The sequence below is a fragment of the Chenopodium album genome, chromosome 19, assembly GCF_948465745.1.
Source record: "Chenopodium album chromosome 19, dcCheAlbu1.1, whole genome shotgun sequence".
Taxonomy (NCBI): domain Eukaryota; kingdom Viridiplantae; phylum Streptophyta; class Magnoliopsida; order Caryophyllales; family Amaranthaceae; genus Chenopodium; species Chenopodium album.
The window spans coordinates 109816-181904 of NC_137852.1; the positions used below are offsets into that span (position 1 = coordinate 109816).

Below are 72089 nucleotides of genomic sequence, written 5' to 3' on the forward strand. Positions count from 1 at the left end.
TTTGGGCCCAGTTTAGTATTTTGGCCATAACTTCCTCATTATTCATCGGAATTGGGCTTATAATATATCGTTGGAAAGGTCTTTTAAAGCCCCATCCAACTACACCATTATTGGACCCTTATCATGGACCAAAATAAACTGAAATGGACGTTTTCATAAAATAGAGTCATTTTCAAAAACAGAGAGAGAAGAATTTAATTAAAACTAACCGCAACACTTGACTTTTCACACTTTTACCTCATTCGATTATGATTCGACGCGAAAGGTATTCATCACTGGGTTTGGTTTTGGGGAGACACAAATGGGTGTCTACAGCTGGACTCTTCACAATCTGGCCTGCTGTCTATATCAGTAGGCGTCCTAGACTTTTTCTTCTTCGGCTGGCTTTCTGAGTCTTTCGGCTCAGATGAAGAGCTAGCCTTTTCTTTTTCTGACCCTCTTTCTTTGGGTACAAAACCTTGGGCCGAAGCACTTAGACCTTTCGGCTTTTTCGTGCTCGGCTCTCTTTCTTTCTCTTTCTCCTCCTCATCCTCGTCGTCGTCGTCTGGACGACTAGTGGACACTACTACAAATCCCTTGGTTTTTGGACGCTATTGGTTCGACGCTATGTATGGGGCGTCCACGCGAAAATAAATTCCCGCTTATTTTCGACGCTTTTATGTGTCGAATTAGTTCTTGACAAGAAAAAGCGTCGACAAATTCTTATGATTTGCACGTGACTCAAGGAACCCAAGGAAAATTAAAAAGAAAAAAAAAAGAAATGTAAAAAACCGGCTTATACCCAGGCCACAAATATACCCAAAGTACTCTCTCTCTCTCTCTCTCAGATCTCAGCACCTCAACACAAACTCCTTCGTCACTGAAATCCTCTTCATCGATCTCTCAATTTCTGGATTTTCTCTCCTCTTCTCAATCATGGTGCTCGAGGTTTTGCCTTATACTCAATCTCATATTAAATTGCTTCCTAAAACGATTTCAAAATTAGGGTTTTCAATTTTACTGACATTCTATTATTCCCCCTTTTTTATTGGAATTTTCAGGCGACTATAATCTGCATCGTCAATTCGGAGTGGATGCGTAATGGTGATTACTCGCCCACCAGATTTCAAGCTCTTTCTGATGCTGTTAATCTCATCTGCGGCGCTAAAACTCAGGATTTCTTTCTCGCTCTTCACTTCTTTAAACCCTCATTTACAGTTTGGGGGTTGAATTTGTTATCAATGGTGTTTTTTTTTTTTTATGAATGTGGTAGTTAATTGTGGATATTACTTGATGGGTTTTGATGTTATTGATTGATTTCGTGTAGTCTAATCCGGAGAACACTATCGGAATTCTAACAATGGATGGAAAAGGTGTTCGTGTTTTGGTCACTCCCACAAGTTATCTTGGAAAGATATTAGCTTGTATGCACGGTTAGTTTTCGTTTGATATATCGACATATCGTGAATTGATTAACATAAATCTTGATTATGCATGTTATTGAATTTGTTGCTGTGAATGCATGATTAGAAAGCATGGTTTTTGTAAAACTTTTGTAGCATGTAACTTAGCAGACTTGAGGATTATCACATTAGTACATTACGTCTAGTTAGGTTGATTTTAGGGATAGAAGAAATTGATGGGTTGGATGGGCGGCATTTGGTTTTCTGATCGTATTAGAATATGAAAATGCCTGGTGGTTAGGTTAAGTTAGTGGCTATTGAACAGAATTAGTCAGTGGCTAATATATGTTGATCGATGAAATTGGTACAAGGTGAATGGCTATTTTCAGAATTTCGTGCTAAAATTCTGTTTAGAATTAGTTTGTTACATTTAATTGTTGTGAAATAGCATTGAATTTGTAGTTATTTTATAATAGTAGAAAGCCATTGTATTAGAATCAAGGGTTTTTTTGTATGTCGTGTTTGGTTGTTGATTTTGGTCAGACTTAGAAATTTATGTTTTTTTTTTTTTTTTCCAATTTTGGGTCTAATTGCAATTCTTTGAGAAATACATTGGCGGCAGCCAAAATCATTCATACTACCACAATCTATTACTCTATATATTTATTCCTTTTGTTTTTCTTGCTCATTTTTTAATATGATTGACATAGCTTGATCTAATATGAGATTCTGTTGACATTTCAGGTCTATGGGATGCTCATGGCTAGATTTACATATGAAGACATGAGATTAGCAAAAGAAGATAAGCGGGCATTTGTTCTTACATACTCGAGCTGGATTTATAGGCAGCCAAAGGTATGCTGCAACATGGACTGGTAGGTGACAATCTTTCAACTTGGGAACACCTTCACATGAGTGTTCCCATGGTACTTCAATTGGTATGGGATCGGGAGAGGTATTTCTTATATGTTGTTTATTATTCTTTCCCTATTATTTGGTAATTTTAATGGGAATTTCTGACTTAGTAAGGAAACAGGCATGTGGTGCTATCTAAAAAATAAAATAAGAGTACAAGTGAGGTTATCAGCCTTGTCCCTTGCCAACTAAAAAATAAAATATGTACATGAGATCATGAAACCTTCGTGTATGATTTGACATTAGATTAGGATTATATTTAAATCATCATTTATGATCTTTCATTTATGATCTTCGGGTCTAATTGCAATTCTTTGAGAAATACTTTGTGGGTGTTTCGCTTTAATTTACAGGGCCGTCTTAACCATATTAGGGGCCCTGTTCTAAACTTAGAAATTAGGCCCCATTAAATTTTTTTTTTTTTTTTTTTTGAGGGGATTAAAATTTATTTATTAGGTATAATTTCAATAATCATATTACACCATTTTTTTTGACAGAGTACAACATTTTAAACAGTACATATCCTGATATCCCAATACAATTTCAAAATTAAAAAAAAAATTCTAGCCATTTTTGTAGCAAATTCATCAACAATTCTACATATTGCACCTTCTCTGGATAATCATTTGGCAGCCATAATTAAAAATAAAACTACATTAATATTTAATAATTAAACAAACAATGCACCCAAAAAACTAATATTTAACAATTAGGATAATAATTGAAAGTGAAAAGAGGATGGAAACAACTTGATAAAAGTTTACCGCAACTCCAATAGCCGCAACTCACCGACTCATGGGAGTACCCATTAAGCCATTACAATAATTTTCTTAGTTTCCAACTTTAAAAATCACACATATTGGCAATGATAGCTAAATAACTCCTAGAGAATTTGAAATTCTATACACATTAGCCTTTGTTATATGAAAATTAAGGGTTTTATTTGGTGGAAAACGAAGTAATTAATTCCTCCATGGGAAGTAATTCAGGTATTGAGAAAATCCTCCTCACAACTATTGTGATTGATAGAGGAAGGCAAGAAGTTTATTTGGAAAAATGAAGAATTTGGGGTAAAACAAGAAAATTAATGGCTAAAGAAGGAAGGTTTTAGATTTTTTAAGCAAACTAAAAACATTTTACGAGGTAATTTGCTTGATTTGTGGGTGTAATTAAAACGGGAAGAAGAATGGCTGATGGAAATTAATTCACGCTTGATTGAGCCGCGGCAATTTTTTTTTTCACTTAGGGTTGGGCTCCATGTATAAATGGGCCCTTAACGATTCGGGGCCCTGTGCTAAGGGTCTGGTTGCACAGGCCCTTATCTATGTTTGGTTACTTATCTAAGCTAATTCATAGCATTTTGATATTCCCAGGCAGGGTAAAAGAATACTGGGAGTGAAAAGGGTAGCAAATAGCACCGGATTGTTTTAGAAATGGTTCTTTGTTGCCTTATGTCAAGGATCCAAGGCAGATTTAATTTAGTTGGCTGTTTGTAGGAGCTAATCTTTGTAATTGGAGTGCTCTTTTACGCTGGACCATTGTTTGAGATGGGCTTTTCGAATCATCAAAGTTCGTGGCCAGCTTGCTGTTGATGATGATTTAGTTTGCCACATGGTCCAGCCAAAAAGAAGATGCCACCTCCTGATGTGGCTTGCATCTTGCAAGCATTCGCTACCTGCACAGGAGGATGGTGCTTCTTCTTGCATGATCCTCTGTGATTCATAATAGCTTAACTCAGGAACTTTTTAGCTTTTTTACTCAGCACTCTTGTGGTTTTTTGCTTTTACAGGTACACCTACACCTATTCAGGCACAGTCATGGCCAATTGCAATGCAAGGTTGAGATATTGTGGCAATTGCTAAGACGGGTTCTGGAAAGACCTTAGGCTATCTTCTTCCAGGTTTTATGCATCTTAAGCAGCGCCGCAACAATACACAAATGGGACCAACCGTGTTAGTACTGTCACCGACAGGGGAATTGGCAACACAGATTCAGGATGAGGCTGTGAAATTTGGGAGGTCCTCCAGAATATCTTGCACGGTACAACGTGATCTTTGTTTCTGATAAATGTATTTAGGTTGTCTTGCTTGATTATTTTTAGTGAGGGCACATCTACTTAATTGGAAGTTGAACATAAATTTTGTTTGTTTCTTTTGAATATGTTCTTAAATTAGGAATCTCTTTAGTATGTTAATGTATATAACGGTATGCTTTTTTTCAGTTTTTGTTTTCAAAACTTGATATTCGAGTTATATGAATTACTACTATTTCGAGTAGAATTTTTGGGATGAATTTGATAAAATGGTCTGGGTCATTGTTGTGGTAAATTTTGGCTGGAGTCGTATGCCATTTTATATTGTTAATTTTTCATGAGTATCTTTTTAGAAGTATTAACTGGTAACCATATCAGCTGAAATCCATAACTGAATTCAGATCTGAAGTTCAGAACTAAAAATCAGATTTGACTCAGAGCTGAAATCTAGAACTGAATTCAGATCTGAAGTTCAGAAATGGAAATCAGAACTTCAATCCAAAAATGCTTGTGTGTGTGTGAAATTCAAAGCTTGTGTGTGTGTGTGTGTGTGTGTGAAAGTCAGAGCTTGTGTGAATGCTTGCTTGTGATGTGTGTGTGTGTGTGTGTGTGTGTGTGTGTGCGTGTGTGTGTGTGTGTGCGCGCGTGTGTGCCCTGCTCCCCTGCTGCTTTTATTTTGCTTGTCTGCCCTGCTCCCCTGCTACTTGCTGTATTGTGTAGTAACTTGCTGTATTGTGTATTGTAACTTGCTGTTTACTATATATTCCTAACAATTTCAGAACTGAAATCCAGAACTAAAAACTCTTAAACTTTTCAGATCCTGTATTGTGTAGTAACTTGTTGTTTACTATATTCATTGAAGTATTTTGCTGCTAGCCTGCTAGTGCTAAGTTGCAAATGATTGACTTTTCTTTTATGATAAATGAAAAAGAAAAGTGGATTACCTACTGTGATGTGCTATTTCTTAATGTGATAAATGAAAAGGAAAAGTGGATTACAAGCTGATTATTTAATGCAGATATGCTGGTTGATTATTTGATTGTGATTACCTACTGTGATGTGCTATTTCTTGACTATCTAGTTGCCTACTTAAATTGATTTAGTCTACATGCCTACTTAGAACTAATATTTTGCATCTGGTAAAAGGGTATGACAATGAAAATTATGAATCTTTAGTGATTTGAGATATGATGAAGTGATGTGTTGTATCTTTATCTGCTGAGTTGATTTGGACTTAATCTCAGGAACTTCGAAGAGAATCCATTGAGTCTCCATTTCTAAATCTGATCCATTAGTTCCCACCTATTGGGAACACCACCATGCTTTGAACCTAAATATGCTAAGAAAATTTTAATTATGTAGAAGATGAGGCTTCATTTAGCCATCTATTGACTTGGTTAATTGGGATAACAAAACCTATAGTGCTCTGTATAATCATGCTACCAACTGCAACATCAACTTTGATTATGCTCATTTGGATTGTGCTGTGTATAAGCCAATATAATTTTGAGCTTGTGTGTGTGTGTGTGTATATAAGGCTATATTGTGTAATGTACTAATTTATACTTTTTTTTTTTTTTTTTTTGAAGATTGGAAAAGGCAATGTAGGAGCAACAAGAGAATAGGTCGGGACACTTGAGCATCAAAACAAGCGACTATATCGTCTATAACGCCATCATCTATCTATTTTGGTTTTTAGTCTTATTTATATTAGTGATGTATTATTCAGGGACAAGCTACTATAATATGCGACTTTTTTTTATTTAGTTAATTATGTTGATGTTTTCTTTTATTTATAAATTTGGTAATTGTTAGCAACATACTCTTATTATTGTTGATTAATTATTGTTTTTTTTTAATCTGATCTTGTTATATTGAATATTTGTTTATTTCAATTTTAATGTTATTAATTTAATTTATGATAAATTTAAATAACTATAATGTATGTATGATGGTAATAATTTAATAAAAGGAATAAAAAAAAAGCTTAAAAAATAAATCTAGACGCTTTTTAATGTCTACATAATTGCAAATTTTCAAATTTCAAAGACTTTCCCGCCATACCATAGGCTGACACGAATAAACGCAAGACAACAAAAAGCGTCGCTAAATTTGATTATGTGGACGGGAAAAGCGTCGCTAAAAAACTACATACATTTGGATAATGCGCGAAATACGTAATTTTCGACGCTTTGTATATTAGTTTGGACACTAAAAAGCGTCGAGAATCTCGACGCTTTTTTGTGTCCCTGATAAATTTTCGACTCATGGATTTGCGACGCTTTTTTGCAGCGTCGAGAAATAATTTTTCGACGCTTTTTAGCGTCGAAAAAAGGCCTAAAAAGCGTCCAAAAAACACGCTTTTTGTAGTAGTGGGATGGCTTGAGGTAGTTGCACCTTCGGGCCTCCTTTTGGCTGCCCTGGATCCTTTCGGGGAAGCCGGCGTTTGAAACGTAGATCATCAGCTGATGATAAGTTGAGACAACCCCTTGGATCTCGTGAATTATGGGTCTCCCCAATATCACGTTGTACACTGAAGGAGCGTCGATGACTAAAAATTCAGTTATGACGTTCCTAGCTGCTTTATCGCAGCCGATGGTGACAAGAAGTAGAACCTTCCCATCAGGATAAGTTGAAGCCCCATTGAATCCGGATACTGGGTAGGATACCGGCGTGAGGTGCTTGGGCTTCAGCTTGATTTGATTATAGGCCTTTCGGAACAAAATGTTTGCTCCGCTACCACCGTCAATTAGAACTTTGCTGACGTCGTGGTTGGCCACCGTGGCGATGATCACCAACGGGTCCTCGTGAGGGTACGTCACCCCCCGGCAGTCAGCGGCTGTGAACGTCATGTTTGGCACCGGTGACTGGGGCGGCTGAATGTCAGCATGGTTCACCTGATGGGTCAGAGCCCTGAGATGACGCTTATGCTCCCTCCGAGAGCATGCTCCTCCCGAAATAACATGGATTGGAGGGAATTTTCCTTCCGCAGTTTTGCTGTTCTTTCGGGGGAAGTCAATTTCTTGCCGAGAGTCTTTTTCAGACTTCTCAGCCTTTTTTTTCTCGCGGTGATCCGCGATATATTTTTTCAAGTATCCCTTTCGGACCATATCCTCGATTTGGTCCTTCAGCTGGATACACTCTTCAGTGTTGTGTCTCGGTGATTCATGGAACTCACACCACTGATTTTTATTCTTTCGCTGATACCACTCTGGGAGTGGTCTCGGCTTTCTGTAACTCTGCTCCTCCTTCGTCACGCTGTAAATCTTAGCGCGCGGAAGAGAGAGCGGAGTGTAGGATTCATATCTGCCTGCGAAAGGAGCAGATTTTTCCTTCTTCGACTCGTTGGCCGAAGATTGTTCCGAGGCTTTCGCCTTTCCCTTTGCCTTCTGGCCTTGGCCTTCAGACGAGGGTGCTTGCTTTTGTTTCCCTCCCCCAGATTGAGGTTGGGTTTTTGTTTTGTTCCACTCTTCAGCTCGGATGAACTTATCCGAAGCATTCAGTGCTTCCTCCAAGGTCCTGGGTGAATTCATGACCATGAAGTCGGAGAACGGTCCAGTTCTGAGACCGTGCTGAAGGGCGAAAACTGCCAGCCCTTGGTCCAGCTGAGAAATGCTGGATGACTCGTTGCTGAAGCGAGTCAGATAGTCTCGGAGGCTTTCAGCCTCGCCTTGCTGCAGACCCATAAGCTCTGCAGTAGTCTTCTCCCGGCGATTCGCCGTAGAAAACTTGCTCTTGAATTTGGAGGACAGATCGTCCCACCCAGTAATTGAGCCTTCTTTTACTCCCTTGGAGATCCACGCTTGCGCGACCCCCTTGAGAGTGGTAGGAAAATATTTGCACCAGGTCGCTTCGGACCTGGGGCAGAGATTCATGTGAGCCTCGTATGAGGCAATATGGTCCTTTGGATCCGAAGTTCCATCATAAGTAATGTGCGACGGGATTTTAACCGTCGGCACATGGGATTCTAGTATCCATTGCTCGAATGGAGAACTAGAAGGCAGCATCACGGCCTTGCCCTTATTCCCAGCCGAAGGGACCGCGCTCCGCCCTCTCAGAGAGGTAGAAGTGGTTTTCGTCCCCAGCTGGGAGGTCTGGGCCTCGGCTACAGGGTAGGAGAGGCGGCTGTGCACGCTCCGTTCCCTATCGCCGAGACGGTCGTGAACGCTTCAGCGAGCAGTTTCTGGCCGAGAGGCAGAACTGCTGCTTTTATGGGCTCTGCTCGTAGTGAGCTGAGTGGAAGGCTCCCTGAAGAAGTGAGAGTTCCTGTTTCTCTCCCTCTCGGTTCTCCAGGTGTCCTCCTCCCATTCGCCGAGCTCCTTGAAAGAGGAGGGTTTCCCCCCCTCCTGGCCGAGGTTCCTCCGCTGGTTCCTGGTTTGCGGAGGGGTTCGGTCGCGCGGAGGCGGCATATTTTGGGCCTTCATGGCTTCCATGAGGACCGCTAGGGCTCTCACTACTTCCTCCAAGTTGGGCCCCGTCAAGGGTGTCCTCGGCTGAGAGCGAGAGTGGGTGTGAATGCTCCGGGATTGACTCCGGGCATGAGATTGGGTCCTTTGAGTGGACCGATTGTCCTCATTTGACCGAGGCGGACTCGGTGGATGATTGGACTGGATGATAGGAGATTCGGTTCTCTCCCTAGGCTCCTCATGAGAGTCGGGTCCCGCGGAGAGGCTCCTATCTCGAGGAGGAGATGGACTAGGAGTGGGGCGTTCTAAGGGACCCCCTCCTAGTGACTTTTGGCATTTTCTCGGAGGAGAAGCACCGTTGCTTTTGTTCTTGCGATTCTTAGCCATTGGAACTAAGATTGAGGTAGAACGATTGAAATTGGCTTAAAGATTTTTTGAAAGTCTTCCCCACAGACGGCGCCAAATTGTTTCGGGTAAAAACAATGGGACCTTGTCGAAGGTCCTATGAGGTGGTGAAGACTGGGCTCGGTCCAAGTGATGTTGGGCCGAGGGTTTCCTGCACAGCAAACACACGTAAACTAGCCTCGGGGGTGTTGCCGAGGAAGGCCCCTCCGATGCTAAAGTCAGTACAATGTGTAGAGAGAGAAAGCTATGCAAGAGAATTAATTGCTTGAGGCTTTGTGTGAATGAATGTACAAATGTGATATTGATGGCTTTTATACCTTTGCATATATGGGAGAAGTGGGCCTTGGCCCAATTGACTTGCCTTGTTGACTTATCTTGACTTTAGCACAATTGGAGAGTTGAACCTTGACCTTGGGCTTTTAATTGGATCATTTAATGACTAGGCCCAATTGGACTAAATTGGACCCAAACATATACTACATATGTTATGCGCCTATATGCACTCTAACATAAACACTATAATGGAGTACACCTTATTTTGTATGTGTAGATGAGTCATAAGGAGAGGAGAAAGATTCGAACTTATGACCTATTGTACACAAACTCTTAGTCGTCATATAGCTTATAATGATTTTTCGATATATCCTTTCTTTCAAATGATAAACTACTACGTAATTAATACTCTTTCAAGAAAAAAAATTTACATAGACTTTTAGTTGGAGCTAGCTAGAATGAAGAAGTACTGTTTAAGTCCTTTCGAGTCATTTAATATTGCACCTTATATCATCCTCCATAAAATTGGTCCTAAGCGCTACCTCAGTTTCACCCCCAAAAACAAATTAAATGTGGAAATTTCTTTCCATTTGTGGATTGGTTACAAGTGTTTGGGTGGCTGGTGTTTAAAGCTAATTTAATTAAGGGACCATGTCGACAGTGTCCAAACTTGGATATTTCAAGGTTGCATGTCTCAGATTTCAATCCTAGGATAGCTCAAGTGGTTAGATAGAGCTTTTTAGAGGATCCTTGAATCAATTCTCATAATCCGCTCTCGTGGCTCTCAAACACTAAAATAAAAATTCAATCCAACACTTCGGTTCCCAAAAAATTACCCTATACTCTTATCTTACTTTATGGGAAAGAAATAGAAAAGAAAGGGCAAAAAGTAGGTTATGTTGTGATATATACATAGGCCCTATTTTATTCACCTTTTAGTAAGTTTATATAAAGATTAGTAATATATGATAAGGTAAGTACAAAAAAAAAATAATAAAAAAAAAAGTTCAAATAAATTATAAGAGTTTATAAGGACTACCCAAGAAAATTAATTTTTATAGTATAAGATGAATGTTAGGGCCTGTTCTCATTGACTGAACTCAGCTGAACTGAACTGATTTTATTAGAGCTGAACTGAATATATTACAAGAGAAGGAAATTAAGAGCCTGTTCACATTTACTAAATTGAGCTGAACTGAACTAAACTGAACTGAACTGATTGGAGCTGAGCTGAACAAAGCTGAAATGAATATTTTATGAGAGAGAGAAATTAGGAGCTGAACTGAACTGAACTGAACTAAACTGATTGGAGCTGAACTGAACTGAACTGATTAGAGCTGAACTGAATTGAAATTAAGTAAATGTGAACATGCCCTAAGAGCTTAACTGAGCTGAACTTATTAGAGCTGAGTTGAAGTGAACAGAAAATAATCATATGAGAATAGGCCCTTAGATAGGTTTCTCTATGTTAACATCACAATGTCCTATAAAGATACACTTGCTTTCGCTAAGTATTGGTACATACTAATGCAGTATGAAACTATATACTATGACAATTTTGTAAATAATAAGAAGTATAAGCTTTGTATGAGATAGTAAAGATATCATATAAATTAAGTGAATAAATATATAGTACCATTAGATATCTGTTTCACAAAGTCTTATATGTGGCTAGCCACATGGTGTAACTACTTCACAATTACGATGATGAACAAATGAAATTACCTTAACGAATAAAAGTTACTTAAATGAGAAAAAGGGGTTACTCTCTTACAAAAGTAGCATTATTCTTTCATTTTTTTAAACAAAAGAATAGGAGTTACTCGAATGAACAAATAGGGTTACTTATTTCTAAATTACTTGATTTCACTTGTATAATGAATTTAGGTTACTTTTATGGACAACATGAGGTTACTGTGTGACTAGCCACATACAAGACTTACCTTTCTATTTTCTTTTCGAAAGATAGTACCATTAGATAGTGTTATAGTATCGTACTATAATACCAACTAGTAGTATAAATATGTCATGTTATTTTTCTAGTTTTGTAATACATATAGGATTTTTTAAACTAGGTAAATGTCAATGATACTAATTATACACAAATTATACCTAAATTTAAAGTTTTATAGAAAATGACCAAAATACCCTGTGTAGTATGATGCTCATACCACATGGATATGGAGTAGTATGATGCTCATACCTAGGTGTACCGTACACCCATGAGTATTTTGTTCTCATTTTGATAATTGTTTTTTATTTAATCATCAAATGAAGAGCAAACACTAATCTTGAGCACCTGTTCTCATTACCTAAACTGAGCTGGAATGAACTGAACTGAAATGAATATTTAATAAGAGAAGGAAATTATGAGCTGAAGTGAATTGAACTTATTAGAGCTGAACTCAACTGAAAATAATCGTATGAAAACAAGCCCGTATTTAGGTATATGATATACCCGGATACATATAACAAATTCTAACGGATATGTGCCTAGACCAACTCATGTGCTTTTAGTAAAGATTGAGTTTCAAATAAAATCATTAGTGCAAATGGTTTAGGTTTTAGGAAAATCAAACCCTTTTACTTCGACTCATCCAAGTACTAATTTAGGACCACAAAACCTATAAAGTATAGGACACCATACAATTAATAAGGAAAAGAAACAACCCTTTTCTTGAAGGACCACGAAATATGATAAGAGCCTACAACCTAGAGAATTAAATAAGCAAGATAAGTACGTACACGGTTTCCTGTATTGAATATGCTCGTATATGGACCATTACTATGTTTATGTTTATGTTTATTTAATATTTATTTATGTGAAATTAATGTTACCTTTGTTTAATAGTAAAAAATAAATTGATTTGAAATGGTTTATGCTTTTCTGATTGCTGATTGGCCTCTCAACATTACCGAAAGCCACTTTTTGTAAAGTGCCGTTGTACCTCAGACATGTCCCAAGCATGCAGACAAATACTATTCACTCCCTTAATTAGTTTTATACAAATTCTTAAATGAACTTGGTTCACACTAATTTATTGTGAACCACTAACATTAGAGAAATTATGATTATTTTATTTATAAAAAAAAGTCACTATGATAAAATGAAGGTCACTATGTTAAAAATAAAAGTCATTTTTGTAATATATAGGCTATAAGAGGTTAATTTTTTTAATGATATATTTTATAAGGTCAATATAAATAATAAAGGTCACTATGATAAAATTAGGATCATAACGTCGGACTTCAAGTTCACAATAGTATTAAACGTTATACAACTTTTAATAAAGGTTACTATGTTAAAAATAAGGTTACTATGTTGAAAATAAGGGTCACTATGTTCAATGTAATGTCAGTTGCGTGTGTATAAAGCTCGGGTCCACAATAATATTATTGTGGACCAGGTCCACGCAAGTATTTCTGTTAATTTTAACTATGATTAAGCAATCCAATTTTTATATTTAAGCTAACCCTAATCAATTATCAATGCACTCGCTTTAAAAGGTGACTCCTTTTGGCCCTCTCTTTCCACTTCTATACATAATGTCTTACACTACTTCACAGTTCACACCCCCTTGCAATCCCATTTGCAACTTGCAAGGGATAAAAAAAATTATACTTGCTTGTATAAAAACGAACATTTTGTAAAAACTACCACTTTTTTTTCGAGAAGCTACCTAATTAAAAAATATTATAAGAAACTACCTTATAAAGGGGTAAATATTGTAAGAGACTACCCTTGATCGAATAGTCATCGTTTACTTTATTTCCTGGCGTTGACCACGTCACATGCCAATTAAGAAAAAAAAGGAGGGAAAGGGTGAATTAAAAGTCATGTGATTGGCATACCAAGTAAGAAGAACATAATATTTCCTCCAAATGGTGATTAGATGGTAAGTGTAGCTTAGCTTTCATTCTATACATACCAAGTAAGAACATAATAATTGTTGGATCATTCCCTCCCTTATTTACATTCACTACTAATCTTAATTATGGTATTTTGAAAAGAATATAAACCATCATAAATATTATTACTAATATTTGGCAACTTTTTCGAAGATCTAAACTAGTAAGAGTATTTTTTTTTTTTTAATTTATTTTTTGGAATTCTTACTAATTCCCACTTTAATAGTACAAAGTAAAATATAATTTAATCTACTCCTTGCAACTTTGAAGACCAATTCAATGCCTCAAGACAACTTGGCTAAACCTGGTGATTAAGGGGTTGGTCCCCTACTTGGGAAGAGTATACCTTAAATTAACTGTCACAAATCAACTTGGTTACATAGGGTATAGATTTTATTTTTTTTAATACGGTAAGATACGAGATGGGCTCCTTACCCAGCCCTATCACAGGAATGGAGGGCTTATATTTTTTTTTTTTTTGAGAGAATTTTTTTTTTTTTTTTTTGAGAGAAAATGGAGGGCTTATATAGGGTATAGATATAGTTTGTGTAATTGTATTATACGACTCCCACCCTACCGCAGGAATGGGGTTCTTATATTAGTGTGTGATTATATTAATTGTAATTATATACGAATCATGCATTCACCACCATCTGCTTTACACAAGGGCATCCTCCTCATTATTGACCAAGCCATAAAAACATATATATTCAAGGAAACGATATCATGATAACTTATAGTTAAAGGTTTATAGAAAACCCTAAGGCAAATTGTTACGGATATGCATGTCTCTCGACAATTTTGACAAAAGGAGCATTCGACACATATATTGTGAGACAAATTGAACATCTATTTGGATATCTAATATTGCTCACTTAGGGCCTGTTCTCTTCGGCTTATTTTCAGTTCAGTTTAGTTCCTAATATCCTGCTCTCAAAAATATTCATTTCAGTTCAATTCAGCTCAATAAATCAAAACAGGCCCTTATTTGGTCATATATCCTTGGATTTGACGCATTATATAGGAGTTCTTGTGAGAACAGTCAACTACTATCTTTTTAATTTTGTGTTACCTTTATCCAAAATTAAAATGAAGGATATAGATATCTAACATCTCAAAAGGACCTCGAGATGTCGCAAGTTGCTAGCTAAAACCATCTCTTGACGACCACTTCAGCAATATTCCAAAATTATCATCGTAAAATTATTGAACCAAACTCAACTCGAGACTTTTTTTTTTTTTCTTTTTTCTTTTGGTGTTTAGAGAGCCACTAGGGGCAGGTGATGAAAATCGATCCCAAAATCAATTAAAACCGGAAGGGGAGATCTTACTACTTGAGTTGTCCCTCACTCTCTCATCTCAAGGCTTTATAGACCTAGTTTAGTGGTTTTAAACTAACCTTTATAACCCTAGACCAACACAACACGACACAACACGGTCGTCCATGGCAAAAAGTAACGACAAGAGTCAAGCACAGATCATACCATAGGTTAGATAGAGGTTTACCATGGCCTGGCATGAACAGGCCCTTGGGTGTTGGCAATACACTATACACACAACAACTCAGCAAGACAAGAAAATTTAATACACACCTATCTATGATTTGTATTCAAAATTGACCAATTAATTTGTCAAAATAAGTATATGTTGTGTATCACCATAAACCACATGGACGACTAAGACTTGACAGCATTGAGTGTTCCATGACACATTTTATAATAAAGTAACACTGTAAAACAAATAGTAGAAAAAGCAGAAAATAAAAAAGATAGAACTGAAGATAATTCAAACCAAATTAAGTTTTACTTCACTTCCAGAAAACAAGGAGAGAAAAAAAATGAGTGAAGAAGGAAGAGACTTGGCCGTTTCTGGCACACACAAATTATTCAAGTACACTGATGATAAAAACACAATCCATCTGCTAACAGGTATGTGTACCACTCTTTTTAAGTCTCAAATTGTATAGTTCGACTAAGAAGTAGCTATTAATAAAGTTCGGGTCTATTTAGCAAAACTAGTTGTCTGATCGTAGTACTCCGTATCTAATTACTAGCTTTAATTTTGATGCTTTTGTATTGCCTGCTTCACCAATTAAGTTAAGCTGCTACTATAATAGTTGTTAATACATGTTAATGAACTTGTAAAGGTAAGTTCAAATAATACAAAACAAACACTCTTTATTTCATATAAAATTCACACAAAGTAAAGCAAAAGACATTACTATATGAAAAAAAAAAAAAAAAAAAAAAAAGCTCAACTTAATGAATAAATATAAGAAATGGATACATGGTTTAATCAATTTAGCAAGAGATAGAAGTATATGATAAGAAGAGAGCATTATCAGCTACAAACACTTTACATCATATTGTCCATAACTAATTAGAATTTAGAGTTAATACTTAGTCGAATCAAGAACAACTCCAAAATCTATTGTATGACAAAGTATACACAATATAGTACAGCAAGCAATTAAAAGCTAAACAACTTCAATTGCCTTGTACGGAGTACTATAGGAAAACAGAATTTGAGCTCAATTTAATACTAACTCCGTTGATGGTTATGTGCAACTTTGGAATTTTTTATATCTCACAAATAATACACCAGAGTTGCAGCTAACTATAAACGGAGGTAATATGTGTTTTCTATATAATTTTGGAGTCTTAGATGAATGAAGAAGAAGACACACTTGATAGAACTACATTTTGAAGTTCGACCACAAATTTAGCAACTAAGTGGTAGACCTCTATTAGTTTATCCTCTACTCGTGAGCCTCAGCTCGAGACTTTGAGTTGAAGAGTTAGGTCCTATTCTCTTCTGCTTATTTTCAGTTCAGTCAATTCAGTTCTTATCTTAATTTCCTTCTCATAAATTACTCAGCTTAGCTCATCTCAGACCCTTAGAAGACAAGATACAAAAGTGGCGCTATTTCAAGTTAGAAGAACAAATTTCTTACTCAAGTGAGGATATCAACAACTAAACGAAACAACCATATATATACTTCCTGTAACCTTATATTAGGTGAGGCAATCAAATTTAAGAAGTCACAATTACCCTAGCTAAAGAAAACCAACATTCCAATTATGATAGTTGGAATGAGCACATTGACAAGTTGGCAATGGCACGATCAAAGCACGGCTCTCTTTATGCCATAAAGTTGCTTGAAACAACACCCTACCCAGCCAAGAAGATGACTTAACCCCGCTTAGTAAGGTAACGACCTAACTGTCTAACACCAGCTAGTGGTGTAATGTTTTAATGTCTCATTTCTTAACAAATAAAAGTCACCAAAAAAAAAAAAAAAAAAAAAAAGTTATTTGAAAAATACAAGGGCCCACTTTTTTATTAATAAATCTTTTGGTTGGTTAGTTGGCAATGTTGCATGCCCACTAATTTTCTTTTTTTTGGATCAAGGTAGAGAATATTATTAACCATCAAAATGAAGAAAACAAGCAAATATACAACTACGTCTCAAAAAAACATAGAAGACCAACTTCCACAATCAAATTTTGACCAAATAAAAAAACTTAAATAAAAACCTTATCTTGTCCCTTGTCTTGTAACATTATCCGGGAGAATATCCAACTAGAGTATGTCTACTATTTGGCAGGCTAGGGCAATCAATTTTAACGGGGCGTCTTACCGATGTTAATGGAGTTATTAGTTTAAGGAATGGATGCTTTTTTTACTAAATGGAATCTAATAGTGTGTTTTCCTATAATCAACTAATTTATCTTGAGCTCCAAGAAGCATCTCTACCATAAGATCAGATCTGTTGCAATCCCAATATATAGGCAGGTCTTAATGGTCATTGTGTTTGTGTTTCGAGTAATTTTAAATACACAATAGGTCTTACTAATTTGTTTCGAGTAATTTTAAATAGTACGGAGTACACTCTAGCTAGGTCCTTAATCTGTATAATCGAAATTTGAAAATCACAAGAATAAAAACATAACACACTCTTTCATAGCACCAGAGAATATACCAAACAAGAACTTTGGAATAATGAAAATCTCCTGCTATAATTTGGTAGTTTTATCATTCATTTATTTATTTTTGACTGAAAACTTTTGTTTATCTGGTGTTGACAACAAAGTTAAGCAACCTGCAAAAAGGACCAAAACTCTTAGTAATATTAATCCGGAGTTAAGGAGACTTAGACCTGTAATCAGGAGTCTCTAGCTCAGTAGCTTGCATAAGCTCATTTAACAACTAACAAGGCAATTGTGAAGAATAGTAATACCATGTCAAAACCTTTTCACTTTCTGGCGGCATATACATCTAACATCCTTGCTGCATAGTTCAATCAAAAGCAACATTAGAAATTAAATATAAAGCTCTTATCAACAAAATTCAAGATAACGGAATGTGGAAGTCTAGCAGGTGAAACAATGTTTGACTAAAATATATATAAGGAAACAGAACCAAGTTTTACTTGTTCGTGTCAACCAAGTTTTACTTGTTCGTGTCATAGGGCCTTCAAACAAAAGGAGATTAATCTGATCTAATTGTAAGCCAATAAGGCCATGCATATGAAATACAGAAAGAGTCAGCTAACTGCATTCATAATATATATATATATAGTTATCGCCCTAATACATAATCATATATAGCTTGCTGGCTACGTGATCACCCATTTAGGAAAACAAAAAGGGAAATGGATAACAAAACGACTAACCAGATGGCACAATATCAAAAATGGGACACCTTAACCATTGCTAAATGCATTGATTACACAGCATAATCAAAATCTTAGTGGCATAGTGATGGAAATTAAGTGTCTTAAGCTTTGTAGTCCACTAATAAAGCACCAAGAATAATAAAATAACAAAATATGATCAAAGCAGCCACTCCCTTAGCTTAAAAAGAACATTGTTGCAATAGTACAAAATAAAGAAGCGAAAAACAACATAATAAAACAAACCTAGCTAAATTAATCATCCAGTTACGCTACAAAAATAGGGGGCCTAAAATACATTCCCGGAACACCATAAAAGAGGGAAGAATAAAAATTTGTCCACCACCACATATTCTATTCATTGGCTTTCAAAAATAATGTCAAATGGCTTTTTAAGAGTTGAAAAGAGGAAAGAACAGAAAGCACATAAAACACCATGCCACTTATTTGCAATCTTTTACAATATAATCAGCCATTAAATCTCGCATTGCTAGGGAAACTTAGCTAAGGCCTAGGGGCTGATAGAAGCGACAACTAAATGCATCCTTGTAAATCAAACAGAAGAACTGCCAACTACAAACAGCCAGTTGAACCAACAACCAGCAAAGCCACATATCTACTTCTCAGTATGAGCATCAACAAGTTCTAATGAAAAACCAATATTTTGTATTCGACAGCAAGGCTAAATTCTTCATTCAACGTATCATTGACTACACTTTAATTGATGAGTCAAGAAGACAACCATACAACTTCAACCTAAGGTTTAAAATTCCTAAGAATAAAGCCTTAAATTAAATTGTATACCTCACCAGAATACCCTCACAAAATATGGCAAGGATTGAGATCAAATTAGCCTCACAATACCACCATTCAAATTAACGAGCTATCAACATGACCAAAAGCCTAATCTAAATGAGCCAATACTTTCATCCAATTATTAAGGCTTACACATAAACAATGAAGGCTCACTCCCTAATACACAAAATAGGAATCTTAATTACATTCACAACTAGTTTTCATTCTATTATACCATTACACCTTACAATTATGTTAAATGATGCCATTATGAATAATGAAGCCTTTACCCACCATGCATTTTATAGGCGAGCTAATTGTTGCCAGTAACATATATGCATTGGAGTTGGTTAGCACAAGATTACCTTACAAATTTTCCTAAAACTTGCCCTTAAAGACAAAATGATTGTCATCAATCCCTTCTCAAAGCACAAATGAAAATTTAAATTGTCAAATAAACACTAACTGACCAAACTTTTGGTAAGCTAAGATTGAGCTCAAATGTTCTTCAAAATTGATTCCTAAGACTAATATTCTCCATACACGCACCTATTAACTAGCATATCAAGCCCTAGTCTATGTACTTTAAGAAGCTTAATATGGATAACTAATTGACAACCTCCAATTATGATAAATTCATTAAGCGCCTGCCAGTTATTGATCAAATAAAAAGGGAGAGAAGTTCATTCATCAAAGAAATCAATCTCCGATAATCAAGCATCATTATGCACAATTAAATCATCAAAGAAATTCATCACATACATTATATTTCAGCCTGAATAAAGAAAACAAATTCCTCATGACCTTCCCCACCACTAAAAAAAGAAAAGAGGAAAGAAGAATAAAAGGTTCTAAAGTAAACAGACAGCATAATCAAAATCCTTTTGTGATTTTATTTCCTTTCTCTAATATAGCAACATAAAGAAAAAAACTTTCCTTTATAGTGTTCCTTCAAACTCTAAAAACGACCTTCCTAAAATGTACCAAATCAAAACATTTTGCAATCAATCATTTAAAGCTAAGGAAGCTTCAAAAGAAAGCACCTAATTTAGCATAAACCGAAAGTATAATATAGTGTAATAAATAAATCCTATCATACTCGTTCACTATTTATACTATAAGCTCTAAGTTTGATTTTACTCCTTGTGAGCTTGTTTTCTCTAAATTTACATCCCGGTCAAAATATACTACTCCTTTTATGTCTACCCTTGATTCCATCAAGCCCAAATAAACAGTTTTCCCATAGTCTACTAACAACAAGGTTACTTGGAGGGGGGGGGGGGAATGTGAATCAAACGAACATGGGAAAACAACAATCCAATGATGGAGGGTACAAATAAGTTTTGTCTGTAGGAAGGAAAAAAAAATTCTAAGGAAAGACCTACCAAACATTATCTTGCATTGCATAATAATATCAAAACTCTATTTTGAACCATATATAAAGTTGCATGCAAATTTCCTAGTATATATAATACTTTATGCAGCTGTATGTTCAAGAAAAAAATTAAGCAAAAAATTCTAACTTGTAGTTTTCAATACACCAAATATAATCACTTGCTTGTATCTAAGACATTTACAAAGGGTGCTTATATATATAATCGTATAATATATGTATTGTCTAGGAGAAAATCCTTCATCTCAAAACATCTATACTACCTAGTCAAACAAACTAGGTAATTCATTCAATCATTTGAATAAGCCAGCATCAAATGAAGGCAGCTAGCTTAATATTAATCTAAATAACCAAAACAAACACATGACAATTAAGAGACAAAAACAACATGCTCCAACAGCCAAGCTGTAAAGTCTGGTCTATAACTATCTATCACATGAAGGATTACGAGTAGTAGATGAAAGATATGCATAAATCCACGTACCTGCTAAAGCGAATAAGCGATTATATTAGCACTCTAAGGGCCACATAATTACATTCAAGTGTTCTCAAAATGATGTTCACCTTCATTTGTTTTCACACCAGCAAAAGAAACGAAGAATCGTCTTTGACAATTACATTGTCTGCAAGAAATTAACACATGATTTTTTGTTAACCAATTAGTCCCGCTAATAGTGATTGGTAGTTGAAAAACATGTCATGTCTTTCTTTCAATATACCAAATAGACAAATGCTAATAATTCCCCAAAAAATATTCAACCATCAAACAACCACAAGTTCATATGAAATAGTGCAAGTGGAAACTTTAATTTGGTCTATCACCGTGACTAATGAGACACTAAAAAAATCGAGCTGTCGAGTTTTAAGTGCATGTTATATACATGACATCAATCAAATTGATCAAATACCATAAGATATCATATGATAATGACACAATGCAACAAAAAGTGCAATACATAATCAACATTGGTAACAATTAGGTAAGGATTGGAGCTTGGTTTAAAATTAGGAAAAGTCTGAGCCACAAGACAATTAATCACCCCTCACCAATGCAAAATACTCCACTAATAATTAAATTTTAAACAACTTCAATTCAAAATCTATTACTATCCACACATAAGATATAAGCAGAGAGTGAGGGATAGCTCAAGTGGTTAGAGTTCCCTCCCGGTTCCAGAAGATGCTGAGATCGATTCTCACCCAGCTCTTGTGGCTCTCTAAACACCAAAAAAAAACACATAAGATATAAGCACAATCAAAATAAATAAAACATATTCATGAATTAATACATTGCTATTGCTTGAATTCTAAATTAGAATAATAATAAAGAAGGAATTGTATATTAATGAATACATACATACCAATGATTCGAACTCGAACCGAGTATGAATAATTCAATTTCTGGTGTTCCATGTAAATGGTGAGCTGCAAAAATGAACAAATTGTTGCAATAAACAAGTTTGAAGTGAGAGAAATATGATCATGTCAGCCATGGATAGATTCAGATGAATCGACGGGTAAATTTACGAACACGGGCACAAGAACGGCCGCGAACCAATGTACGGGGACCATTACTAGGAGTAGACGATATGATCCATGCGCAACCAACAACATAGAAAAAACGAATCAAGCAAAAAAAAAACGAAGCAAACCTAATAATGTTAATTAGGTAGGCTATATGAAGCTGATTAGCATGGTCCTGTACTGTATTAAGTGATTAGTTTTAAAATCCGCCTCAAAAGTCACGCTATTTATTGGAATTTGCAAAAATTGTTTTACTAATCAACGACCTATTTTATTTTATCAAAATAAAAAAAAAAATAAGGAAAAAGAAAATCATACCGATATAGTGTTACTAGCAATCGAAGTGGCGATAAAAAATTCTAGAATCTACTGAAATCGCGAGAGAAGCTCTAACCACTTGAGCTATCTCTCACCCTGGTAGGCGATAATAATAAGGAGAAGGGTAGCGTATGAAGTTATATCGGATAGGGGTGCGGGTGGGGTTTGGAGTTGGAAGGGAAGCTGACAGAAAGAGCAGTGAGCACAAAAAAGGAATAGTATATCATTCTTCAACTCAATAATTCAACTATTTCGATTGGAAATTAAATGTAAGATTTCTGAGGGTTTGTTGTTATACCATTTCTGCCTTTCTGTGCTCACTCTCTTCTGTCAATTTCTCACTCCTCCCACCCATTGACCCTTTTTTTTGAAAATACGACTTACCAAATTGGGTAATATTTCAATACTCACTGAATTTTTGCAAAAACAAGGGTTTCCTGTCTTTCAGATCTGCAACTGTACTGTTTTTTTTATTTTCACATTTTAGGGTTTTTCTTTTTTTTGGGTATTTGTGAAAATTCAACAAATAAAAAAATCAAATCTCAAGCAAAAATTTCGATAACAAAGACATGCAGAAAATGAGAAAACAATCAAGAGGATAAAAATGTTAAATCGAACAGTGTGAAAAATAAACCTCAAGAATGAGATACAAATTTTTTTTTTTAGAGAGAGAAAATAAATTTAAAAAAAGAGAAAGGGAAAGAGATAAGTGTGGGTTGTGTTGTTGTTTGATTTTAAGCCTGTTTAGGGGGGGCTGTGTATGTGTGTGTGGTGGGGGGTTTAAGCTTATTATTTTAAAGGAGAGAGAAAATAGAGATGTTTGTGTTTGTGTTTGTGGGTTAGAGATTTGGAATGTGGGCAAACTGGGCATGTGGATACGTGTGGGTCTTCTCTTCATGTTCCTTGTCATTTCTTTTTCTTTTTTTTTATTTATTTTTTTTTTTTTTTTTTTGGACCTCAAGATTGTAAACTTGAGTGAGGTCAATGATGATAGAGGAACGAACGCTTTGGTCAATCATAATACTCCCTCCGTTCCAAATTACTTGCAACGTTTTGACTTTTTGCACTACTCATACATCTTAATTTGACCATCTTTTTAGCTATTATTGTATATTATATACAAGTCAATGTAATCATGAAATAAGTAGTTTCTTAATATAAATTTTTATAGTTTATATAAGTATATAATAAAATAAATTGACGGTCAAACATGTAGTGCATCGGTAAAAATGTCCAGTAATAATGTTGCAAGTAAACGGGGACAAAGAGAGTAGACTCTAATATTTAGGGCTTGAATTGCACTCTTTTAAATGGTTTTACACTCATTTTAATCCATTCTTGGTGAATTGAAGAATCTTAAATGTACATTGTTAGATTTTACAAGATACTAGATAGTTATATATTGGGTGCATTGGATTGTTATTGCAAAAGTCTTATAAATTACAACTGATATATAGATTATCAATGTGACAATTATATATCCTACCCATCAACGATCACATGACATACGACTATCAATAGTTAGAAATCTTAGAATTGATTTTGCTTAAGATGTTGGTTGCTTGGGATGTAATAATCATGTAGATGATCACTATCTGAACTATTCTGCTTGTACTCTTGTAGTATGTGCTAGTGATAAGAAAGTTTGCTCCGGAAAAGCAGTTAGCTCCTTCATCAAAGCTACTATCGTTGAAAAGATCTTGCACTATGGTACATCTCTCGCACACATCGTTAGAAGATACAACTTTTTCGGAGAGACGGTGTAACGATTTGTTGTAGCCGTAAGGATGATTTTCATCTAATTCGCTTGAACGCATTTGAAAACTTAACAACTGCCGCGATCCCGGACAAATATTTACCAACGAAATGACAATAGGGCAAAATATGATTACCATTTTTATAAACCCTAACACAGAGTCAAACCCTATACATAACCAAACAACTAACTAACAATAAACTAACGACTCCACCATAGGGAGACGGACGAATATCTACACTGCTTGTGTAGATTTATCGAAACATAAATTTTAAAACTAAAGAAGATTAAGGGAAAGGGGGTCGAAAATAGTTCAATTTCCGAAAAAAAAATAGACTATTTTCAGCTTAAACGGCCAAAATTTTCCTAGAAGAATAGGAGGAGAGAGGAGAGGAGATGAGAGAAAAGCAAAAGTAATTTAATAATACTACGAGTTCCTTCCCATCCATTTGAATTGAGTTAAAACAAATTCCATTAAGCATTAACAATCCATTTGGTTCAATTTCTAGTTTAGTTTACATAATTTAAACCAAGACTAATTAGCTTTAAAAATTAAAAAAAAAAAAAAAAAAAAAATTAATTTTTTTTTTAAAAAAAAATAAATAAATAAATAGATGAGCGGATCAAAAGGAAGCAAAAACAGAAGTTATGAATACGAGTAGTGTTAATTAATTAGAGACGTCGACATTGTCAAAAATGGTACGACCGCTCATTTGACCAATCATCTACAAGATTAGGGGCACACTGATGACGTGACACCTTTTTATTGGCTACATTTTGTTCAGGTGTACACTCATGATGTAGATGTGCACATAAAAAAGGACACTTGCTTTTTTCACCATCTTCTTTTTCTTTTTTTATTCAATTTTGTGTTTTATTTTAACTGGCAGTAGTAAATTTTCTTCTTCTTTTACTAAAGCATCAGTAGTGTGGGCAAAAACCGTTGTTTGCAGCCTTTGTATTTTGCTCTTCACAAATCACAACCCATTTTTATTCTTTAACTTTGCCCTTTTTAGTAAGAATGAGGATTGCCCGTTTGATTGATTGTACATTTGTACTCCTAAACAAGTCCACCAAATTTAAGTAGTTCAGGTTTTGTACATTATCACCTTTAATATGAAAATTAATGTAGTTCAAATCATTTAATATGGGGTATTTTTCTTACAAGCAAAAATGTCCATGTGATGCAACCAAAAAGTGGTAATTGGCTCGGCCCAAAGGTCATATACATTAACTATTTTGCATTATGCAATAAAGTGATAGATGATTGAATTCACATACTTGGAATAGTAAAAAAAAAAAAAAAAAAAAAAAAAAAAAAAGTCGATTTGAAGATAAGATAAGTGGTTAACTGGTTATGTAAGTGATTTAAAACCCTCAAATCAATTAGTCCATTTTGCCTAGTAAAACTAGAGAAGCGAAGGAAAAGGGAAGGAAAAAAAAGGATCGGGAGTTGCTGAACAATATAATGTGCACCAATTACAAGTTCGTTTAGAAAACACAAAGTAATTGAAATACATGAACGGACTTGCGACAATGTTACATACATTTTTAGCTAATAAGAGACATGAGACAAACTACACATATTAAATAAACTAACTTACGGATAACTTTATCTAAGGGTATGTTCACATTTAATGAACTAAGTTGAACTGAACTGAACTTAGTTGAACTAAACTGATTGGAGCTCAAATGAATTGAACTGAATAGAGCTGAAATGAATATTTTATGAGAGAAATAAATTGAAAACTGAACTGAACTGATTAGATCTGAACTGAACTGAAATTAATTTGAAGTGAACATACCCTAAGTTAGTCCCAATTTACATTGTAAAATCATCAATTCAAATATATAATATACAACTCATACCTAAACCTTGTCAACTTTACCTTATTTTTGTTGAATTAAAATTATTCAACAAAGGTAGTATATTGGTTTTTTGACAAGCTTGGGCATCTAGAGTCTTCACATGATTGCTATTATATATGTCAACTCATCCCTTTTAGCCTTTGTCGGTGGATTTGTGCTATGTCGTCGTAGTGGGTGGGCTCTAACGATCCATAACATGTTGAATTTTCCACTCCTTTTTTCGAGCTTCAAATAGCATGGGTGGAGTATGATGTAAGTGACCAAGTGGACTAGTAATTGCATTATTTTAAAGGAACTTTTGTATTGAAATTTTTCAAATTTTCATGGTTGGTACTTGGTAAAGGTATTACAGAGTAGTAAAATAGATCAACTTGTTAACTCCGATCCTACCTTATTCGTTGTAATTACGGTTCAAATTAAACTTTGTCATAGCCATAGGTATGGGTGGAGGTGTAGGGCAGTCCGCTAGATCCCTATATGTGTATACAAGTATGTATAAATAAAATGGTGAAGTTAAACCATCAGAGCTGAATAAACAACCTCATATTTCTGAAAGATCTTGACATTAAAATATGCGTCTAAAATTAACGTAATTTTGATCATTAATTTTCATCACTATTAATTATATCTATTTTCCAAATATCACTTTAAAAAAACTTTGGGAAATTCTATGTTATAACCCTGTAGATTTCGAAATTCTACGTTGTGTCCATGGTTTTTGAAATGTCTACACTGTAACCCCAAGGTCTAGTTAGTAACTACGAAGTATGTTGTATCCTTGCCGTTAAGTTTCCGTTAATAAAGTTCCGTTATCTTTAAAAAAAATAAAAAAAAAAACCAAAACCACCAACCCAGCCACCCACAGCCAGCCGCTCAACCCACGGCCAGCCTACCCCCGTCCCCTCGAGCGTAGCCCACCGCCTAGACCCCCTTCCCTTCCTCCGATGCCGGCGCTACCCCGACCGCCCTCCCATTCCCCTTAAAACCTCTCGTAACCCCTCCCCCTCCCCTCAAACAAACCTTAATAAATAACCTCCGAAATCGTCAGAAAACATCAAGTCGCACCTCCCTTCACTGTCTCCGTCAGCCGTCGCCTTTTGCTCATATTCTCTCTCTTTCTCTCTCTCTCTCTCTCTCTCTCTCTCTCTCTCTCTCTCTCTCTCTCTCTCTCTCTCTCTCTCTCTCTCTTCGCCCTAGCCTTCTGCTGCCGTATTTCGAAGGTTAGGGTTAGGGTTTGGGATTTGGGGGTTTAGATTTGGGAGATTTTGCTGGAATTCGCGTGGTGTTTAAAGGGGAAAGGGAAGGTCGGGGCAACGCCGACATTGGGGGAGGGGAAGGAGTTTGGGCGACGACCGACGCTCCGGGGGAAGGGGGTTGGGCTGCCACCGGCAGTGGGCTAGCCACGGGGGTGGTTTTGGTGTTTTTGTTTTTTATTTTATTTTTTTTTTTTTTTTGTAATTTTTTTAATTTTTGTAAGCCACTCATAAGATAACGGAATCATTAACGGAAAATTAGTGTCAAGGGTACAACAGAGTTACTAACTGAACCTTGGGGTTACAGTGTAAACTTTTCAAAAACCTTGGACACATGAAGTCCTCAGGGTTATAACGTAAAATTTTCCAAAAACTTTTATAATATGAATTAGAGATTTAAATAGTTACAGATTGCGTTAGAGTTTATGCAAAAACCCACGTACACTGCATCCATCAATGAGGATGATTTTAGATTAACTTTTACTAAACTACAATGAGGACATCCAACCATAACCATATGAATGGAAGTGTATTTTATGAAATTAAAATGCAGTGGAAGAGAAAAGTTCACATAAGGGATTCGTTTAATCTGTGTCCCACCATCTTATATTTTAGTAGAAATCATTTGCAATAAGTGTATTTGAATATAAAGAGAACTTATACTGTTTAAATTAAGTCAATATGAGTTGAACAAAACATGACTTTAATTATGCAATTCTCTGCCAGCTCCATGCATGTCACACACTCACACTTTCTCATATATATTGAATATATATAAAGGAAATAATTCTAAAACGATACAAGTTAAGATTGCTAGCTACTCAAGGTAAAACTGCTAACTTGAGTTAGGGGTTGTTCTCTTTAACTTGTTTCAGGTATCTACTACTTAATTTTTAATAAATTCAGATCAGACTAGAAACATTAAGATCAAATTAGATCAAACTTTTAATTAACATTTACTTATTACTAATTATCGTTAATTACGTATTATAAAAATGAAAATTATATATTTGAAAAGTTCATAATGAGATGAATCTAAATAACAAGATCCATTTTGATAAGGTTTTCTTTATAGATTAATATTAAAATGCGATCAAAATTTAGTCAAATTACTGAATCGGATTAAATCATATCATAGTAGAAAAATTCAGATCAGACCAGACCTTTATAAAATCATACCAGATCTACTTATTTCAGGTGAAGAGAACAAGTCCGTACTTGGGAAATTCTTTTAAGAAGGGGGTTCATTTGAGATGAGGAGATTGGAAAATCTCTCAAACGTGTCCCATAAAGTTTAATCCTTAAACCTTAGAAATACAAGGTGGGAGAGATATCACCACTAGAGTACTAAATCACCTCAACCTCATACAGATTTGAAATTAAGTTATGGAATATCCCTATATGCGTAAATTGTATAAGAAATACCCTTCAAATAGGGTTTTCTAAGATCTAAAGCACCTCTTACAAATATGAATGGGCCAAATTCTAAACATTACAGAATTGACTATTGAGAGCACCCAAAAAGATACTCCACTAAACTCCATATATATACGTATTGTTGCCTTCCTTACACACAAGTCCTCTAGTTGCTTCCATTTTACAAACCCCATGGCCTTTGGAGCTATTCACTAATTTGTCTAGGAATATGTACATTACATAACTTGTTAATTGTAATTTGTGTCAAGTGGTATACAATTTTTGCATTCTCTAGGACAAAGATTGATTTACTGCCACATAAATTAGCAGAAATTTCTGTTCCTCAAACATGTTACGTCTAGTTTTTTCTAATCAAAATTACCAATTTCATAATCTTTTATGTCCAATCAATAACATAGTTTTAGAATAAATATGTATTAAAAATGATGTTTATTTGGGTAGATTGCACTAAATTATTCTTGATTTAGCAATCCCATCTTAAGTACATGCACTAATGTCTCATCCATCACACAAGATGAGATATAATATAAAGTGACTTATTGATATCATGAATTTTTTTGGATCACTAGCATGTGCACTAGTGGTTTTTTTGTTTTTATGTTTCCTGATTAATTCATTTTTATTGGTTTCTTATCACCCAATAAACATGAGCTAAGCAATGATATAAGCTTGGTGATTTGATAATGACGAATCAAACATTAGACTTCGAAGGAGGCCCAAATTCTGATGCCGGTGCATGTTATATTGCAAGAAAAGGAAAGGAGGCTACAATATAGTAGTAGTAGTAGTAAAATGTAGAATCTTGAAATGGTCAATAATTTTTTGCTTTTCTTGTTCGTTGGAAAGGGATAGAGGTGGCTAGATGAAGTGAATTTGGTGTTTAGTAAATTAGTACGTAGGGTGTGTGAAAAGGGTGTTTAATTTAGGGGTTAGTGAGATGGGTGTATGTGGATTTAAAGTCGTAAGAGTGATATACTGCGTAATTATTATGATAAACGATGTTAATTTAAACTATTTTAGTGAGTTGATGATTCTATATATTATAGTAATACTTTTTTTTTTTTTTGACGGGAACCGAGCAATCAAGCTTTATTATTCATTCAAGAGGCTTAAATACACTCAATATGTTTGTATATTATTGTGAAAAAAAATTGTATTTGCATATTGATTTATTGTTAAAAGGATGTAACACAATAAGTTTTTAACCATTTGAATATTGTATTTTTGAGTGTATATATAAGTGGATTTTGTAGCATTGCATAATGATTTGAACGGTCTCGATCATAAAACTAGACCGGCTAAAAACTAGGCACCGCGCACGTGCCACAAATACAAAGCGGCCGATGGCAGCGTGCGTGCATGGTGATACCCGTTCTAGCCCACAAAACAAAGAATCTCATTTCAAATATCCTTATTTTAATCCTCATACATAAACCAAGTAAGGGTTTGTTCTGATTTACTAAACTGAGCTAAATTAAACTTAACTTAACTGAAATGAACTTTATTGGAGCTGAACTGAACTGAATATTTTACAAGAGAAGGAAATTAAGATAAGAACAGAACTGAACTGAACTTATTGGAGTTGAGCTGAACTGAACTGAAAATAAGTTGAAGAGAATAGGCCCTAAAACTCTCTTCTGCCATCAATGTAGGACACTCATTTTCCTCTAAAATGAAACAAATAAACACTTGATTTATTTCTAACAAAATAAGACTAACTTTATTAATTTGTTCTAATGTAGGGTCTGTTCACATTTATTGAACTGAAATAAACTAAACTGAATTAATTGGAGCTAAAATGAACTAAAATTAACCGGCCCATAGTACATACTTTTATTACTATTTACGGAGTAAATTAATAATAGACGTATTTCTCATTTGTTTTTGCTAAATTAGTCAAAAATAATACTTCCTTCGTTTTTTATTTAGTTGACGCATTTGATTTAGGCACATATATTAAGGAGAGGAGAGGGAGTGATAGAGAATGAAAAAGCAAGTGGGGTAGCTTATAAATGCAAAGTAAAAAATTTACTCAAAAAGAAAACATGTCAACTAAAAAGAAACTTTCTTAAAAGGAATACGTGTCAACTAAAAAGAAACGGAGGTAGTATGGGAAAAGAATTGCGTTAACAAGCAATTAAGATGGATAAAAATGGTTGGAAGTTGTAACATTAAACAAGCTAAAGATAGAGATTGACCAGGTAAGGTTGCCGTAATATTTGACCGAAGAAAGTAAAAAGTAGTGCAGAATGCAGATGATGATAACATAATCGTAATTGGTAAGAAGACAGAATGATGAAAATCTAATGGTGATGGGAAAGTCATAAAAAGTAAAACTAGTACAGTAGGACAAAACAAAACATCTCATCACACTCAATTTGACCTAAGCGCAGTACTACCATTTTTAATCCCTCGTACTACGGTACTCTAATTTATACGGAGTAATTTCTCTTTTTCTGTTACTTGTAACACGAGTGTATGATATGCGCAATTAGTATTAGGTGAGGTAACTATCACGTAAACAACTGATTTTATCAAAAAAATTTAACAATCGAAAATAAAAAATAATTAGATTGAGTATCATTTATTCACTTATATGTATTTTTTGGTTAAAACTTTTTTTTTTTTTTTGGTTAAAACTTGGATACATAAGTCAGCATCCTTTACAAAATAAATGTCATAACATTGTATTGCATATGAAAGAAAACAAAGGAAGCACTATTTATAAAATTTAGCTTAAATAATATTTTGTTTAAATTTGGTTTGGCCGTTTGGGAGTGTGAGGTCTTACTTGACCCTAGTGATTACTCCTACCATTTCATAATACTCCCTCCGTCCAAAAAAGAACGACCTATTTGGCCAAAACTTTGTCCCAAAAAGAATGACTCATTCAGTCATTTGCATTAAAACACCCACCAATTTACTACAATATTTGTGCAAAATTAGCTTCCCCATATAATAATTTGATTTTCCATGTTATTTTATTACTTTCTCTCTCTATTTTTTTTACAAACCCCATGTAAATTTATCTTTCCAATATACTTTTACTTCTTTTTATTTAACTTCCTTAATACCCGCGTAATCAACCCAAATGGGTCGTTCTTTTTGGGACGGAGGGAGTATAATTTTTGTTTTTTCACGGTATTTAAGAAATATGAAGAGAGTGGATAAAGCACATCAATAAAATGTACAAAGTACAATTATAGACAAAAGTTAGAGAAAGAAAGTGGAAAAAAGTACAAAACATGTGCAAAATTAAGGGTAATATAAAAAGTACAATGAATAGAGTTAAAAAAAATAAGGATATAATAGTCTTTACCTATTATCCAAAAATAGAAACAAGAACAACATTTTGACTCTCAAAATAGAAAAATGTGAACTATATTAGGGAGTATTTTAAAACCATGCAACACACGGGGCTAACCTAATAATACGAGTATATACTATTTAAATCACATTCCTTACTTTTTTTATTGACGATTATTGTGAGTTGATTGCAGTTTCATAATAATTTGCTTATGCAATTAAGCTCATTATTACCTTTGTTTTTTTAATATAAGATTTTCACGAAATTCGTAATTCGAATTACAAATGGTGCATCGGACGAACATATACTACTCGTAAAACACAATTTCTGACAGCATTAGGATGTAAAGGCAAGTCTAGAATGAGCTTCATAGGAGCCCATAAACAAAACAGAATAACATACAAGTATCATTCCAATTTTAAGTTAATAGTCATCCAGAATATAGGATGTAATTTCAGTATAAAAGAATGTTGCACAGTGTATAATAATACACAGATAATTTTGTTGCTTATTAGCGAAAAATCTCATTTAAATACCCTCTCTCTCATTTGGGGAGCTTCAAAATAACCTAAGAATGGAGGTTGTACCATTTACAAAGTACAACTAGGCGCAGCATGAATATATTCAACAGGCAAAGAGAGATGATCACCACATTTAGAGCAACTAAGCACGAATCCTCCTTGTCCCGTATCAGCTCCCACCATACCAATGGCCAAGACAGTTAAGGCCTCAGACTCGAGTTAATACTGTATAACCATCCCAAGCAAACCTTATATCACACATCAAGCGTCAGATCTCTTTTGTGAAGTACTTCTATATGCGATGTATATACAGGTATACAATCCAATCTTGGAGCTAACATGACAACAGTACACATACAAGGTTTGAACAGGAGTAGATCTGACTAGCTTATAGCATTTATAAGATCAAGTACGCTACCACCCTCTTTCTATAAGAATTGGTTCCTCAATTTGTGCTTGTGTACACGGATGACTAACTACCAAAAGGAACTACTTCAAAATTGCGCATATCTACTCAAAAAGGTCAATTACAGAAATACTCCAGAATCCTTTATGTCAATCATTCCCCATCTTAGACTACACATAAACATAGACTCATAAAGTGAAACCTTAGTGCAAATTTATTGACTAAATGGTCTCTAGGCATCTAATTCACCATCAAAAAGCACTATCAGATCAACCATGTTAGTAATAGATCAAGCTCGCGTAGACTACATAGCCTCCCTCTCTTTTCCCGCAAAGAAGTGCTCTTGCAAGAGATACTCCTGCAACTCATTTAATCCAGCAATCTCATTGATATATGTGGAGCTCATAGCACTTTGAAGATACAGAGAACAGTATTTTCTTCATTCAATAGAGCTATACCATCCCACAGGTAGACGTGGACTCTACGTACAAGTGCAAGTGCAATGATTAATAGCAAAAGGTGATATATACTTATGAAATAGAACATTAATCAATTTCAAAACAACATGATGTCCTTGCCTGCTTAATTATAAGATGTGTGTTTTGTTTCTGCTCCAGCCTCTTGTGCCTGCTAAAACCAAAACAGAAGATGTTGAAACAGTAGACTAAAGTAGTTGCAAGACATGAGCCATAATCTATTTCATTCCTAACCGAGCAAAGAGCAGAGTATAAATGATTACAGCGAGCAGTGCCGAAAAGGAAAATGTGAGTTCATAGAGCTACACAGTGCTACACACAGATCAATCAAAAGCCAGAAGGTAGACTGCCACAACTAAAGGTTACACTACACTCAGCACTCAAGGAAGCTGTATGCACTCAAGTACTGTACAAGAACAGTACCAGATGTCAGGGTTCAGGGTGGTCTACCAGTGACCTGAAGCAATCATGTAATGTTTTAGCAAAAATCACCCTTAAGGACATGCTTGGGTTTGGGGGAAAATGAATAATGAATGAGAGGTGTAGGAGAAAAAATAAAGACAATCAGGTGGTGGTGAATGGGATGAGGTAGTGGTGGTGCGAGGAGGGAAGGATGGATACCCTCATTTTGGGAATCTTTCAGTGGGGCTTTTGATTTAAATAAATTATAAATAAAAATTTTAAACTGTATTCAAGTATAATAGTAGCACAAAACCTCCCTCATTCGAATAGTTTCCATTGGTTCACAGTTAAGTTTGACATAAAAGTTTTAACATTTACCCTCCCTCCTTCACATAAATTAAACACTGGTCTAAACCTCTAATCTTCCTTTATCTCGTCCATATTTATAATAAAAGTAATCCTAAGTAGGAAAGGATAAGAAAACAAGTACAAATTACCTAATTCAGCACCACACAGTACCTGAGAAGTTGCCAACATAGATTTACAGACCAAACTTCCTTCACATCCGCAAAAGGAGACTCAGCAGGTACACACTTCCAAAGGGTAAAAGGACTACATAAAGACCAATTGAAAATGCCATATTGAGAAACACAAATTCACATTAAGCAAATTTCAAATGCTTCAAACAGAAGGGGGTAAAAAAAATAAAAAAATACATATTAAGGGCACATCCATAACACCAGATTTGATAAAATTAACCAAAGATAGTCAAGTTACTCAAGTTCATAACATATTGTTCCCAGGGGAGGAGGTGGAAAATAATTGTTAATAAACTGACAGATTAGAAATGGAAGCCAGACAAATTTGTAAAGTTGTAATTACTCACATGAAACTCCAATGCAGAAAACCCTAGACATTTAAGTACATTCCGGAGATACTTTATCATAATTCAAAACGATGTCTTGAAGAGGCAGAATAATCAATGCACAAAAACAGTCTCATTGCGTCTTGGAGGTCTATCAGGAACTGATCCAGGTTTGAACTTTGCAGCTTCATGTCTTGCAAGTTCAGGCGGAACAGGACTATTACTCTGAATGAGCATCTGCTTCAAATCATAGAAGACATCAGTATCATGCAAAGTCAAAAAGGTGGTCGCCACACCAGTTTTTCCTGCTCTCCCAGTTCGGCCAATACGATGGGTGTACATCTCAATATTTCCCGGCATATCATAGTTGATTACATGAGCAACATCAGGTATATCAATACCACGTCCAGCAACATCTGTGGCAACCATTACATTGTACCTCTTGGTCCTGAAACCTTCCAGACTGATTTCTCTTTGTTCCTGTGATTTTCCACCATGCAATGTTGTGACTCGATAACCTGATTTGTCCAAATTTTTGGAAAGCACATCAGCAGTCTTCTTGGTGTTAACAAACACTATAGCAGTCTTATCACCTAACTCATCAAGGTGTTTTTGCAGCTTGTAAGTTTTTTCTGATTCCTTTGTCATGATCACATGTTGTGTGATGAGGTCAGTAGTTTTTCCAGCCGTACCAATAGTCACCACCACAGGATTCCTCAAGTACTTCCTGGCAAGCCGCTCTACAGCAGGTGGCATAGTGGCACTAAACATATAGGTTGTCCGGTAAATCTTTTTTGCATCAAGCTCCTCCTCTTCATTCTCAGGCTTCATATTACTTGAAGGCATTGCATCCAGCACACCAACAACCTGAGGCTCAAAACCCATATCTATCATTCGATCAGCTTCATCAAGAACAACATAATTGCACTGGTTCAAAACAACATAACGCCTTTCCAGACAATCTAAGAGACGTCCAGGGGTTGCAATAACAATTTCACACCCTTGTCTAATTTTGAATCCTTGCTCCTCAATGGATTGTCCACCAACAATCGAGACAACCTTAATCCCCAGAAAGTGGGCAAACTTGACAGTCTCCTCTTCGATCTGTTGAGCTAATTCACGAGTAGGGGCCATAACAACAGCATAAGGACCCTCAGCTTCATTCTCTTCAGTAATCGGTGGCAGCCTAGTTATATAAGCCAACATAGGGAGAACAAAAGCAGCCGTCTTACCCGAACCAGTCTCCGCAACACCAATAACATCTCGCTGTTGAAGACCTAAAGGAATTGCTGCCATCTGGATAGGGGATGGATTCTTGTAGCCAGCTCGCTCTACAGCTTTCAACAGCTCTGAAGTCAATTTACTCTCTACCCAATTCCTCATTGGCTTAGGAATCTTAGACCCCTTGTAAGATATATTGAAGTCCTCCCTGAAAATTCTCCAGTCCCTTTCAGTCATTTCTTCAAGCCTCTTGTCAGACCAGTGCCGGTCTACCCTCATATCATGATCCTCATACACTTCAGCAGCTTGCTCCCGGCGACGTTGAGCAGCAGCCTCCTCAGGTGCCTCTTCTGTGCCATCCTTTTTGCGAATTTCCTCACGCAACTCAACTTCATTTTTAACAGCTAGCTTCTTCTGCTCCCTACGATCTATTCCCGCTCGGAACCCTCTACCAAACAGCAGCTGAGCCTCATGAGGGTTTTGATAGAGAGCATTCATGTCGCGAGAGGTGTCCTCAGTGTTCTCCCAATCAAAGGAGAAGCGAAATTTCTCACTAGGCTTGATCACACGCTTCTTAGGTTTCTTGGAACCTAGATACTGCTCTTTAATAAGCTCCAGTTCCTTTTCCCTCTCCCTTTCCGTCAACTTCTCCAGCCTAGCACGACCCCTAGTTTTGCTCTCCTCTTCACGTTCCTTATCACGATTCCTCCGTTCAATTTCACGATCTCTCTCCCGATCACGATCCCTTTCTCTTTCTCGCACACGGTCACGATCACGGTAACAGTCATAATCGCGGTCACGATCACGGTCATGGTCGCGGGAAGAGCGGTGGTGAGAAGAATCAGAGGGTCTGTTATCAATAGATCGAATCTGAAGCAACTCCTCAGCACGGCGTCTCTGTTCAGCAACTTCTTCTTGACGTTTTTGTAAAGCTAACTGCTCTCTCTGGGCTTTAGTCAAGAAAACCGGCTTCGCATTACTAGAGCTGGTATTCGCCACTGCAGCTGAGGCAACCACACTGGCAACTTCCTCCAAAGGCCTCTTCATTGTATTAAAATATACGTTGTCTACTCTCAATCGATCAACAAACAAACAACACCTTGCACCTGATTACAATCAATCAATGCAATTTGAATAAGGTTCAATCCTAACATTAAAGGGTTTACAAGTCATTCGCGTTCACAAGCTTAATTCAGGCCCAGGGATAATTTCATAGTTCAATCCAAATTTTATAGGGTTCGGCAACATTAGCAACCAAATTTCATTCAATTATCAAATAAGACTCGTAACTTTAGGGATTTTTTATTCAATTATCAAATAAGGCTCATAACATTAGGAATTTTTATTTAATTATCAAATAATGCTCATAACTTTAAAGATGTTTTATTCAATTATCAAATAAGGCTCATAACTTTAGGGATTTTTGATTCAATTATCAATTAGGCTAATAATTTTCTTTTCAAACAACATAATCACTGTTTATGATCATATAACTAGTAATTAGAACCAATAGTTCGAACCCTAAACTTGCTACACTCAAAATTGAATACAATTAAATTAAAATAGATCAAAGATAAACCCTAGATTGCGAAATTGATATGATTTACAAAATGAAACATCAAATTACCTCAGAAGCTGTTTCAATGGATGATACAAGTATTTGAAGGCGCCTCGCTTCAATGGAGGACGTCAAGTTCGCTTCAATGGAGAACTGAGAAAGGAGGAGATAGGGCTACGTTCTTCCGTTTTTTTTTTTCTTTCTTTACTGACAATTAGAGCAATTCAAAGGGTTGGATCCCCGTTAAAAGTCCTGACCCTTTCTAGTTCTAGTTATAAATGGGTCAAATCCGTTCAATATATAAATAGGCGAATGCCGCGAGTCTTTATAGAGTCGTTCAATTATGGATACTTAATGAGCGTGATGAAACTATAACGGGACGTTTGACATGTAGAATGGAAATTTGGGGATTGGAAGCGGAAATGAGAATTGATAAATGGATTTTATCAAATATTCTCAATCTCTTGTTTGGCATATAAGTGGGAATAAAATTGGCATTAAACGACAAATTTACCTGACAATCCCTGACCCAAACCCGATAACCCGACCCAAAGTTACTGAGAGAAACCCGAACCGAACAATCCGAATTCAACCCGATTTGACCCAAATTTCATGTATCGTAATAATATTAAGTTTTACACTATTTTTGATGGTATCTAAGCAAAACCCGAAATTGACCCGAACCCGACCTGTTGACTCGAATCGCCACCCCTGCCTATTCCCACTTCATATTCCCACATAACAAACACCCCTAAGGGTTTGGAATTAGAAATAAATCTATCAGAATCAATTTTCCTTCTACCCTTCAAATTCTTAAATACTATTTCCACCTTGTACTGTTAGTACTAATTGTTCGGGTAACTGATAATCAATTCACGAAAAGTGATATCCATAAATTGAACCGATAAGTTCGGCTACCTAAACTTCGGGTAATCAGATTTTCAGATCTGTAATTGAGTATCAATATCCAATAATAATAATTAAACTTAATAATCTAGTTATTATGATATCATTTAACACTAATTAACAACAATAACACATCATCTTGACCAAATTTTTAATAATACTACTTGATATTATAATACCAAATTTGGTATTATTTTTAATAATCAATTTGTTATAAATTGATTATGAAGTAAAGCAAGAGTTTAGGTTTTGAAAAAATAGATTTAAGTAGGAAAAAAACAAATTGATTATCGGATCGAATCGGGTAACCCTTAAATTTTAAATGTTACCCGATAACCATACTCGATAACAAATTATCGAAAGAACCATTTTGGTTGTCGAATCGGGTACCCTCATTTTCGGAACGATCACAGATCATGTTTTCGGTTTTTATTTTTTCGGGTAATTTTGCTCGGCCCTAAGAACTAACTCAACTAGGAAATAGTAGGTTTGGATTGAGCTTTTCAAACCCAATTTATTAAATAGGCTGATAAAAACCCGACTTGGAAATAAAATGGGTTAGGTTAAGGTTGAGAATTTAAACCCGAAAATGACTTTTATAACCTATTACTACTTCGTATAAGATAAGATCGAGTTAGATCAAACCTAATTAAATATCTCGAACTTAGGGCAACCTTAATATGAAAATCACTTATTTGGATTATACACATTAGTACAATCTAATAAATTTAGATTACCATAATGAGGTTAAACTTTAGTAAATTTAATCAATCAAATTAAATTAGACCCGATCGAAAAATATATATTCTAATTTGATCAATTAAGATAAATCCCAGTGCATACTACTACACTATCCAATTTTACACTATAAACAAGTACCGTAAATTACGCTTTGTGAGATACTAACTTATTTATCATGCAATATTCGTACTAACTTATTTGCAGGATTAGCTTCTAATAATTATTTTGCTCTTCTTTTGTAGTAGGTTTAGGTAACATAACCTCATAAATTGGTCAAGAACCAAGATCATATGCAGATAGAAGGTCATCGCTTGAGAGAAGAGGAGAGTAAGGAAACCCACCTACTTTAAGCATTTTGTAGTTAGTGAAACTCAAACTCATGACCTCATGGTCACAAAGTGAGTTCCCCAAGCTTGGTATAAGCATATAAAAATTGCACTTTAGGAATTGCTTACGACGCTTAACATATTTTGAACATAATAAAAGAAGTCACAAGATTTATCAGTGGTTCAAATCGGGTTACTATGTGGAAGAAATCATCTAACTCACAATAACACTAACACCAAAACCAATTCCAATGCCCAACAGAGCAAGATCGGATACCACAAAGCAGTCCCTCTACCATCAGTCAATTCTCACAACAAAAAGATACTACTCATCTAAGGCAAAAAACAGAACCACTACGCAATTACGCATACACGATAAACGTCTACAAAATCCAAGCAAGGTGTTAAAACCACATGTCATGCAAATATGTAGGTTGGATAAATAGGATGCAATTTAACATAGCAAGAATCTACATCTATCTAGACTTGATATCTAAAAAAACTAATCTCCCAAAGTCTACTACTCTTCCCTCAACCAAAATCAAATTCTACACAGGAACCCTTATCCTAATATGCGACTATGAAACTATTGTAATACCAGAGAGTAGCCACGAATTACCTAACACAAATGTTGTGTGTGGCTAACTATGAACAGCAGTGATCAGAGCACAAAAGAAATCTAACAGTTGAACTGTCGACATGAGAATGGCATATGACAAGTTTGGACTTAGCCTTTTGTGCCTCTTTTTCTCTTCTTTGCACTCTTCGATTTTGATGTATTCTGAGATTTCCCCTTTAAAGTTTCAGGCACTTTTGGTGGTTCTGGTGAAGACTCCCTATCCTCCTCCTCCTCCTCTGCTTGAGGAGCAACTTTTACTTTGCTGCTGCTATTATTGGATTTGCTACCACTCTTTGGCGATTTGCCCTTGGACTTTGTGGCACCCTTAGGAGTTTCTTGCTGTGACTTATTACTTCCTTTAGATGCATCCACATCATTAGCTTTGGACTTCCCAACTGCTTTAGGGGTCTTGTCCTTGTTGTCAGATTTTGAATCTTTGTTTTTCCCACCTTTATCCTCCTCAGATTTAGCAATACTCTTCAAAGTTTCATCCTTCGCTTTGCCATCCACCTTACTATCATCCTTGAGCTTAGTCCGGGGCTTGGTTGTAGTTTTGGATTTGCTGGTAGAAGCTCCAGACCTGGAAGATACAAACCAGATATCTTACACTGAGTTTAACTAAAACAAAGTACAAAAAAAAAAAAAAAAAAAGGAGGGGGAGGGGGAGGGGGGGGGGGCATCAAAAATAAGTAAAATGCACACTGTACTTTTTAGCTGAAGTTTCAGTCTTTCCTCGTTTAGCAGCTGGGGCAGGACTTGTCTTAGCTTTTTTAGCTTTTGGCCTACAAACCAGCAAATTATGAGTGATGAGATAACCAGAAAGTTGACAGAGAAATTAATAATACTCTCCTATAAAAACAGCCAGTTGAACAACACATATTATCCTATGATAATTTTTAAAAGGATGAACTTTGGATTAAAGCAATAAATCATCACAAGATTAAATCAAAATATAATTTTTTTAAAGCTAGTGAGTATGAATGAGTCAACTTAATGTGCAAAAAGGCAAGTCTGTTTTGCACTAACAAAGCCCAATGTTCAGCAAGAAGACATACGTTTCCGCAGCTTCATCAGGGCTTTCACCATCACTCGAATCCCCCTGTGATCAAGATGAACCAGTACACATTAGCAACTGTAATGTCTGTAAAAACATCTATTTATATAACCCTATAAACCAAGTAAATTCAAAGACCAAACCTGATCAGGCTTGGAGTCACCATTAATCAACTTCCACTTTTCCTTCTCAAGCTTCAAAACCTCAACATCACCATCGCTATATAATACCTACACAAGTATGAAGCCGTACTTAGTAAAAAAAGCAAAAGCCTAAAACACAGAAGCAACACTGGGGATTAGACTTCTCATCACCTTATGCTTTCCTGAAGCAGGCTCAAAGTGCTCGATAACCCCTTTATAATACCTGCAAAACACTCCCCCACACGAAAGGAAATTAAAGTATGTACTAATAGATATATTCAGGAATCATCTCATGGTAAGGCAGTGATTCAGTCATGCATGGCCATGCCAGCTATAAAGATATTGCACTGCCAAAGCTATAATGACGACGAAAAAGTAAAACATAAGTACTGCTACAAATATGCAACCATAGATGTATTGTGTCATGATAAAAGTGCAAAACACATGTTTGAAAACAAAGACAGCAACATCAGAGATGAGAGAAGGTAAGAAATCAGATACTTATAGTACAAAAGTGATAATACAAATAGCTTACAGCAATACAATGATACTTAACATTCAAATTCTCTCAAATCTAGAACAGATGATGCAAATTGGATATGCAAAGTTCCACAAAATTGACAAAATGCAAAGTTAATCAGTAGAAAGCAAACATCTTACTTCTTGTCATCCGGCCACCAAACCTGGACCTTCAAACCAACCAATTCCTTACCATATTTTGCAGCCTGAAATTCACATCAAAATAATCTGATGAGAATTCGAATCAAAGATAAAAACCTCTACATGAGTAATAAACCCTCATTACCAAACAATTTTCTGATAAACAATTTACTAAAGTAGAATTCCAAAATTATATATGGAATAAACCATCCCTTCCCACTAACTTGAAAGCAGCAATCTAAAACGCACATTATAGGCAAAACTGCCTTGCCCAAAATTTATGACATGCTCTAACAAATTCAAAGGTAGGACAAACGAGAAATAGATTTGGATCAAATATATAAATCATGACAATAACACAAAAATGTGTTAAGACAGTCATATTGTTTCAAATGAATAGTGACCTCATATACTGGTACACTTTCTACGATAATGATCATGCATTCTAAATTTCAAAAATGCAGTTTCACAGCACATGTAGGTCAAATTAAAACACTGGTCGGAATTCAATTCCTTATACCAATATAAAGTAGCTTTTTAAACGATTTCAGCACCAAGATTGATGGAAATTCAGCTCAGCAATCTATGCTAAAAAAATTATTAAGCATTACCAGCAGACTTCATGCAAGCATTATCTAATGATCAAGGCCTGAATACACACAAACCTTCTTTTCAAAGGGTACTTTCTTTTCACTGGGTACTTTCTTTTCAGCAGATATTTTCTTTTCACTGGTACGCTTCCTCTTTGACTCAGATGCTTTCTCTACATCACTCTCATCTTTAGTGGTTTTTGCAGAAGACTTGGCTGAACCAACAGGCTTCTGAAAAAATCATTAAATATTTTTGAGTCAACTAAAGCTTGCGCAATGACATAACATAACTAATTAATAAGAAATCATCACAGGATAAACATAACTACTTCCAACAAGTACCTTCTCATCCTTGGACGGAGTTTTTGTAAGTTCCTTTGCAGGAGTTGCTTTTCCTTGACCTCTCTTTTTCTTATTGTCACGCAGATTACCAACAACTTCATCCTTCTTGCCCAGCTGTTTTGCTGGTTTGGCTTCCACATCACTTGTTTTCCCATCTTCCTTTGCATCATCAGAACTAAGTACACTGTCTTCCTTATCAGTTACTGAAGGTACCTTTTTCCCTGTCTGCTTTGGCAATTTGGACTGTGAAGCACTAACTCCTTCAGATGATTTCTTAACATCAGTTTCCTCCTCCTTCATTTCAACATCACCAGCTGGCTCACTTTGCACCATTTCATCTTTCTTCTTCCCTGGTTCATCCTTTTTTGGATTTTCATCAGCAACGCTTCCAGTTGGAGAGGAAGAAGGGGCATCAACAGGCTCATTGGATGCTTTTGGAGAGGGGACTGGGGCATCTGGCTCCTTTTCATTTTCAGCTGGCTCCACAGAATCAGCTCCAACAGCCGAGCTCTGCGCATTGTCTTCACCCTTTTCATCTTCTTCTCGAGGCACAGGCTTCTCTACTCCCTCCTTTTCATCCGTAACAGCTGGCTCTGAAGAGCTCTTCAAAGAGTTCCCCTTCTTCCCTTTACGCTTGTTAACTTTCACTGGCTTAGTTCGTGACTTTGTGGGTTCTTCAGCATTCGAATTGTCTACCTTACCCTTGCCTTGCTCTGCATCTACATCATGAGCCTCGTTATTTACCTCCTTGGAATCATCATTTCCTGCAGAAGTATCTTCAACCTCTTTCTGTATTGTACCATTGCTCACAACAGCCTTTGGTGACCCAACAGTGCCAGGACCAATTTCTTCTGAAGGAGGCGCGTCATCCAGAGTTTCCAAAGCAACCTGAGAAGAGAACAAACAGCCAACTTTAAGACATAACTCCAGAGAAATGAAGATCCAAGATCTTTCAGATAGCACAAGGAGTCGAGGAGTACACATACTTCAACTGCCTTTTCTGAAGGTGCATTGGCCAGGTCATCCTCATCAGCCTGATTAAAGAAAAATTTAAACACCAATTTAAAAATGCAGGGAATGATAGATATTCAAAGCATCAATTGGATTCTACCAAACACTACAGATGACAGTAAATTATTTTATAAAATATAGACAAAAGACAAAGGAAAAACTGACGTCAAAGTCAAGACAGTTAGGTAACTGACGTCAAAGTCAAGACACTTAGGTACTCAACTATCATGATTAACAAAAGATAGCTCTGGACAAATGTGCCTTTCAACATCTGTTAACATCACTAAATGACCTTGATGGTCTCAAAGCCCCTTTCAATCTAGATTTTTTTATAGAGAAAAAAATTAAACAAAAACGTAAAAAAAATAAAAAAATATTCCCATGTGATATCATCCAAATTCTAGCTCAATTCTATGATACATGAGTGCACGCTAGAAGCATAAGAGTTCATTAATTGCCAGGTAACAATTTTAGCTTTGCAGAATACAGCAAAAGATATCATTCACCACGCAAGAAAGAATATAATACCACATTTTTCTTTGCAACATCTGCCTCACTAGGCTCAACAGCCTCAGTTCTTGCTTGGAAAACCTTTGCCACAACCTTACTATAATCATCTAGGGTAGAACCACGAGACTTCATAGCTGGTAACAGATAAGGTTTAAGCTTGCTAGCACACTTATCGGCCACTTTCTCCCCAAGCTGGCGAGCAACAGGCAGAACTTCCTGAACAGTAAATAAATAAATAAAATATAGGGGAGAAAAAAAAAAAAAAAAAAACCAAACATGATCACAAAACTCATTCAGGGTGATCAGAATTTTGCACGAACTTCAAATGCAACTGACCTTGTTTTCTGTTTTCAAAACGTCTAGGATAGATGAACAAAGATCTATAGATATATCCTCACTTTCTTCCAATACAAGGGTCATGATTGTCTCCATTGACGAAAACACATTTTCAGGGTGCTCACTCCTGCAAGTGCCCAAAGATAAACCTCCATTATGTCAATCAATCAAATTTTATCAAAACAAAGATGAGCAGATGGTCCCATAAATATATGAGCCAAATTTTCTCAAGATTGTTCATTCAAAAAACATGAAGCATAGTCCCTTAGCAAAATTCTGGAAAGATGCAGAACCAACTGTAGAAACTGATATTCCTAAAATATATACAACCTTTGGTAGGAGCAAAAAGAAAAATAAAAAAGCAATAGCCAAAGACAGGCACGCAATCCACACAAAGAATTAAAAAGAAAAGGCAACAGGTTACATCTAGATAAGAGAGAGTAGAACAGAAATAACGAAATCAAATATAGTTCACAACACATGGATCACAATAATGAAAACTCCATTCCATTCATCAGAACAATTTCACAATTATCGAATTATGGCAAGCAGAAAAGAATAGGAAAAAAAAAAAAACCCCTTAACAGTTCATAACCAAGATGTTCCTCCTTAGCAAACACGCAATACTAAGGTGAGTACTGAAGAGAACATATGGAAAAACCTCTTCTGTTTTGTCTTTTACTGATTCACTTCATGAAGGCTAGTAAGGATAGAAGTGTAATCCTAATTCATTTTAGGCAGATATTGCAAAGATCCAAGCACTGCAACGCTAAAAGACAATCAGGAAAGAGAGACACGAATGACAAAACCAAAGGTCATGTAAACAAACCAGGCAAACAAGGCAATGGATTCTAAAGAAAAGCAACAGCCTAACTAAGAACCCATTACAAAGTAGGTTTCTAAGCATCAAAAACAAATGTTAATTAGCTTTATGTTACCTAATAGTTCTAAAGAAATGATGGAACATTTCTGCGATTAAGGCATCACATTCCAGATCCAGCATTACTACACATGATCTGACTTTTGCCACTGTTTCCAAGATGGATGTCCTCTTGCCATACGATGGGCTAGATTGGTCATCCAACTTCTCAAACGATGATACAATCAATTGAAACACCTCCTGTAAAGAATAGTGTACATCAGCATAGGGACAGAATAAATGTATAGGAATCCTCATAATAGATTAATTGATCACACACACACACCTTCATTTGGTCATCCTCATAAGGTGCATCTGGAGCTGTGATCCTTGTTATCTCGCTAATACATGAAGCAACAGCAACATTCACATCAATGTCTTTATGTCTCAACAGCTCATTGGCAATCAATGCTTTCATCGATGGAGAAAGTGCTTTCTTCATTGACTCAGATGGTGACTGCTCCACTCTGGTGAGTAAATTTTCAACCCGCTACAAGCAAGAGAAATGAGGATAAATATAAACTGATAAACCTATATTGTGAAATTACCCAGAGAGGAATTGCTATCATAGCTTAAGTTTCAATTTATACTCCCAAAATCTAGCAATTAACAGAATAAATTGCATCCCAGCAGTCAGCAGATATTATAAAGCCACAAATGATCCCCCCCCCCCCCCCCCCGGCCCCAACCATACACACAAATTCATACCAGTATACCAAGCACCAAGACAGAAAAAAAATATCCACAAAGGACTATTCACACTATATGTGTTACCCTGGACTCAAGTAGTAGAGTTGAATACGAGTATGGATCTGAGTATCAGATATAGCAATTCCAAAAATTGGGGAAACAAGTATTGGAATTGGACACAAGTAAAGGACACAGCACGTGTATATACATAATACTTTATTACATACTCACATTTCTTATTAACTATCAAATTGTTTAAACCTCAACATATAGTCTTAATTATACATATTTATATTACAGGTTTACAGCACAATCTCTTTAAAAGAGTGCAAAAGAAAGTTGTTCTTAACATACATACATACATACATATAAATTTATATATAGTAGTAAATTTCCTACTTAATTCTAATTCTTACATAACTTTACAGAAGTGGTCGCAAGCACAGAAATCTATCATGATTTATAAACTATTTAAGTAATTACAAAATCTTTTAGGTTAATTCGGATAAAACAACAGATCTGTGAAAATACGCTGGATAACAACACAGAAGGAAAGACGTAATTTCAGTCGCGATGTTACGTAACAGGGATTAAATCTCAAAATCTGTTACAAAACGACTATTCCATGATGGAATGGCTGAGTTATAATTCCATGACTTCATTACCCTTTGCTGTGATATCCTAAGCACAGTAAAGTATCATGTTTTATAAAGTATTTAATTAATTACAAAATCTTTTAGGTTAATTCAGATAAAACAACGGATACAGCGGGATCAATCATTTAACAACACATAAGGAAAAGACGTCATTTCAGTCACGGTGATACGTAACAGGGTTTAAAACCCAAAATCTGTTACAGAACGGCTATTCTGTAATGGAATGGCCGAGTTATAATTCCATGACTTCATTACCCTTTGCTTTGATATCCTGCATACCACCCCCTAAAAATAAATTTACTAACAAGCATCTTTTTTTATGTAAAATACCAAGTATAGTTTATACGGCTCGTAAAATAAAATATAGCAATGTTTCCATGCCAAATTCATAGTCTGCAAAATAGAGATGGATATATTCAATTATTAGGGAAACAAAATATTGCCTTTCCTTATTAGAAGATTGGCGTGTTTATCAACAGCCTGTAAAAAAAATTGCATTAAAATCAAGCCCACCCCCAGAAACACGACCGGCGAGAGGGAGATAAATATGGTAGAAAAACAAATGAAAGAAATCAATCAAAAAAATATTTTCTTGATATCCTTCCTAAAGCGGAATCAACTCTAGCCACCATGATATCAGAGAGACAAAAATAAGAAAATCTAGCACAAAATCAAAAGAGGGGGGAAATTGGAAAAGGCAAAAATGTCACAAAATTAATTGCAATTTTATTTAAATTGATTCCCAGAATAACAAAAATTAAACTTAAATACATGCAACTGTTCAAGAAAATAAATTCAACAGATACATCCAATCAATACTTGAATTAAATATAAAAATCAAGCAAAATTCAAAAATTCAGCGAAAAATACCCTAAAACTGAAAATATTAAAAAAAAATAATAATAAAATAAAATAAAAATTGAGACTTACGTCAAGTGAAGAGAGCAACTCAGCGACGGAAGGAGGAGGAGAGAGAAGCTGGTTACCAGCTTCAGTGAGCTGCTTCTCAAGCAGCTCGTCATCTGACAACGCCATTGTTAAACACCTCTAGATCTCTCAATTCCTCGACTTCTGCAACAGCATCGAAACCCTAAAAATCTCCAGAAAAATGGATCACCACCATATATAACAATTTAACAACGAAAAAACTAAAATTGAATCTTCCAAAAAAAAAATCAAAAATTCATCCTCAAAGAGAAAAGCGTTAGAGCGCGAAAAAGGACGAAAATTAAATTTTAACAACTTTTTGATGAAATTATTTTAGGAGAGAGAAAAACTAGGGTTTAGTTTTCGATTTCAATTTTGGGGGAAAATGGGGGAGAGAGAAAACAAACCTGAACTTGTGCGTAGTAGAAATTTATGAGAACCTCGATTTCTTCTTTATTTTTTTGGGCGAGTTTTTCGTAAGATGGATTTATTTATGACGATGGTTTTTTGAGAGAGAAATGTAAATATTTCGTCACTATTTATTTCATTTTCATTGAGAAAAATAGTTCAAATAAATAAAGCTTTCATTCAGAGTATTTATATTTATAATAATCCGGATTTTACTGAGGGTGTGATGTTATGGATTGTAGTTTGAGGAGTTTTGGAGTCCGCTTGTTTGGGATTGGGGGTATGTTTTGGGCTATGGAGTAATTTTCTTCTTGTTTTTGACCCAATTCAAGCTCAAATAATGCATGGTCTCTATGTCTCTTATGCTTTGAACAAAGTTTTGTTCTTACTTATAGTGTGCTTAATTTGTTGCTTTCGGAATTTACGGTGTTCTACTCAACGAGTGTTTTTAGAGTTTCAGGTTCAGTTTCGTGAGTGTTTGCGATTTACTGGTAAAATTGGGTTAGTCTTCTAGTAAGGTTTTGTTGCTTTCGGAAATTACGATGTTTACTCAATGAGTACTTTCAGAGTTTCAGTAACAGTTTGGCTGGTGTGTGCGATTTACTAGTAATGGATTCGTCTGCTTATAAGGAACATGATAGGTTTAGATGCGTTAATTATGGTTGTTAATAATGTAACTTGAATTTGTTTAAAATCTTGCTTGTTATATCGATTTTTTCTAGATTTTATTTACTTGTATGTGTTTGAAGCCGTTATGGAGAAAGGTATGGTGACGTGGAACAATTGGTTGCCTGCTAGATCATTATAGTAGAAATCAACACTCATTTGTGTGCAAAATCCTTTTGTGAAGTTATTATTAATTGTTGTTTACTTGTTTATATCTTTAGTTAAGAGTGACACATTAGCCGGGAAAAGAAATAAATTTAAGCATTTAGGAAAAATTGCCACCATTAATCCCAATTTTGCCTCGTCATCTAATAATAATCCCAACTTTCGTTTATCACTATCACTCCCAACTTTGTACCCATTAATTTCTATCACACCCAAATGACTTGGAACTGGTTGAAGAGGTAAATTTTGCTGACTTGTGATTAGTTGCACACATGTCACATCATGATAGGTTAAAAATTTAAAAAAAAAATAAAAATAAAAAAAAAAACCACAGCTACTTCCACCACCACCACCACCACCCTGAGCCACCTCCTCCTTTAGTGTCACTCGCAAAATCACCAAGGGGGTGGTCGAAATTCGCCGATGAAGGGAGCGAGGTGTACAGATTTGATGGGGAAGGGATGGGAGGGTTGAAACAGAGGAGGAAGATGGCAAAACGAAGAGAGGATGGGGACGAATCGGGGGTGGAAAGTGGTGGAATCGGAGGGGGTAATGGGCGGAAACGACGACCCGCCTTCTCCGACCAGTTCCGACCACCCCCCTACCGAAAACAGCACGCAGGGGCCTCCCTGCTGCCCAAACGACAGGGGCTGCCTTCTGTTTGAAACAGCAGGGGCTGCGCTTGTTGGTTCTGGCAGCGGCTGCCTCCTGCCGGATATGGTATGGCCGGCCTCGTGCCGAAAACAACAGGGGCTACCGCCTACCGGAGCCTGGAGGTGGCAGGGTTAGGAATTATTTTCTTTTTAATCTTTTTTAAATTTTATTAATTTTTTTATTATTTTTTGGATCTATCACGTGTTGACACGTGTCTAGTAACTTGCAATATCAGGTTAGATTACCTGTTGGGTGTGATGGAAATTAATGGGTCACAAAATTGGTAGTGATATGGAATAATCTAAAGTTGGGATTAATATTGGCGGATGAGCTGAGGCAAAGTTAGGATTAATGGTGGCAATTTTTCCAATTATTTAACCCTACTGCTCATATTAATACAAGTTCGCAAATGCTTTCACATGTTCCTACCTTTTAAAAAGCTTGAGATAACTCTTATAAAAAGTGTCTAAATAAGTATACCCTCTATTTTTTTTTTCTTTTACTTATTTGCCTTCATTAATGTCAGTTACCTCTTTTTTCAACTCTTAAAAATAGTGTGCACACATCTATACCTCTAAAAATGTTTGCTTACTATTTTCTCTCATTAATACTATCAACTACTAAAATTGTGACATAATAAGACCAACTACTAAAAACTCCCTAGACATGATGACTTGCTATAGCGCGTGCATTGCCGCTCTTATAACATAATCCAAAATACATAAAATAGGAGAAGTTGTCAAAACCCACCTTTTAATTTACTATTAGATTTTTCACATTTTACTATATAAAAAATTATAGGAAATTTTGTCAACAACTACCATTTAAATGACTACTTATGAGAACAACTATCATTTAAATTATTTTTATTGAAATAACAACCACAAAAACAACAAAACTTATGAGTAGCACCTGCCACTACCACATTTATTGTTTTCGGCAAGAATCTCCGTTTATGGGCATATTTTATAAAATTTCCCTCAAAAATAACCTAAAATAAATGACAATATTGCTCTACATTAACCTTTATTCGGATAATACACTTCAGTTGCCCCAAATCTCCCAATTTCGTAAAGCCCTTAATTCAATTTTTAATTTTGACCATAAACCCTAATTTAAAGATTTAATTGAAAAATTAAATCAGCTATTATGCGAAATTAAAACAATTGACCTATTAATGTGTTCAACTATCAAAATATCTTGTTTCCTATACCATAATTGATTAAAGATTTATAAATTAGGCTCTCTCAACCAAACATTCTTGTCGTAAAATAAAACGTGGTAGTGCTGCTCAAAGTTTTTGTGACTTCGTGGTAATTTTTTTAAAAGAAAATTTAAATGGTAATTGTTCTCAAAAGTGGTCATTTAAATGATAGTTATTGGCAAAATTTCTCACAAATTTATTTTGATTTTCAAATTTTAATGTGTTATGCTTTGTCTTTTATGGTTTTTAACTATAAAATAAAAAGAAAAGAAAATTACAAGGCATGCATAAAAAACATACAGATATAGTAATCAAGCTAAAGTCTATAATCTGTGAGTAAAACCAATGCTATAAGCATGATACCAAGTAAATTCTCAATAATGTGATTACATTAAGCATAACACCAAGTAAAATCTCAATAATGTGATTACATTAAGCATAATTCCAAGTAAAATCTCAATAATGTGATTACAATAAGCATAATACCAAGTAAAATCTCAATAATGTGATTACAATAAGCATAATACCCAGTAAAAATCTAAATAATGTGATCACAATAAGCATAATACCAAGTAATATCTCAATATTTCCTTAAAAAAAAATATTGTAATATCTCAATAATGTGATCACAATCTTATCTTTCCATTCACATTAATGGTAATACCATTTAAGTAATATTCGTTTACTATTAGTGTTGAAAAACTTTAACAATAAGGGCCTATTCAAATTTATTGAATTGAGCTGATCTAAACTGAACTGAATTGGCTGAAATGAATATCTTAAGAAAGAAGGAAATTAGGAGCTGAATTGAACTGAACTGAATTGAACTAAACTGATTAGAGCTCAACTGAAGGCCCTAAGTCTCGTATAGGATGAACTTTTGTTAATTTTATTGAAAGACGGTTAATATGAGGGTTGTTTTAAAATATTTTTAAGGCACCTTTTAGCCTATTCAAGGCTATCGCCTAATTTGTAACGAGTTTGACTATTTTTTAATTTTAATGTGTATATTCTAATGGATACATGTTATAAAGGCCAATATGATTAATCTAATACACTAATGTAAGTGTTTTTTAGGATTAAAATTAATGTAAAAAAAAAATTATAACTTTTATGGTATATAAGAGTAACTTAAAAAAATTAGGGTCATTTAAACCCATATTACGATAAGTTAATGAAAGTCCGGCTTATTCAATAATTTGCATTGGTCGAGGCTCACGCGGCTAGTGGCGGCAAAGCGAGGGGAGAGGGATAGCCGGCGAGGGGCGGGGGAGGGCTAATGAGGGGTTTGGTGGATGAGAAAGATGAAATGTGTGGTGGTTGTGGTGTGGTGGTGGGAATGATTCCTTTGTTTTAAAAACAAATAACAGAGGAAAAATAGGGTATTTTCATTCCATTCTTCTCCTTTTCCTTTGTTCATTCCATTCCGATTCCCTCGTGCGAACCAAACGGCCCCTAAGTGTTTTCATTTCTAGTTGTTTGGTATGAGTTAAAACTTAAAAGTAACAAATACCGTTTCCGGAGGGTAACAAATTCCTCCAATTTGTTACACTTGACAAACTAGTGAATACGTTTCGTTACTCAATCACAATCTTTTCAAATTGTTTTCATTCCTCTACGATATCAAACATATACGAAGTAGTAAAGAGTTTATTTACAATGTTTATACCAAACCCCCTTAACTTAAAAGTTCATATACTATTATACCGTATCCGTTTTCCTTGTATGTCTACCGTCTTTGGAGCTTTTTACTTTTATGCTGCAACTTCCCCTCTTTCTTCTCCGAATTCTCCATTGAAGCGCATAATCTGAATTCTCCATTCTCCATTCTCCAACCTCTATTGAAGCTCGAACTAAGCTTTCTCTCCTCCATTAGGTATCAAGTTTTGTTTTTTCTATTTTAAATCATGGATTATCAATTCACAATCTAGGGTTTATCGCTGATTTGATTGTCTGTATTGTCAATTTTAGGGTTCTTCTTAGGTGAATTATTGAACTTTTGGTTATTATTACTCAAGTTATGAATGATTATATTCGTCAATTTTGTTGCTGGAAATTTCCAATGTGCAGTTTACGTTGATAATCTTAAACGAGAAGAACTTTATGTTGTATCTTTAGCCTAATTTGATCATTGAGTCAAATTTGATTGCTAATGTGTTGCAGGATGTTGTTTATAATACTTTATTGTAGGATGGAACTATGAAAATGGACCTTTTCTCCCTCGGGGCGGCCGCTCCTGCAGTTTGCCCTGGCTCAGGGACGGGCCTGGGTAAAATTTTGCTATTTTTAACAAATCATATACGAGTAAGCATAATCTGTGAGAGATTTGAGTAACATTTGTGAAATTAGAGTAGGAGAAGGGAAGACGGGGTTAGATTAGAAAAGTCATGGGGACGTTTGGTATAGTATTTTTAGATATAGGAAACGGATTCAAATAAGTGTTTTCATTTCTAGAATTCTAGTTGTTTGGTATGAGTTAAAAATAACACTATCGTTTTCGTAGGGTAACAAAATCACCCAATTTGGTACCTTTGACAAAAAGTGGAAACAAAATTCGTTTCTTTACTCAATCACAATCTATTCAAATTGTTTCCATTCCATTAGGATACCAAATATATAGTTTGGTATGAGTTAAAAGTGACAAATACCGTTTTCGGAGGGTAACAAAATCACCCAATTTGGTACCCTTACAAACTAGAGTTAACAAAATGTGTTTCTTTATTCAATCACAATATACTCAAATTGTTTCCATTCCATCAGGATAACAAACATATAGTAAAGGTAACGTTTATCATTACTCTTTTCCTTATTTATTTAAATCATTTCCATTCCATTTAAGGTGTTTATACCAAATAACCCCTAAATATCAGGGGGCGTGACACCCTAGGATGCCTAAGCACAGTTTGACTTATTTTTATTCGAGCTTAATCCTGCAAATGTGACTGCGTAAGCAGCTTGGGTGTTTTCCTAATTGAGTGAGAGGTATTGACCGGGGGAAGGTAGAATTCAAAGCATATCTAGGACTATGAGTTTGCCTTTATAGTTTTGTATTTTGTATCATATATCATGTTTCCTTCCCAATTTCATTTAGATGGAAAGGAGGATTCACTAATCACTATTACTTTATTAGTTTCATCATTATTTTGTTTCATGAGCCATGGGCATGCCATTTATTGGTAATACTGAATACCCTTGATCAATAGAAAGCCTAGATTTCTCATCCTCATGGTTTCTTTTCAGTACCAGTGATAAAATGGGGAGCAAAGGGCGATTACCACCTCATCATATGAGGCATCCTCTTCATGGCCCTGGTTTGGTGCATCCGGAGCCATTTGGTGCCGGGATACGGCCTCCACATGGTGGGTTTCCTCATGGTGACATGTTGCCTCCACCGGAAATTTTGGAGCAGAAACTTGCTTCTCAACATGTTGAGATGGAGAGGTTGGCAACAGAGAACCAAAGGCTTGCTGCTACTCATGGATCATCGAGACAGCAGCTTGCTGCTGCACAGCAGGAACTTCAGATGTTGGAAGCTCAGATTCGAGATTCAAAGCTAGAGAGAGAGCAACAGATGAGAGGTCTAATAGATAAAATTTCAAAGATGGAAGCGGAATTAAAGTCAGTGGATCGCCTTAAACTAGATCTACAGCAAGCAAGGGCAGAGGCGCAAAGCTTGGTTGAAGTGAGGCAAGAGCTTATGTCTAAAGTGCAGCAACTAAATAATGAGCTTCAAAGGGCCCATGTAGATGTGCAGCAAATACCTTCTATGATGTCTGAACTCAATCACCTTAGACAAGAATTTCATCAGTACAGGTAAATGTCTTTAACTATCAATATTTGGTAATCTTAGTCTCTATGTCATTGCAAAGTATAATGACATGTGTGACCATGTTCGTGAATTTGTTAGCTGTTTAAACTCCTCTCACATATTGTTGGCACATTTTTGAATCTACACTGACATGCTTAGATGCTGAATTTGGCAGGGCCACATATGAACATGAAAAAAAGGTTTACCGTGATCATATTGAATCTCTTCATGCTATGGAAAAGGAGTACAGGAGCATGAATGATGAGGTGGCTAAACTTCGAGCTGAGTTGAATAATATTTCAAACAGTGATAAAAGATCAGGTAACTTATTTGTTGTGAAACATCTCCACTTTTGAGTTTGTGGTTTCAACGGTTTTGGTAATTTCTGAATTGCATACTCATATCTCTATTATGCTGACGCAGCTTATGGTAGTGCTGCCGGATATGGGGACATTGATGCCTCTGCTCACAATCTTTCAGGACAGAGTTCCTATGAAGATGGTTATGGATCTCAGCAGGTACAAGTGTTTAAAAATTTTCATGTACCACCAAGAACCAATCCACCATGTCCACCAAAAGATGTACCAGCCACGTTTGGTCACCTTAAGACTCGTGCTATATGTTGTTACTGATTGTTATAATGGTATGCTTTATTTTGCATGAAAATTGACCTCAATCTGTAATCTGTAGTCCTGTACCATACTCATGTAGTTTGACTGGAATATATATTTACTTGATTTGAAGCAGCTTGACTGTATCTACAGATCTATACTGGTCCATCAATTGCTTTTTGATTGAGTTGTGTGTAGAAGAATAGACTTGCATAGCCTTATCCTCGATAAAAAATTAGAACACTTATTTCTAATAAAAATAGAGCACAGAAAACCTCTCTACTCAAGGGAGCAAATTTTTTCAACTTGCATAGATTTAATCATACCGACTTACCAAGACGACCAATGGAAACATCCTGTTTGGAATGTTAGGAAATAAGACTGCCAATGCCTGTTGACTTACCTTGCTTAGTGGCATGATACGATTTCATCTTCCACCTATTCAGTGGAAGTTTTTGCTGCTGAGACCTGTTGCTTTGATATGTTTCACCTTTTCATGCTCCAAACCCTCACATCCCCCCCCCCCCCCCCCCCCCCCCTCTTGAAACTATCCTTGAGGTCCTTTGCCTTTTCAGTTTACCGACGGGGCTTGTTACAATATGTTCTTGTTTAAATATCTCACAACTTTCCTTTGTCTTGAAATTCTTTTGGGAGTATAAGGTTTACTGGTTTGCACTTATAATTCGCTATTAATTTTTTCTTGGTGAGTGCGTGGTGTTTGCTAGAAAAATATCTTGTTTGGCAAAGCAGAAACGGGTTTTCTTTGGCTTCTTAATCATAGAAGTTAAGCATGTGGTTTCTGGGGTGCAAAGTGTGCGATGTTATTTGTTACCCACTAGCCGCAGGTTACAATAGTTTTAATGGTAGCTGACTACGAATAAATTTTCCTTTGCTTTGGCTCCCTTTTGATCTTCTAATCTGTCTCATGTGCTTTTGTTTGTTGCCTTTGCCTAGGGCCTTCCATTATGATTACAAAGCTCTACTTAGTTATGAATGTCGTTTTTTCTCCTCTAGTATTATCTTTTTTGTCTTTTGTGCTGTATGCCTGTATTGGCTTTCTAGTTGCTTTAGTTTTCGGTAATTATGACATTTTCTAATTTCTCCTGCCCTACTTAGTTCTTCTTTATGATTACCGTTTCTCCTTTTTTTCCTTGCTCATATTTTGGGTATTACCATAATACCATCCTCTTTCCATCCACGTCTATTTTCCTCTTGTGAATTTTGTATGTATGATAATAGTTTCTCTACTTGCTTGAGGGGCAAAGGCTGCATATCCTTCCTAATCCTGGCATGCTGTGTACTTCATAGTAGGTAGTGTTGATAATATTGATCCTTGCAGCTGTTGTTTTATTTATGTATTTATTTATTTTATTTTTATTTATTTTTTTTTTTTTTTTTTGTTCTGAAACAAAATATGTGGCTATGAGTTCTTTATGTACTGCTTTACGATACATTCTTGATATGGTCAGGTCAGATTAAAATTTATTCTTCCTTGTCGGAATGTATGCTGCTTTTATGCTGAAATTTGAACTGCTGTTTACTTTCTAAATATATGCTGTTTGCCTGTCCGGAAAGTTGAGGATATGTCTTCTGGTGTTTGCAACAGGTACATCACCAGTTTCCTGCCAGTGGTGCTGCTGCTACTGCATCTACACCTGCTGTTACAGGAGGCAGTGTGGTAGCCAGCAGTGGTGGCACACCAACTTATGCTGCACCTCAATCTGGGCCAGCCTCTGCAAGGGCAGGCTATGATGTATCAAGGGCCCCTGGTTGTGAAGCACAAAGGGTTCCAATTCCAACCTATGACCTGCAGGGTGGTCAAGCCTACAACGCTCAGAGAGCATCAGGCTATGATGCATATAGAGGAGCTAATTATGACATGCAAAGGCCTCCTTATGACCCGCAAAGAGCTGCAGCTTATGAAATGCCTTGGGCAAATAACTATGATGCACATTCGAGGGGTGCAGTGGCTCCACCTCCTCTTCCTCCTCAGGGCCAAACACCCGTAAACAACATGCCTTATGGGTCTGCTGCGCCACCACCTGTTGCTCGAGCAGCAGCAGGAAATGAAATGCAGCCTCGAGGTGGCAATACTGCTCGTAGGTAAGAGAATATCGCCAGAAGGTTCTCTGAATTCAGCTGCCTAGATCATGCTTCGTCTCCTTTGAAGATTTGGTCATATGCTTTAAAGCAGCTAGACATTAGTTGCTTTTGCATTCAAGAGGTTCAATGCAGATTTTTTGAGTGGAGAAGGAAGGATTGAAACATCGTAGAAGGTTGACAACACAAGGGAGCTTGATAGATTTGTGAGATTATACTTTTGTAGATCACTGGATCCTTCTGTGGCAGTGGATCTTTATATGAGCATTTTTTGTTTGCCAAAATTGGGGTTAAGCCCTGCTGTTTCCTTTTGGCCTCATTGTGACCAATTGCGATTAATGTTTACTGCTCTTTGATCAATTTTGAATTTAATTTTTAGGAATATAATAAGTCGAATATAATTGGTTTGATATGGGTGAATGTGTGTTCTTAAATGTGGGTTTGGGAATGAAAACATTCTATTTATCCATGCTTTTACCAGTTCATTGGATTCAAATAGCTTTACAACCTTCCTTCTGAGTTCTGACCAGGAGTCTTTTTATGCCCATTTAATATTCTGTGTGTTTTGGAATTTGGATAAACAACGATGAATGGTACTAATGAAGGAAAGGTAATGTACTAATGTGAATATATAGTATATGTTTCTGTCTCGACCTGATCTCCCAAGAACTCGGACCTGAGATCCTGATACCCCTATCGGCAAGCTGAGAACCTACACAATGAGAAGAAGTTAGCTAACCCCGGGGTGATGCGGGGATAACCACTCCGATGACAAAGTCAGAAAGTGTTTAAGAAAGGAAGATAAGTATGAGAGAGAAAGTAGAGAGAGAGAGAGAGAGAGAGAGAGTAATTAATGTCCTCATTAATGAGGTCTTACCTACTATTTATAATGATCCAACTTGACAGGTGGCTCTCATCCATGCAAAGCCTCTTGTGCCAAGTGTTAAGCTTCGGCTGCCACGTGTCGAATTCCGACAAGCCGATATGTCTGCTTTCTGATACATATCAGCGCCTTTTCACAATTACTCAAGGTTTGATCACGCGCTTCTTCAAGATATCGGCCCTGCCTAGATATCATCCCATACAATTAGCCCCCCAAGTGAGGACGCATGATCACACATCATCGTTCTCAGTTAACCTAGCCGACAAACTTAATCTAGCTGAACAAACTTTGGGTTCCACTTCTCATTCTTCAAATTTCACCTCATTTTGGAATTTTTATAGGACACAACGTTTCTTGCACTCTGTCAAGCACTGTGCACCAATGAAACACTACTGCTATCCCTGTTGTTGCTCCAGTTCGTTATGCCTATTTGGCTTACACTCAGACAGTGCAGTGGGTGAAGTTTAAGGATACCTCAGAGACTTTATTCTGACCTGACGGTGCGGCTACAACTGGATTTATTCGTGTCCTTTAATTTCTATATTCTTTTGCTGAGAAGATTTGTTTCTTATTTTTGCAATATTCAGGATGACTTTTGTATAATGTTTTAATTCCTTAGTATATTCATTTGCATTATCTTTGATTTTATCTCTCAATTTTATACTCCGTTATACTCCATCGACACATTACTATTATTTATTGACTCCGTTTTCCCCCCCAAGTGACCTTGTATGCCGACAGCAGACAAGGTCTACTTAATATAAAATATATGGGAGCGAAAAACTCCGTTTTCCCCCCCAAGTGACCTTGTGTGCCGACAGCAGACAAGGTCTACTTGTTATAAAATATATGGGAGCGAAAAACTCCGTTTTCCCCCCCAAGTGATCTTGTGTGCCGATAGCAGACAAGGTCTACTTGTTATAAAATATATGGGAGTGAAAAACTCCGTTTTCCCCCCGAGTGACCTTGTGTGCCGATAGCAGACAAGGTCTACTTGTTATAATTTACAATATTGAAGCGCAACCGTTTTTTTTTTTTTTTTTTTGAGCGGGAAAATTAATACACGTGTCGTAAATCCTACCGCTGCTTTTTGAAATCGATTACCGATTCAGGACCGTTGGATCTCTGAACCGCCTTTCACCTCAACTGCCTTTTCAGTTTCTTCCTTTTAGATTAAAATTTCCGCCATTTTTTCTTTTTACTTCTCATTTTTTCCAAGTTTTCTCTCAGAACCAACTTTCTCGATCAAAGCTTTTACTTTTCTTTTCTTTCCTGATTTTGGTCTGCACACTTCAGTATTTTCGGCGTGCTTTTCTTCTTCGTCATTTCTTACTTAAAGACATCAAATCAGCGATTTTCGTCGAAGGTATTGTTGCACCCTAACCCCTGATTTTGCATGTTGTTTTTTTTTTTTTTTTTTTTTTTTTTTTTTTGTATTTTCTTAGTTTTAAATTAAATGTCTGAAGATAGTGTTGAAGAGAACTTTCCTAACCTTAGTACTGCTAGGCGTCGTTTAATTAGGCAATCCCTAGGCAAAGAAACCGGTAGTAATCAGGGTAATTCATCCTCTCTTTCTGATAACATAGATTACCCCTTTGAGACGTTATCTTCTGAAGAAGAAAAACGCGCTTTTATGCTACATAGGACTATTGCTCATCGCGAACGTGCTTATTACCCCACTAACCCTGATATCCCTGCCGATACTGAAATTCTTGACGTTGAGCCTGTTAGTGTTCGTTATCACTTACGCAGCTTTTCTGGGAGACGGTATTTTAATCAATACGGCACTAACGTTGGCAATATAGGTATAAACACCATGCCAAGGGTAAAGAGTACCAGTTATCAGCCTCGAGCTGCTGCCCGTGAGGCTGCTGAGGCCGCCAAAGCAGCTAAGGCAGCCGAAGCCGCTAAGGCAGCTGAATCCAGTAAAAGACCTGGGCAAGGTCAAGTCGTGAGTTCTTCTGAAGAAGAACAAGAAGCTGATATCCCTGTAAACCCCCAGGAAGGTCCGTCATCTCCCGTTCATGATTCAGCCGTTAACTCGGTTTTAGGAGATGACGAAACTCAAGAAGGTAGTATCAACAATGAGAGCAGGGAAGACATTGTTGACATGACGGCGGAGGTTATCCAGGAAGAGAATTTGGATGAGGGCTACAACTCCGAAACAGATGGAGCTGAATTCCAACAGCCTATTGTTCTTGCTAGAGATGGGAAAGTGGCTAAGGCAAAAATAAACGACGATTTTAGGAAAACGGCAATTGAAAAAGATTACTGCCGCCGTGCTAAGAAGTTTTTCAACTTACCTGACGGGTATGAACTGTCAGTTCCCCCTTCTGGAGCCTCAGTATTAGATTGCCCGGCAGGCTCCGTGGCCGTTTATATGAAGCATTTTGACTTTGGCCTCCGTTTTCCTTTACATCCCTTTGTTGCAAAAATCTTGAAGGCCTGGAACGTCTGTTTAGTTCAGGTGACCCCTCCCACCATTCGGGCTGTTATTGCCACCATTTGGGTTATGCTGTATCGGAACTATCCCCTAACCCTTAATGTTTTTAGACGATTGATTACTCTGAAGAGGGATGGTCAGTCAGATGGGTGGTGGTCTTTATATACCCAACCCTACAAATATACCGTCCACCCTAAGCTATCAAGCTGCAAGGGTTGGCAAGTCAGGTTCTTCTTCATGTCGGTTCCAGAGGACTTTCCTTTGAGAAGAACCTTCTTCAGGCATCACCCTCGTTTCGACTCAATTCCCGAGAGAGATCTCGGTAAACACGAAGAGAGAGCTGTCAATCATTTTGACATCTCAGAATTTGACGAAGGTGACGGCAAGGTCCGTTTAGTCCCTAAGGTGTGGGTGCCGAATGTGAGTTACATTCTGGGCAACGCGCCGTTATCTCGTGTCGGTCTCTGTTGGACTGACCATTATGGTACTGTTCGTTTTATCAACCTCTTACTTTTGTTTCTTTTATAAAATTGTTTGTCCTTGGCTGATTGAATTTTTATTCTTTGTTCTCAGGTATTGATAAGTTAGACAACAGGCAACTTGGCCTATCAGCTGACGGGAAAAGAGTTATTAGGCGTTGCCCTAAGGCTTCTGGCCCTTACGACACCCTTGCTACCGTTTGTGGCCTCGCTCTAGCTATCAGCGCCAAAAGAAGAGCTGAAATCATGGCTGATGATAATGCCAAAAAGAGAAAGACGACATCACTTGCCAATCGGCGAGGTGGAGGTGTCGTGATCTCCAGCCCCAGACAGCCTGAAGGGCGCGGTGGGAAAAAGAAGGACAATTCGGAGACCGAGAAGACTCCGCCCACCACAAAAACTAAAAGCCCTGAGGCCATTGTAAAGAAGGTTATTCAGGGGATTGAGATCGAGGATCTCACTGCTGCTGAGTCCCCTCGTCAGCTTCAGCCAACCACTACAATCGCTCCCACTACGGTTGGCTCAGATTCAAGTATTCCGGCCCTGACTTATCGGTCCAATCAATGGATTGAACGAGTCTCTGGAAGGTTTCCAGACGAAGTTTTGAAAGGCTTCGCTGTCCCTGCTGGTCATTCCGGAGACCGTTAGCAACCAAATATGGATGTCGGTCGGAATGAATCCATGATCACCGATGACCCAATGCAAGGTGGGAATCTTGGTTATCGGCTTTTGAGCAATCTTACTCTACCGATGGACAGACCTGCTGGTCAAATCGGCCCCCTCGCTGCTACTCATATGCACAACATGATGAAGGTACCCTTACTTTTGTTATTGGCCTCGTTTACCCCACTTTTCTTTTACCTATCCTTATGCTTTATACGCATCTTTACTATGTACTTCTTATTCTCTTTATTTATTCTTAACTTTAAACATTTTTTTTTTTTGTGTTCAGGCCGTCATATCTGGTACAGAGCTTGTTGAGATGTACCGTTATTACCAAGAGAAGCATCATCAAGCCTCCTCCAGCCAAAGTGCTATGCAGGAAATCATCGACAACGCTGAGAGGGCTTTAGATGATTTAAAGAAAATAAAAGAGAGAGACGACAAGGAGATGTCGAAGCTGAAGGTTAAGGCTGAGATGGTCGCTGGTCTGGAGTTGGAAGTGCAGAGTCTGAAGACTCAGATTACCGAAAAGGATAAGGCCATTGAGCGCCTTCCTTTAGTCGAAAAAGATCTCAGTGATGCCAGAGCTAAAATTAAGAGCCTTGAAGAGAAGGTTCAAAAAATGGAAGCTGATAAGCCTGGCATTCGGCAAAGAGCTGTTGGCCGCTATCTGGCCTCTGATGAGTTCTGTTCCAAGCTCCAAGATTGTTTCGATGGAGGTTGGACTGCTGCTCAGAGATGTATTGCCCATGCTGCCGGTTGGAAGAAGGAAGATTGGGCCAAAGTTGAAAAAGCTTTCAATGAGGAAGCGTACAAGATTCCTTCCGGCTTTGAGACTCAACAATTCTCTGAGGAGGACTTGTACAACCTGGTGCCAAGCGCTGATGACGGCCCCAATGATCCGAAAATTTTGAACTCCCCAGTGCCTAAGAATGCACAAGCTTGAAGGGGCGGGCAGTCATCACCGACATCTTCTTGTGGGTCTTGTATTATTGGGCCTTACCAGTTGTAATTCTGTTTTCATTACCTTTTGTCCATCTGAATATTTATTTTGACATTGCTGTTTTATCGGCATATACCCCTTTTTTGTGGTGATGCCTGTCGATTGTTAACTTTAATTTCATTGTTTATGTAAACTTCTCAACTTATTTTCATTACACTTTGTTGCTTATCAGTTGCTTGTGAATCCAAACATCTTTTACCATATCAGTTAGGGATACGATAGTTTATGTTGCAAATTTGCCTATTTAAACAGTGTTATCGTTTGCAAAAAACAAGGACATACTTGATATCTGACAACTCTTAACAATTATCAAACCATAACCATATCCAAACGTAACAACTACTTGTCACTTTAAAAATTATCAATGTACGACATCTATCTCACTCTTTACTCCCCATAGTGTACATAATTCTTATCGGAATTATATACACTAAGCAGTAATTTGTGTTGCTGGTCCAGATTATAACGTCGGTCACCCACTGCTTTGCTATTTCAGCCAGTTGGGTACCCTCTCGGCGATCACTTTCTGAGCTACGCCTCATGTCGGCGTATACTCGAATTGATTTGGCCGGTATTATATTTTGAACCAGCAACCTCGCGAGTTAATGTATACAACTGATCAGGTTGTAGATTCATTAACTTCACGGAAGCGGTTTTGAGCTATCCGTCCCATTTAACGTTGTTATGTTAAATGGAGGATGCCTATTCCCAACACACGTTGTCTGAATATTTCTTCATTCATCACTGTAGGGAATATTTCAAGCATTACGATAACCCCAAACTTGAACCCCACTGTGATCATACACTAAAGTACGGTGGCGTTCCAAAGGGAAAGAAAAAGAGCAAAAAGAGTCGCCAACAAGTTTTAGGAACTTGTAAACCCAAAAGACAATCCAAAAGGACCATCAACTCCATAAGGTCTTGAACCAAACAGGGTCCGGGGATGAGGGTACGAATCCAATCTACAAAAGAAAGGACCCGCCCTATAAAATAGGCCTCTACTTTGTTCTGCTCGTATTCATGTGCGCTTTTCGAATAACATACAAACATCATATTGAACCTACCCTGTTTAATCTATGTTGGTTGAATATTAATGCACAAATAAAACTATTATTGGTGATCACTTGAGTTAAAATCACATTAGCCTAAACCAAATTAATAATTATCTTATTAAGCGTGATTTCAAGTACAAATTCCCTTTAACAATCATAAAAGGTGTGATCAAGCAATAACAATATAATATAAAATAAATATCAAGCAACAATAATAATAATCAATAAATAATAATAACGATGATAATAACATAATAAGGCATAATAAAGCTTGATAATAATAGCAAGATCCTAGGCATGATACTAACAAGATTAATAACAAATCCTAGCATGTCACTAAACAATAAAGATCAAAGCTTCAAACCTAACATGGTACTAACATGATAACATGATATTAGACAGCATAAGATAACATCCTAACATGATACTAGAAAGCATAAAGTAACATCCTAACATGATACTAGGAATATTAAACAATAATAAACATGCTTTCTACGTTGAAAGAGAGTAATAAGATTACATACTTTGAAGCCTCGTACCTCTTTCTAATAACAAAATACACAAGTTAGTAAACTTCAATGAAAATAATAAAGAACAATTAAATAATTAAATTGAAATCAAATTAAATAAAGTTTAGACTAGTTTTGGACCAAACCCTCAGAAAATATCAACCCTTGCACGTCTAGGGCGAAGGCAACTTCGAACTTGGCTAAGTGATTCAAGATCTTGTGAATGCGGAATATTGTATGTAAAAAGGTAGTTTAGAAAGAGAGGGAGAAAGAAAGCATATATTGCTTAGAGAGAGAATAGAGAGAACTAAGGATGAGAGTTGATGAGAGAATTGATGATTGTCAATGATTTTGAAAACAGAGATTCGGACCCTATTTATTAGGAAAATAGTCCGGAAAAACATAGAATTTGATAAGGAATAAAACTACACGCTGTCGCCAGGAATCGACTCTGTCGCGACGCGACAATGTCTGTCGCGAGGCGACAGGGTCTGTCGCGTGGCGACAGACTTGTCGTTTGGCGACAACCTGTATTAGCGCGTTTTCTTCACGCGGAATCCGATCTTTAATCAACTTGATCTACGGAATCCGTACAGAAGATAAAATATGTATTTTTAAGATAATAAAACGATATTTTACTCCAAATAAAAGTCTATTTTAAAATAATTAATTATTAAATCTAATAATATTAGAATTAAAAAGAACTTTCTAGAAACTTCTAGGAAATTATAATTAATCCTAATAATTTTAGGAATAATAATTAACATTGGGCCCTCCTCTAGATCATTGGGCCGTATTTAAATAATTAACCAGGCCCAGTTTAGTATTTTGGCCATAACTTCCTCATTATTCATCGGAATTGGGCTTATAATATATCGTTGGAAAGGTCTTTTCGAGCTCCATCCATCAACACTATTATTGGACCTTAATTATGGACCAAACTAAACTGGTTTGGTCATTTTCAAATAAATAGAGTCATTTTCAAAAACAGAGAGAAGAGAATTTTAATAAAACTAAACCGCAACACTTGACTTTCAACCACTTTCACCTAATCCGATAATGGTTCGACGTGAAAGGCATTCATCACTGGGTTTGGTTTTGGGGAGACACAAATGGGTGTCTACAATCACTGATACCCTTTATTGATATCAGCTTCACACAAAAATTTTATACACCTTATACATAGTATTTCTTCAGCACAGCCGAGTTCCATACATTCTTTAGGGGTGCCCCATCCAAAGTTTCCAGATAAAACGATCCATGGATGACGACATCTCTAATCCGATAAGGTCCTTCCCAGCTTGCTTTTAGCTTTCGGTCTTCATTTCCCTAACCCGTCGCTGCTGTTCTTCGCAGTACCAGATCCCCTACACTTAACGGCCGATGAGATACCCTTCTGTTGTAAGCTCTCGACATTCTTTCTTTATATGCAGCTGACTTAACTGCTGCTTTTTCTCTGAGCTCTGGCAGAAAGTCTAACTGCTCCCGTAAGAGTAAATCATTTTGATCTTCACAATAATGCTGAACTCTAAATGTCGGCAACCCAACCTCTGCTGGTATAACTGCTTCTGTACCGAATACTAAAGTGTAAGGTGACTCGCCCGTAGCTTCTCTGATTGTAGTCCTGTTTGCCCACAATATCTCCGGTATCAAATCTGCCCACAAACCCTTTGCATCTTCAATTTTCTTTTTTTATTGCTGCTATAATTTGCTTATTTGCTGCTTCTGCCTGGCCGTTAGACTGTGGATGGCATACCGCTGCATAAGCAAATTTCACTTTGTACATCGTTAAGAGATCTTTGACTGGCTTACAATCAAATTGGGTTCCATGATCAAAAACCATTGCCATTGGCAACCCAAATCTTGTGAAGATACCCTTCCATATAAACTTCTTCACTTCTGATGCCGTTATCTTCGCTACTGGTTCTGCCTCAATCCATTTTGTGAAATAATCTATTCCCACTATTAAAAATTTCCTTCCACCCGTGGCCGATGGGAACGGGCCAACTATATCCATCCCCCATTGTGCAAAAGGGATTGGATTTAATATCGGAGTCAGATCATTGGGAGGCAAGTTAATAACTGGGGCAAATTTTTGGCATTTCTCACATCTTTTAATATAAGCCATTGCATCTGCATTCATCGTCGGCCAATAATACCCCCTTCTCATTGCTTCTCTGGATAAGGCTCTTGCTCCGAGATGATTACCACAGCTACCTTCATGTAACTCTTCCATCAACCTTGCTGACTCAAAATCCGTTATACACCTCTGTAATGGCAGTAAAAACCCCCTTTTGTATAACTGACCTTGGTACATGACAAACCATACACTGTCTTTTCTTAATTTTTTCAACTCCCCCTTATCCGTCGGCACTGCCCCATGAAGGAGGTATGCCAATATTTTATGATACCACTGGTTCCCGATATCAGTACACAACACCTCTGCTGACATCTCATCTATGCTTCTCTGCTTTAAAACCTCCACCATGACCGTCCTTTCCAAGTCATTAAAACTCGAACTTGCCAACCTTGCTAACGCATCTGCTTGAGCATTTTTCAGCCTCGGAACCAATTTTATCTCAAAATATTGTAGCTGCGCTGCTAACCGTTTCATCTTCTCCAAATACTTTACCATAGCTGGCTCTCGAGTTTCATACTCTCCACTATACTGACTTGATACCAGCTGGGAATCAGTTGTTAAAACCAACCGTTTTGCTTCTACTGCTATCGACAACTGCATTCCAGCTATTGCAGCTTCGTACTCGGCCTCATTATTTGTTGCCTTGAACTTAAATTTCATGGCATATTCAAACATTTTCCCATCTGGTGCCGTTATCACAATTCCAGCCCCTGCCCCCGTTGCTGTAGCTGAACCATCAACTGATACCTGCCATGTTCCCAATTCTTCCTCTTCATCGGTATATGTGGTCTCAACAATGAAATCCGACATTGCCTGAGCCTTGATTGACGTTCTTGGCCTGTAGCTTATTTCATACTCCGATAACTCTACTGCCCATGTCAGCAATCTGCCAGATGTATCCATTTTGTGCAATGATTTTTCCAAAGGATGATTGGTTAATACTTCTATCGGATGTGCATCAAAATAAGGCCTCAACTTTCTAGCCGCCACTACTACTGCTAACGCCATCTTCTCTATCACTGGATATCTGCGCTCTGCCGCATTCAATACATGACTAACAAAATATATCGGCTTCTGCTGCTTCTCATCATGGTTAATACTTCGGCCGCCTTAGCTGCTTCTCAAATATCTTGTCCACCAACTTTTGATATGTCGCTCCTGCATTTTTCAGCCCAAACGACATTGCCTTATAACAGTACACGCCGCCATCTGTTATAAAAGTTGTTTTGTTCCTATCAGCCTTATGCAAGCTGACCTGGTGATCACAAGAAAATGCATCCAAGAAACTAAGCATAGCATGACCAGAGGTTGAGTCTACTAGCCTATCTATTCGAGGTAATGGGTAGCAATCCTTAGGGCAAGCCTTATTCAAATCTGTAAAATCCACACACATTCGCCACTTCCCTGTCGTCTTTCTCACCATTACTACATTTGCCAACCATTCTGGATACGTGCAAGGCTCAATGAACCCTGCTGCTAAGAGCTTATTCACCTCAGCCTGAATTGCTTCTATTTTTTCAGTTGAGAAATTGCGCTTCTTTTGCCTTATTGGTCTGAACTTTCTATCAACATTCAACTTATGCTCCATCACCTCTGGATGTATCCCCGGCATCTCACTTGCTGAAAACGCAAAGACATCTGCATTTTCACGCAATAGACTTATCAGATGGCATCTTGTGTCTATATCCATATCAGCCCCAACCTTCACTGTTCTACTCGGATCACCTAGTTGCAACTCAACCTGAACAGTTTCTCCCCCTGGTAACGGCCTTGGAGTTTCCTCTGGCCTCGCGTCAAAGTTTTTCATAGTTAAGTCTTGGACTGTTGGTTCACCTTCTCTTATCGGATTGCACGGTACCGGAGCACTGCCAACTAGATTCTTTAAAGCAGTCACATAATAAGCTTTTGACATCACCTGACCTCCATACACCTTTTCTACAGCTCCCAAATTTGACACATAAGCTATTGCCAAATGGTAAGTTGATACAACGGCCTGCATATCATGTATTATCGGTCTGCCGATAATTGCATTGTAGGCTGACTTAACATCCACTACCAGAAACTCTGCCATCACATCTCTTGCCTGTGGCCCATCACCCAGCTTAACTGGTAATACTATGCTTCCTTCTGGCCTTACAGTTGACCCATTGAACCCAATTACAGGATACGATACCGGCTTCAGGTACTGTCTCCCTATATTCATCTCATTAAAAGCTTGCACAAACAACACATTTGTTGAACTACCTCCATCAACCAGCACTCTTTTGATATCAGCCCCGTTTATTTTAGTTATTAAGACTAACGGGTCATCATGCGGGAACACTACACCCCTTGCATCTTTCTGTGAACACCACCTCAGGTATCGCAGTTGGCCGAGGACGATTGTCCACATCCAGGGCACAAACTAGATGACGGTGTTCAGCCAAATGCTTCTTTGCTCCACTAATCGTTCCTCCATGAACCGGCCCCCCCGTTATCACATCTACCCTTCCAGCGGATAACGGCGGTATTCCTACATCTCCTTGTCGGACTATTCCCCCTTGCACCCTTTCAGGCCTTGCCTCTATCCGTTGCCTCTCAACTGTTTGTGCCGTTTGTTGATTCCTGCCCGTGCTCAACCGGTATTGTGTCAAATGCCCTTTTCTGATCAACTCCTCAATGTTATCCTTCAACTGCGTACATTCCTCTGTGTAATGCCCCACATCCCTGTGAAACATACAATACTTTTTCACATCTCTTGGCCTTGCCTTCATGGGAATTGGCCTTGACCAATCTTCTCTATTCTGATTCACTGAGTAGATTGCTGCCCTTGGTGTATTCAAGGGAGTGTAAGTGCTGTATCTCATTGGCGGCCTTGACGCCCTTGGATCTTGCCGGCTTCCCCCTCCCCTTCCTGGGGCAGGAGTTCTCGGCCTACTACTTCCGGACGATGTCCCTTCATGCTGATTTTGCCCTCTTCCGACAACGACATGTCTACTACTTGTCTTCATCAATTCCTCACTCTTAATGTAATCATGGGCTTTGCTAAACGCTGCTGCTAATGTCGGCAGATTTTTCCTTGTAAGATAACGCTTGAAATCAGAATCAACCAAGCCATTCATCAAAGCCATCACAGCTATTTCTTGTTGCAGTTTTGGGATTGTGTTTGCCTCATTATTAAATCGCCTAATGTAATCCCTCAGGGATTCATCCGGCTTTTGCTCTACGGCCATCAATTCTCCAGAGGTTCTCTGCCGCACACTATTGCTGATATATTGACCTACAAACATTTCGGTCAATTTTTCAAAACTATCTATCGATCCCACTTCAAGGTTGTTAAACCAATCGGCCGCAGCCCCAATCAAAGTAGTCGGAAAGACCTTACACCAGACTGCATCTGAGTTGGTATACAACATCATGTGTCCCTCATAGGACGTTATAAACCGCACTGGATCCCCTCTTCCATCATACCTACAAGTCGGCATTTTCACCTTTTCCATCGGCTGGTCCAAAATATGCTGGGCAAAAGGAGATGCCCTTAACTGCACCACCGTTCGCACTGCCTGCCCATCTACCTGCGAACTTCTCTGCTGCTGGGTTCTCGTGCTTACGGTGTGACTTGAGGATTGCTCAACCCGTCGTGACATTGTATGCGTTCTTACCGGCGACTCATGTCGGGGTCTCCTAGGCGAGTTCATCAACTGATTATGTTGCTCTTCCTGATTGCGGTGCGGTGTTCCTCTATCAGCCTGAGCGGCCCCCCTTTCAGCCTCTGCCGTCTCAGCCTCCTTTCTCTTCTTACTCATTGCACTCATCACCCTTGTTGCTGTCTCCAATTCATCTGGTGTGAATGCCGCCATGGGATCCTCTGCCTCCCCTCCACCTGCAGGGGAGGTTATCGGCATGCGAAACTGGTTATCCTCCAAGGTATAAGTTTCATCCACTATCTCTACCTGAGGCTGCTCTACTGATTGATTTACTACTTTTCTTGTCACTGGTGTTTCATTATTTCCGGCCATAATTGTTGTTGTTATATATATATATATCTTTTGTGTGAGGTTCTTAGGCGATAGAAGTGATCAATATCCCCTCCTTCTAGCGCCAAATTGTTTCTGTCTGGACCTGATCTCCCAAGAACTCGGACCTGAGATCCTGATACCCCTATCGGCAAGCTGAGAACCTACACAATGAGAAGAAGTTAGCTAACCCCGGGGTGATCCGGGGATAACCACTCCGATGACAAAGTCAGAAAGTGTTTAAGAAAGGAAGATAAGTATGAGAGAGAAAGTAGAGAGAGAGAGAGAGTAATTAATGTCCTCATTAATGAGGTCTTACCTACTATTTATAATGATCCAACTTGACAGGTGGCTCTCATCCATGCAAAGCCTCTTGTGCCAAGTGTCAAGCTTCTGCTGCCACGTGCCGAATTGCTACAAGCCGATATGTCTGCTTTCTGATACATATCAGCGCCTTTTCACAATTACTCAAGGTTTGATCACGCGCTTCTTCAAGATATCGGCCCTGCCTTGATATCATCCCATACAGTATATTATCTGAGCTACTGATTTGCAAAGCATTAAAGCAAAACATCAAGCTTAAATAATTTTAGATTCGGGAATTGTAGTACTATCTCTGTATATTTTAATTTTTAAGTGTTAAATCTTTAATGCGGCCATGGTTTTTTAAAGTGTTACATTTACTTTTCTTTTTTTTTTTTCTTTTTTTTTTTTGGCTGCAAAAAATTACCATTTAATACTCCATATTTTATCCCTGGTTTTTAAAGTGTTACATTTACTTTTTTTTTTTTGGTTGCAAAAAACTACTGTACCATTTAATACTCAATATTTTATCTTTTCTCCTCTCATTGTCCCAATTCAAATACACTATTACAAGTTTTTTATTATTATTATTTATTTCACTCATATTCATTACTTTTTAATACGTAGTATACAACTAGTGTGTACCCCGAGCGTTGCACCGGGTTAGTATTTCAAAATAAAATGTAATTCAAAATCCCATTGTTGAAGATATTACATTTCCATTGTTTAGGAATTGTTGAGGTTATTCCTCTTTATTTATTTTTTCAGGCTATTTATTTATTTATTTTTTTATGTTTATGTTATTTTTTTTTTTTTTTTTTTTTTTGTGTGTGTGTGTGTGTGTGTGTGCTTACTTATACATATATTTATTTATGTGTATATAGAGAGCATAAATTGACCGTGGCTCAGATGGTAAGGTGTGTGATCTTGTTACCATAATGATGTGGCACAATGTGGTGTAAATTAATGTGACACAATGTGGTGTAAATTAATGTGACACATAAACGTTTTTAGGAACGCTTTTTAATATATAAGTATAGATATAGATTAAGATTTTCAACCTTACTATTTTTTATTACACTTTTTAATACTCCAACTCCAAAAACCCTCCAGCTTACCTCTTAGTTTATTTAAGGAAATTAAATTGCTTAAACCATGTACTATTTAAAGTGTAACACTTAAAAAAAAAAAAAAAAAGGGGAGTATAGGGAGTACATAAAAGGTTTTATACAAATAGCTTATAGTATATAAAATCTATCATTGTACTCCATGTGTAATTATAAATTATTTTATTACATTAAATATAAAACAAATTTTGTCTAAATAACCTTATTCATTTTGTTTGAAATTATTTATAAAACAATTGTCTTGTTTGAAAAAATTCATAATAATTCAAACAAGACACCATAACAATTGATTTGAATGTTATGGTTTGTGTTTTACATTCAAATCAATTAACACAATCAACTTGAATT

General features: G+C 36.7%; 4 protein-coding genes, 3 long non-coding RNA genes and 1 pseudogene across 12 annotated transcripts; 3 read left to right on the forward strand and 5 right to left on the reverse strand.

Annotated features, from left to right (window-relative positions):
* The first annotated feature begins 774 nt into the window (after nt 1-774).
* LOC145595959 (uncharacterized) lies at nt 775-2807 on the forward strand. Its single transcript, XR_014103050.1, has 3 exons — nt 775-927; nt 1041-1412; nt 2127-2807. It is a non-coding gene; the product is annotated as an uncharacterized LOC145595959 (long non-coding RNA).
* Nucleotides 2808-3918: 1111 nt separating this feature from the next.
* LOC145595979 (uncharacterized) lies at nt 3919-6261 on the forward strand. The gene is made up of 3 exons (XR_014103055.1): nt 3919-3987; nt 4087-4337; nt 5919-6261. It is a non-coding gene; the product is annotated as an uncharacterized LOC145595979 (long non-coding RNA).
* A 9870-nt stretch (nt 6262-16131) lies between these two features.
* LOC145595738 (uncharacterized) lies at nt 16132-21660 on the reverse strand. The gene is made up of 3 exons (XR_014103002.1): nt 21547-21660; nt 20670-20808; nt 16132-17612 (listed from the first exon to the last, which is right to left on the reverse strand). It is a non-coding gene; the product is annotated as an uncharacterized LOC145595738 (long non-coding RNA).
* A 10483-nt stretch (nt 21661-32143) lies between these two features.
* On the reverse strand, nt 32144-37348 carry LOC145594776 (DEAD-box ATP-dependent RNA helicase 21 pseudogene; annotated as a pseudogene). Of its 4 annotated transcripts, XR_014102869.1 has the most exons (4): nt 37168-37348; nt 34341-36646; nt 33974-34066; nt 32144-33203 (listed from the first exon to the last, which is right to left on the reverse strand). The product of XR_014102869.1 is annotated as a DEAD-box ATP-dependent RNA helicase 21 pseudogene, transcript variant X4 (transcript). The 4 variants fall into 4 exon arrangements; XR_014102868.1 differs by lacking the exon at nt 33974-34066 and having other exon boundaries at nt 32145-33203; XR_014102867.1 differs by lacking the exon at nt 33974-34066 and having other exon boundaries at nt 32145-33206.
* A 2140-nt stretch (nt 37349-39488) lies between these two features.
* Nucleotides 39489-48075, reverse strand: LOC145594777 (sister chromatid cohesion protein PDS5 homolog E-like). 2 transcript variants are annotated; one of them, XM_081651109.1, is made up of 15 exons: nt 47936-48075; nt 47532-47691; nt 45542-45745; nt 45275-45456; nt 44337-44463; nt 44019-44216; nt 43466-43513; nt 42480-43367; nt 42213-42368; nt 41548-41612; nt 41059-41110; nt 40888-40974; nt 40746-40789; nt 40398-40472; nt 39489-40270 (listed from the first exon to the last, which is right to left on the reverse strand). In XM_081651109.1, exons 2-15 carry the CDS (start codon nt 47634-47636, stop codon nt 39799-39801), a joined length of 2703 nt encoding a protein of 900 aa, XP_081507235.1. In that variant the 5' UTR covers nt 47637-47691; nt 47936-48075; the 3' UTR covers nt 39489-39798. The 2 variants fall into 2 exon arrangements, with proteins under 2 accessions (XP_081507235.1, XP_081507236.1); XM_081651110.1 differs by having other exon boundaries at nt 47532-47672; nt 47936-48074.
* Nucleotides 48076-52377: 4302 nt separating this feature from the next.
* On the forward strand, nt 52378-57568 carry LOC145594670 (protein FLX-like 2). Its single transcript, XM_081651005.1, has 5 exons — nt 52378-52501; nt 53866-54438; nt 54609-54754; nt 54857-54951; nt 56651-57568. The coding sequence occupies exons 2-5, from the start codon at nt 53879-53881 to the stop codon at nt 57149-57151; spliced, it is 1302 nt and encodes a 433-aa protein (XP_081507131.1). The 5' UTR covers nt 52378-52501; nt 53866-53878; the 3' UTR covers nt 57152-57568.
* Nucleotides 57569-65505: 7937 nt separating this feature from the next.
* On the reverse strand, nt 65506-67324 carry LOC145596031 (uncharacterized). The gene is made up of 2 exons (XM_081652466.1): nt 66052-67324; nt 65506-65831 (listed from the first exon to the last, which is right to left on the reverse strand). The coding sequence occupies exons 1-2, from the start codon at nt 67322-67324 to the stop codon at nt 65506-65508; spliced, it is 1599 nt and encodes a 532-aa protein (XP_081508592.1).
* Nucleotides 67325-67409: 85 nt separating this feature from the next.
* LOC145596032 (uncharacterized) lies at nt 67410-68519 on the reverse strand. The gene is made up of 2 exons (XM_081652467.1): nt 67737-68519; nt 67410-67571 (listed from the first exon to the last, which is right to left on the reverse strand). Exons 1-2 carry the CDS (start codon nt 68517-68519, stop codon nt 67410-67412), a joined length of 945 nt encoding a protein of 314 aa, XP_081508593.1.
* Between the last annotated feature and the right edge of the window lie 3570 nt (nt 68520-72089).

Coding starts and splice junctions, on each gene's coding strand:
- LOC145594777 (XM_081651109.1), bottom strand. CDS start 47,636: ATGGCGTTGTCAGATGACGAGCTGCTTGAGAAGCAGCTCACTGAAGCT. Junction 44,464..45,274: donor CATTTCTTTAGAACTATTAG/GTAACATAAAGC, acceptor GGGCACTTGCAG/GAGTGAGCACCCTGAAAATG. Junction 42,369..42,479: donor CTCCGTCCAAGGATGAGAAG/GTACTTGTTGGA, acceptor TGATTTTTTCAG/AAGCCTGTTGGTTCAGCCAA.
- LOC145594670 (XM_081651005.1), top strand. CDS start 53,879: ATGGGGAGCAAAGGGCGATTACCACCTCATCATATGAGGCATCCTCTT. Junction 54,439..54,608: donor CAAGAATTTCATCAGTACAG/GTAAATGTCTTT, acceptor TGAATTTGGCAG/GGCCACATATGAACATGAAA. Junction 54,755..54,856: donor AAACAGTGATAAAAGATCAG/GTAACTTATTTG, acceptor ATGCTGACGCAG/CTTATGGTAGTGCTGCCGGA.
- LOC145596031 (XM_081652466.1), bottom strand. CDS start 67,324: ATGGCGTTAGCAGTAGTAGTGGCGGCTAGAAAGTTGAGGCCTTATTTT. Junction 65,832..66,051: donor GAAGAAGTTTATATGGAAGG/GTATCTTCACAA, acceptor GTTTGTGGGCAG/ATTTGATACCGGAGATATTG.
- LOC145596032 (XM_081652467.1), bottom strand. CDS start 68,519: ATGAATATAGGGAGACAGTACCTGAAGCCGGTATCGTATCCTGTAATT. Junction 67,572..67,736: donor GGTTGGCAAATGTAGTAATG/GTGAGAAAGACG, acceptor TGTGATCACCAG/GTCAGCTTGCATAAGGCTGA.